Source organism: Alosa pseudoharengus, unplaced genomic scaffold (assembly GCF_046254945.1).
Source record: "Alosa pseudoharengus isolate Yale_2024_CS ecotype anadromous, Long Island Sound unplaced genomic scaffold, YU_APseudo_1.1 YU_APseudo_1.1_scf_17, whole genome shotgun sequence".
Lineage (NCBI taxonomy): Eukaryota > Metazoa > Chordata > Actinopteri > Clupeiformes > Clupeidae > Alosa > Alosa pseudoharengus.
The window spans coordinates 37549427-37610374 of NW_027468640.1; the positions used below are offsets into that span (position 1 = coordinate 37549427).

General features: G+C 41.5%; 2 protein-coding genes across 3 annotated transcripts in view; both read right to left on the bottom strand.

The window, feature by feature from the left end:
* The window catches only part of LOC143127791 (uncharacterized), an 84058-nt gene extending 53208 nt beyond the window's left edge, over positions 1-30850 (bottom strand). Inside the window, exons 1-11 of the mRNA XM_076289493.1 lie at positions 30735-30850; positions 12050-12383; positions 11639-11780; positions 10828-11024; positions 10590-10706; positions 8632-8732; positions 3324-3663; positions 2925-3069; positions 2423-2625; positions 2124-2240; positions 1275-1375 (exon numbers count right to left, since the gene is read on the bottom strand). Of these exons, the coding sequence (XP_076145608.1) occupies positions 1275-1375; positions 2124-2240; positions 2423-2625; positions 2925-3069; positions 3324-3663; positions 8632-8732; positions 10590-10706; positions 10828-11024; positions 11639-11780; positions 12050-12383; positions 30735-30812 (1875 nt within the window). The 5' untranslated portion in view covers positions 30813-30850. The remainder of the gene's footprint in view (positions 1-1274; positions 1376-2123; positions 2241-2422; positions 2626-2924; positions 3070-3323; positions 3664-8631; positions 8733-10589; positions 10707-10827; positions 11025-11638; positions 11781-12049; positions 12384-30734) is intronic.
* Positions 30851-34209: 3359 nt separating this feature from the next.
* On the bottom strand, positions 34210-60705 carry ttc39b (tetratricopeptide repeat domain 39B). Of its 2 annotated transcripts, XM_076289496.1 has the most exons (20): positions 60289-60705; positions 56292-56326; positions 53372-53476; positions 53056-53187; positions 51532-51608; positions 51356-51423; positions 51098-51162; positions 48804-48909; positions 48011-48076; positions 47599-47707; positions 44764-44831; positions 44249-44308; positions 42044-42205; positions 41566-41657; positions 39393-39513; positions 38214-38325; positions 36434-36545; positions 36212-36328; positions 34564-34677; positions 34210-34531 (listed from the first exon to the last, which is right to left on the bottom strand). In XM_076289496.1, exons 1-19 carry the CDS (start codon positions 60331-60333, stop codon positions 34581-34583), a joined length of 1749 nt encoding a protein of 582 aa, XP_076145611.1. In that variant the 5' UTR covers positions 60334-60705; the 3' UTR covers positions 34210-34531; positions 34564-34580. The 2 variants fall into 2 exon arrangements, with proteins under 2 accessions (XP_076145611.1, XP_076145609.1); XM_076289494.1 differs by having other exon boundaries at positions 34210-34677; positions 60289-60704.
* Between the last annotated feature and the right edge of the window lie 243 nt (positions 60706-60948).

Genomic DNA, 60948 nt, shown 5'->3' on the forward strand with positions numbered 1-60948 from the left:
GTCAGTTCTTCTGTTATCTCTGGGCAAATATTGCTGGCTTTTGTCATAAATTGACAACTGAGGTCTGAATAATGACTGCACTCAGTGAAGAAATGCAGCTCTGTTACAACTGCACTTTGGTTGCAGTGAGGGCTCAGCCTGGCCTCTCAAGGTGCCCAGGTCTGTTATCGCCTACCACATTCTATTGCCAGGTTGTGCTTGCTGAGTCTGGACATTGTCAACGCTTTTGAAAGCTTGGTGATTAAGGCACTAATTCGCCTTATTCACCCGGCGGCCAGAAGAAGGCTACAGGGTACACTTGCCATTACACCTCAGTCCAGCAGATGATGGTAATGCACTCCGTTTGCAAACTGCCAAACAAAACTTACTGAAGAAGAAGAAAAATAAGGAGAAGAAGAAGGTTACTATGACCGTTTCTCAAAGTCAAGGATGGGTCCTTTAAAGACACTTTTTCAAGGACGTTACGTCATCGAATCTCGCCAAGCACTGTTCCAATGTCAAGGGTGCTGTAAAATAAGAGTCCTTCGTTCTGAGATTTTCTGAGAATTTTCGAGGATGCATGAGTGTATCCTCTTTGTGCTTGGAACACCCACAATCCTGTGCGCACATGATTTTTAATAATGCACCTGCAGCTTCCTGCACACTCGCTAGTCTGTTCTATTGTGTGTTTTCCGAATGCTAAGAAAAGCCTTGCCTCGTCTTTGAAGGATTTGACTCAGCAGGACTCGTTCTACCAATCACGAATCCTTGACTTTGACTCTGGCAGGCCAGCGAACCCTTCTTTTTCTGTGAGCTTTTATGTTGGCAGTTTGCAAACAGAGTGCTTTACCATCATCTGCTGGACTGAAGTGTAAAGGCAAGTGTAGCATACCATGTAGCCTCATTCTGGCTTATAATGGCCGCCGGCTGAATAAGGCGAATAGCATTCAAGCTTCTATTGGGTTTTGGTGATTTGATTCCATGTTACATATTTTCTTTTTGGTAGAAATAATGTTATTAGGTGTGATTTTCTCTGCTAATCAAATTGTCAGATAAGTAGGTGTAAGATTACTATATTTTATTATACATTGTCTGACAGCAGTATCAATATGCATACAATGTTGCTATGGCATCCAATATTAAGAGAGCTGTAATAACATTTAATGAAAATGGTAAACTATTAATTAATGATTAATGTCATAGTTACAGTATATTGATCAGATGATGGGGGGGGGGGGGGGGGGTCAAGTTGAGTGTTAAACAGAAATGCTTAGTGGTGGTGTGGGAGTCATAACCTCATCATCTCCATCCAGACAGTCTGGGACTCCGTCATTACGAGCGCGTTGAGAGATACACACATTGGACTTGCAGTGGAAAGCCTTATCATTACGACATTCTGGGGGTAGTAAACACACACACACATACACACACACACACACACACACACACACATACACACACTCATGTTATATTACAGTACATAATTATAAGTCTATTGTATTGTTACAGTATTCAGTCAGGTACAGCTATGTTCGTGTATGTTAAATTTGAATTGTAAGAAATACATTTATTTACAACATAGTTCTAAAATACTACTCTTACTGACAGTGCATTTAAGGAAGTACTGTTGTTTTGCCTTACTCTTTAGAAGGGCTGCACACTGTGGGATCCTAATTCCCAGGCTGATTATAATCCTTTCAATCATATGTTGACTTCTGATCAGCTGCTCTGCTCCATGGAAGCACAGTGGGCCTAAATTGCGGGCCTACTGTCACATGCTTGTCACATGTCCAAAGGACAAACTAACTAGGGACAGGAAATGTAATCAAATACATTATCATGTCTCGATTGATTCACTCTAATGGTCTCACTACAACAATGGTCTCAGTCTGTTCAACAACTCAATGTGATCCTATCAATGTAACCAATCACAAACTGGGTAGCCTATTTAAGGGAAGTTGACACAATGTTCTAGGAGTCAGAACTCCCGCACCACTTTTGTGTGTAGTCATCATCTTCTGAGCTGGGATATATATATATATATATATATATATATATATGTATATGTATATATATATATACACACACACACACACACAAACATTCACACACATACACAGACATACACAGACACACATACACACCTTTGCAGCACATCTCATCGCTGCCGTCTCCGCAGTTGTTGATTCCATCACATGTTTTGTCATGCAGCACACACTTTCCATTTGCACACTGGAACTTACCGATGTCACATTTATTACCTGAAACATCAACAGTGAGATTTGAGTTTGTCTTTGAGTTGTTTTTGTCCCTAATGAAAGATATCTACGATAGGGCTCAGGTTGAAAAATGCCAGAATTCACCATTAAGAGAGGGAGACATAAGGAGAGAGAGAGAGAGAGAGTGTGTGTGTGTGTGTGTATGTGCACATTTGTATTCTGACCTGGATGTAGATTACTACTGTTACTGTAACAGTTGGCCACTGCAATGTGACTTTTATCATTAAGTTTGACTGGACTGCCAATGTGACACTCAGCCAGAGAGTACTCATGTCCTTTACAGAAGACAGGAACACACACATCTGGCAGAATGATGTTCTTTCTTGGAACATCAGAGTACTTCATATTGGCTGCAGTCTTTGCCAACCTGAGGGAGAGAAAGAGAGAGAGAGAGAGAGAGAGAGAGAGAGAGAGACATTCTGTTTCAAATGTTTTGAACGTAAAAAACTAGACCTTTTAAAAAAGTATTAAGAAATGAAAGCAGGTGGTAAAGACACTCCACAACTGACTGCCTGACATCAAACCTTTCAAGCTCTGTCAGCTGCAAATGGATTGTGGTAGTTTAAGATAGTAAGCAACACAGGAGGACAACAAGCAACACAGGAAGCAAATATGTCATGAGGTAGGCTATAGTGTCATTTGATTGGATGGCGGCGAGAAACATACGTGCGGAACATTCCACGACACGTAACATGGGCAGCAGCGATATTCCATCCCTCATGACACACCAGTGATTTTGTTGAACCTTTGGGCAGCTGCACCTCAATCACCTCCTTCTCAGTCTTTAAGGATTCTTTGAAGGCATTGTTAGCTACACACAAAAACACACAAACATAAACATCCAAAGTACTCTACTCAAAGTGTGTTGGCATTCATGTGTGTTTGCATCTGTGTGTCTGTGTAAACGTGTGTGTGTGTGTGCGTCTTTATGTCTGAGTCTGTGTGTCCATGTATCTGTGTACCAGTATATGGGTTTGTGTGTGGCAGCATTACAGTTAGTGGAAAACTTTGTAAAATTCTTGTTTGTGTACGTGTACTGTATGTGTGTGTCTGTGCAGGTCTCACAACGGCAATTGGTTCCTAGGTGAGAGAAGACAGGAATTGTATTGTTGTCCTTGCAGGTCTCTGCCACGGCGTGACATCGGTTCTCGTACACCTTCCCATCACGGGTGCACACTTTCTCCTTAGCATAGCACTCATCTGGCTTAGGATCACATGTGCACATTGCAGTACCCTCTGAGCAGCGATGCCCCAGTGGACAGGAGACCTTTGCACACGACAGTTGTGTGTATTGTTGTTTGAGACAATCCTCTGGGCCCAGGTATCTGTCGGTGTGGATCTGAGACTGTGAACCAAATGTGGGTTGTTCTGCTGGCTTGCTGCTCACCACTCCTGCTGAGGGGAGCTGTTTGGACAGATGATAAGACTTCAGATTCTTTCCGCTATGTCTCTCTCTCCACACACACACACACACACACACACACACATGTACACACACACACACACACACACACACACACACACACACACACACAGACACACACACAGACACATACCAACAATTAAAAAAACTATACATGGCTCATTTGAAGAGAAGGGTTTACATACTGTAATGTGAGAAAAGTATTAATATCAAGATGAAGGGAAGACAAACTGTGTGTCTGTGCGTCTTCAGTATGTGGCCCCGAGTCCATGTACCAAGTTTGGTATCGATACGAGAAAGTGTTGCAAATTATAGCACCCCTAGTGGTCAACGGTTGCTAAAATTATTGTCTGTCCTCAGGATGTGGTCCTGAGTCCATGAACCAAGTTTGGTTTTGATACGTGAAAGCATTGCTGAGATATGACCTAAACTTCTGTTACTCTAGCGCCGCCCTAGTGGTTGAAGATCACCAAATGTATTTTGTGTTCTCCAGAGGCGGACAGAGTACACAGCTTCATTACTTGAGTAAAAGTACAGATACCTTTGCTAAATTTTACTCAAGTACAAGTAAAAGTACAACAGTCAGATGTCTACTTAAGTAAAAGTACTGAAGTACTTGTTTTTAAAAGTACTTGAGTATCAAGAGTACAAGAGTAGCCTACATTTTCTAAATATTGCATTACTACTGGCACAGTGCTTACATTTATGTACATAAACGTCCTACATAGAGTTATGAAAAATGTTCATGTTAATACCTTGGAGAATGTAAAAGGAATTGAAAGTAAAATCAAGTCATTTTCATCTTTTTACCATGTTGCCAGGGATGGGCAGTATTTCTAATACATGTATTTAAAATACGTATTTCAACTACAAAATACTATTTTGTAATTGAAACACTTGAAGTGAAAACTATCATTAACTTGTTCAGAAAATTGAAATAGTCTGCCGATGTGGGGCCACAGTTTGGCACATTCCCGGGATGGACCTGCTGCGTCTTCATCCATTGTTTCGTCCATGGTTTCGTCTCTTATCTAAATCTGACCATGGAGTTGACTTTGGCGGAAAGCTGAAGGTGATTGCTGATAGGCTGTCCCAATCAGTGGCGCCTGCACAAACCAATCACGTTTGAGAGGGAGACAACAAATTGAGGGTTTCCGAGATTTTTCTTTTTTCCTTTTTTTTAGAAGAAGTAACGGGTACTCACGGTTATAGATAGAAATGTAGTGGAGTAAAGAGTACAATATTTGCCTCTCAAATGTACTTGAGTAAAGTCATGAGTACTCCCCAAAAATGATACTCGAGTAAAGTACAGATCCCTCAAAACTGTACTCAAGTACTGTACTCAAGTAAATGTACTGCGTTACTGTCCGGCTCTGGTGTTCTCAGGATAAGGTTCCAAGTCCATATACTATGTTTGGTTTCATTACGTGACCCCATGTACTGACTTTGGTTTTTATGGGCCCTATCATGACATTCTAAAGTGCATCGTCACTCGTCAAAAGTCTATTCAAATTTAGTAGGATGTCCAGTTCACATTGGGAGGGGTTTCGTTCTCAAAAGTGGAGCGCATGGCGTAACAAGGTGTTCCTAGGTCTTTTAATCAGTCATATGGGTGTGTTTGGGGCGTAACATCATTTTAAACCAATGAGAATGACATCTGTCATTCCCTTTAACGGCGCAACGCGCGATATGTCAAATAAATGCATCGGTATTTTGGCATTCAACGGCGCATTTGAAGGAGGCTGCTTGCAAGACCGTATGGAATAGTCATTCTTAAACCATGCTTTACTAAAACCTAGCATAGCCTTCACGCATTTGCACTCGTCTATTATTTGAACTCATTGGCAAAGTGAAACTAACTTCACCAAGGAGTCAGTCAACGACAAGACAGTTATATGCAGTTACTTTCACTATTGACTGACAATGGGTTACCATAGAAAACATAGGCTGGAAAAAGCAACACTTACCCTAATGTTGCTCAAATGACTAAATAAAACAACATTTATCCTGCAGAGGAGTTGCTTATATCTCGTGACAGTGCGTCTTCAGCTGTGCTCCATACTTGTCTCTCGCCTCTCCCCTAATCACTTTTAACCGTCATTACCAATTTGCAAATGATGGTGAATAACTACTCATCATGAGATGTACAGTATTTCGTAATATCTTTATTCTAATTATTTTTACCATTGTAATCGTGCAATTTGTAATGCTTTGCATGGACGTGCGCTGGTGTGCGTTCATGAATGATAGAAGGATGGTGCGTGCACCTGCCAATATGACTGTTGACATGCGCTCTTAAAATAGCATATGAACAACTCGCCATTGACTTCTGACCAGGTTTAGGTGGTGTATGATAGCGATTTTTAGACAATGCGCCAGGTCCCTCCCTAGGTTGTTAATTGCCACACCCCTGGGCGCAATGCTTAAAAAATAAAGGTGCAAAATAACGAATTCAACTTCGCGCCGGTGAATAACGAACTTTACGCCATGCGCTGGTGACCGAAAATACAGCCCTATATGTCAAAGCGTTGCTGAAATATGACTATACCTCCTGTGATTATAGCGCCACACAGTGGTCAAAATGCACCAAATTTCTTGAGCCTCCTCCTAATTGACCTGTCGCTTAGCGCCACCCTTAGAACGCTGATGAGCCAATGACAGTCCAGCCTCAACGGGACTCGGACATCAGCTCGCACAACTCCATAGGAAACAACAGGGAGTAGGCATAAAATGACAAATTAATGGTTATTTATGGAGTTTATTAACTCAAAAAACCCCGACGGATAACCATGGTCAAACGTTTTGCATGGGGGACGTGTAATACTGATAGCCGGTACCCCGAGAGGCTAGAAAACGGGGTATATTTTCATCAACAGTAGCCTACAGGACGTCTCTCGCGTTTGCAACAGCTTGACGTAATGTAGGCTACTAAGCCAACAACGTGGGCATAGGTTCCCTGTTAAATCCCAAGATGAAAATGCTCATTAACCAACTACTATATTCTTACTACATCAAATATTAACGTAACCTAACATATCTTAGTATCAATCTTCTACTAGCTAGCTAGCTAGCATTAACGTCAGTGGTTTTTGCACAGTGATTTGCACGGCTACTCGCCACAACTGCTTGTCACCTTGTATGTATTCTAAAGTTTTGAATACACCCCTCCATAGCAAAATTAAGTCCCTTTTGACAGCTTCTGGAGGAAAGTAAATCCTTTTATCGATCAAAACGTCCTCAAAGCCTGCTTTCATATACTGTCAGCTGCCATTGTCCACAAAGCATTTCTAATCAAGTCTGGTTTGTTTGTCCGAGTTTTCACACGGTAACAATGGGGGGCGGGGCTTAGCGACAGGTCAATTGGGTCCTGAGACCATGTACTGAGTTTGGTGTTGATACGCGAAAGCCTTGCTGAGATATCACTTTACTTCCTACTAACATCTGTCGGACTAGGACCTCCCACAGTATTAACAGACACCACTAGTAAGTTTTAATTCCAAACACATCACCTGTTACAGGCCAAAACGTAATTTTGCTTATTATAGCGCCACCTATAGGTCAAAAGTCATCAAATTTATTGTGCTTCCTCCTTATTGGGTCCTGACCCCATGTACTGAGTTTGGTTTTGATATGTGAAAGCTTTGCTGTGACGGCCGACAGGTTTTGAATATGGCTCCAAAAAGCAATGCGTTTATGAGTCATGGTCTGACGATGATCTGCGTCAAGTTTCGTGAAAATCGGAGACATTTTGTGACCTGTGAAAACTTTTATGTGTTTTTGATTAAATCCAATATGGCGTAAGGTCCAATATGGCGGAAATTGACATCATGGGGTGCGTTGAGTTCGGCTTCATCCAAGGATTCAAAAGTGAACGCCACTAACCACTCGGTGAATTGCACAGTTTTGAAAACGAACGTTAAGGGTTGTTTTAAGGACATGTTTGTGCATGCCCATAGGCAGCCACTCTGAAGTAGTCAAAGGCGATTCAAAACAAGTCAGAAAAGTCGAGACAGGACTCATCGTCAAAATGTCGGTATCCACCACTCTAGTTCATCCAAAACAAACCAGAAAAGGGACTCAAAGTGCTAAATACCGGAATTATCCTTTAAATATATCGGTAAAAGCAGCACACGTTGGATTTCTCCACTCTACCATAGCCACTCTGTCTCTCACACAGCACAGCGCAGGACCAGAGACAGAGAGGGTAAGTGGAGTTTTCAAGATGCAAGATGTTTGGATGATGATCATGTCTGACATCAACAATAAAGACTCCCTGTTTGCAGTTTGCTTGCATAAAATGATTCCGTGGATTTTGCAACAAAAACCAGAAAATGGTTTGTCTTCCCTATCAGGAAGTTATTCAATAAGCTTAACAATAAACATAGCCTTAGGTCAAAACAGCTGTTAAGCTTATGTCACATTCATTATTGGCTAATATATTATAATATAATATTCATATTATGTTTATCATTTTATGTTTAAAGCAGGCATACCTGTGGGCATGTCATTGGGATATGGGTTTCCTACAGGAATGGCATGTTTGAATGGGCACTGCACTATACATTTGAATAACACAGAGTACTTTGCATTCATAGATGAAATAGACATAACAAAATCCAAATACTATGTTGTTTTGAGCCATTCTGGATATAATGGCACATTATGGATATAAGTGACAAATGGATATATATGTTATGTATATATAATAATGCTGACAAAGCAAAACATTTCTTAATGGACTCTCTTTCACACACACACACACACACACACACACACACACACAAACATTGTTAGATCATTACTATTAAATTAATTAACCATTAACGTTTCAAGTAACATCTTAAAAGTTTATGTCATACTGTAGTTGCAGTATATTGATCAGATGATGGGGGGGGGGGGTCAAGTTGAGTGTTAAACAGAAATGCTTAATGGTGGTGTGGGAGTCATAACCTCATCATCTCCATCCAGACAGTCTGGGACTCCGTCATTACGAGCGTGTTGAGAGATACACACATTGGACTTGCAGTGGAAAGCCTTATCATTACGACATTCTGGGGGTAGTAAACACACAAACACACACACACACACACACACACACACACACACACACACACATTGACAAAGGTTAATTAATTTGGTTGATTATATAACATTGATGTATTTCATATTATTATATTACAGTAATTGTCGGTTCATGTTCATCAGAGGCGATTGCTAAGACTACAGGGAAAGCTCAGCCTCCTCTAAAATATCGCAGAAAATTGCATCAAATAATAATACTGTATTACATTAGCCTACTATTCCAACTAGAACATGCTAAAAACGTGTTCAGCTTCATGGCTAATTTGTTCAGCAATAAGGTTTTGCCGATCATCTATTGTGATTTCGCACCCCTAATACATTGCTGTGACGACACGATCCATCAAAAACCCAGACGCTCACCTAGCGCTCATGGGCTTCGGAAAAACCTTTTTCCCAGTGAAAACATCATCATTCCACGTCATTCACGTCACGTAATGTGTGAGTCAGAGGTCGGAAACTGGGGCTAGATTTAGCTAACAAAGTTGCCCAGTTAGGGGCTCGTCATCACTTTTGTCGTCACGTTGTAGTTCGTTTGTAGTCCATGTGGCCTTTCATGTCCAACAGTTTTAATGTAAACTTGGGAATTTGCCGTTTTTGTCACTTGAAAGCTGCATATCTTTCTTTCACAAGCGTCTTACACTATATTTTAGGCGAATACAGTTGTTTATTTAGGATTAGTGAGCGTATGTTTTAACCTTTGTTGTGGCATCCGTGTTTGTCACACATTCCAACGGCAAAGCACATGAACACTTGCTGTGGGAAAAACAACGTAGCCACGGGGGCGGTCCTTGTCATTCCGAAGTGCCATGAATCAGCTTCACTGGACTTTCAATGGCACTACAGAGTGGGCTGATCTCAGTGCAGAAAAGCTAGATGTTTATTGGACAAACGCCACAAAATCGTCATTTCCAGGGAAGCCTGGCATCTCTGGGAGTGAATGGGGCAGTGGGATGGCCCGGACGCTGACCCTCTGTATGATGATTGGAGGAACTGTCATAGTGGCTGGACTCTTTTTGATTGACAGCATATGTTGCGATCAGAGGAAGAGTTTCAAGTTCAATGATGCGTAAGCGTTAGTGTTGGTAGGTGAAGTCCAGAGGCAAGGCAAGTTGCAGCTCCAATTCCTATATATTTGTGAGCAATACAGTCGGTTTCTATTTGTCCTTGTACATGTAGCTGTACATACAACCATAATGTGGAGTTACAGAGTTTGTGACTTGCTTTGATTCAGTTGTGTATTTAGCTGTAGCAATTTTAAAAGCCATTTGATAGTCTTCCCCACTAGGGGAGATTCAAAATAAAACCGCAAGGCAGATGAACATACAGAATAGCCACAGAGAAATAACTCCAGTAGGCTACCAAATAGCCTAAGCTCCCCCCAAAGTGAACTGGTAAAATGTAGCCAAACCAGCTGCCAGACTCTATACTGTTCTGGTCTATTGTGGGTTTTGGGATAACTTTTGCCCTCAAAGAACAATATAGCACCTTAATAATATTAATTTAATAATTGACCATTTTATCAGAGCTTCTCCTATTCCAAAGACCAGCAACCTCCACTGATATTCATGTATGTTAATTTTAAATGGTAAGAAATCCTTTTATTTGCAACAGTTCTCAAATACTCTTATTAACAGTGGATTTAAAAAAGAACTGTTGTTTTGCCTCATTTTTTCAAATGCAAAAACAAAGAAGCGTGTATGTATTGGTGTGTATCCCTATGTATGTGTGTACAGTATACACACACATACACACAAACATTTACCTGCACACACACACACACACACACACACAAGCATTCACACACATACACACACACACATACACACCTTTGCAGCACATCTCATCGCTGCCGTCTCCGCAGTTGTTGATTCCATCACATGTTTTGTCATGCAGCACACACTTTCCATTTGCACACTGGAACTTACTGATGTCACATTTATTACCTGAAACATCAACAGTGAAAAGATTCAAGTTAATCCATTAAGAGAGGGACACATAAAGATACTGTATATTTAAGTGTTTGTGTGTGTGTGTGTGTGTGTGTCTGCACATATGTATTCTGACCTGGATGTGGATTATTATTGTAACAGTTGGCCACTGCAATGTGACTTTTATCATTAAGTTTGACTGGACTGCCAATGTGACACTCAGCCAGAGAGTACTCATGTCCTTTACAGAAGACAGGAACACACACATCTGGCAGAATGGTGTTATTTCTTGGAATATCAGAGTACTTCATATTGGCTGCAGTCTTTGACAATCTGAGGGAAAGAGAGACAGAAATAAGAGGATAGGCTACTTTATTCTGTTTAATGAATCTTATTGCTTTGGTAATATAGACAATAATTTGTCATATCAATAAAGTCATCCCAATGTCATTTAAATGTGAAGGTGCTACTTTATGTAGAATTCTATAGGATTTGAGTTGTCCTGAATGCACCATTATGTTCACAACAACACTTCCACTGACTTGCATTATATTTGATACAGCACCACATAATGTACACAGTGCTGTTACAAGAGACACAGTCTGGAGCATGCTGCCTTTAGTGGATATCTGAGCAACACACTGTATAATCATTCTTTACATTATATCAAAACACTTATTTCTTTACATTCTGTTTCAAATGTTTCAAACTTAAAAAACTACACTTAGACCCTTTTAAACATGAGAAATGAAAGCAGGTGGTAAAGACACTCCACAACTGACTGCCTGACATCAAACCTTTCAAGCTCTGTCACCAGCTGCAAATGGATTGTGGTAGTTTAAGATAGTAAGCAACACAGGAGGACAACAAGCAATACAGGAAGCAAATATGTCATGAGGTACAGTAGGCTATAGTGTCATTTGATTGGATGGCGGTGAAAAACATACCTGCGGAACAGTTCTTGACACGCAACATGGGCAGCAGCGATATTCCATCCCTCATGACACACCAGTGCTTTTGTTGAACCTTTGGGCAGCTGCACCTCAATCACGTCATTGATGATCAGGAATTCTTCGTAGGCATTGTCAGCTACACACATACAGTACACACACAAAAACACACAAACATGAACATCCAAAGTGCTCTACTCAAAATGTGTTGGTGTTTATGTGTGTTTACATCTGTGTGTGTGTGTGTCTGTGTGTGTGTGCGCACATCTGTATGTCTGAGTCTGAGTCTGTATGTCCATGTGTCTGTGTACCAGTATATGGGTTTGTGTGTGCCAGCATTACAGTCGGCGGAAAACTTTGTAAAATTCTTCTTGTTTGTGTGTGTGTGTGCATGTGTGCAGGTCTCACAACTGCAATTGGTTCCTTGGTGAGAGAAGACCGGAATTTTATTTTTGCAGGTCTCTGCCACGGCGTGACATCGGTTCTCGTACACCTTCCCATCTTGGGTGCACACTTTCTCCTTAGCATAGCACTCATCTGGCTTAGGATCACATGTGCACATTGCAGTACCCTCTGAGCAGCGATGCCCCAGTGGACAGGAGACCTTTGCACACGACAGTTGTGTGTATTGCTGTTTGAGACAATCCTCTGGGCCCAGGTATCTGTCGGTGTGGATCTGAGACTGTGAACCAGATGTGGGTTGTACTGCTGGCTTGCTGATCACCACTCCTGCTGAGGGGAGCTGTTTGGACAGATGATAAGACTTCAGATTCTTTCCGCTATGTCTCTCTCTCCACACAAACACACACACATACACACACACACACACCAGAGCTAGTGAGTGGAGCGAGAGCGAGCGAGGAGCGGAGCGGGTGGAATGTTGTTGGAGCGGGGAGCGCTTTTTTATTCAGAGGCAGGAGCGGCCGATCTGTCCCGCTCCATTTTCGCTCCGATACCGCTCAATCAAGTATATATACCATATATAGTACAACCAAGACCGCTACAATTCAAAACAAACATATTGACCATATTTGTAGCGGATTAGGCATAGCCAGAGTTTTGTTCAAGAGTAGTTTTTATAGGCTAGCATTCAGAATCGGGGGAGAGAATACAGATCACTGTCAAGTTTCGTGAAAATCGGACAAATTGTGTGACCTGTGAAAACTTTTAAGTGTTTTTGATGAAATCCAACATGGCAGAAATTGACATCATGGGGTGTGTTGAGTTCGGCTTCATCCAAGGATTCAAAATATACCTCAATGTGTACGGTTAAATCGTTAAGTGCTTACTGTAGATGTAATGCAAAATTTGACACATTGGTGGCCAGTGTTGGGGAGTAACGGAATACATGTACCGGCGTTACGTATTCAGAATACAAATTATGAGTAACTGTATTCCGATACAGTTACAAGTTAAATAGTTGGTATTTAGAATACAGTTACATTGTTGAAATCAATGGATTACATGACGATACTTCTCTGTTTCATAAGTTTGTTCACTCACTAAATAAATTAAGGCAAGTCCATTTCCCAGAAGCTCCTGAAAGCAATCTATGATGAAATTGTTTACATGTTTAAATCCAAGCCCCGCCGTCTTGCACTATAGCCTCAAAGCGCAGCCAGCGCGCATTATGGACGCGTCATATCGGAGACCCTGAAATGACTGTTTGCACAGCAAATTACGAGTAAAGTAAGTGGAGGTAACTCCTGTTCCTCACTGATCGTGGTTCCTGATGTCTGTTCAAAGGATATTTTCCCAAGTATTAATAGCTCAGGCTACTTCGGCCAATCGGTTACACAGTTTGCTAAGCAATAAGCAAAGCCTAGTTCACGTGTTGATTTAGACCTATAGGCAATAAAACCAATCTCTAAAATAGGCACTGCATTCTAAGTTGTTTATTCTAACTTAAAATAGCTTTATGGATTATTATTTTTTCTAATTAGATCTACATTTACGTTTTAAAATGAATTATATGGTGCAGCCTCTGAAGAATTATTCTTGCGAGTAGGCCTAGCATATTTTAACGTGCGGTTTTTGATTACGCGATCACGTTCATTTTGAGAGCACTGATATACAGTAGCCCATAGTGTTTACATGTACAGGTCATTTGCGTTCCACCAGTCATATGCGCCCCTCACTTGTACTGGGTTGATGCCACCGAAAAATCTCACAGGCACACCTTAATTATAATTTCTGGCTACGCCCTTAAAGTAGCCTATTTATTTTGTTTGTTTTAATTAGCCTAGTCGCCTGCTGTAGTTTTAGTGGTCACCTTGCTATTTTAAAGTTGTATCAGGTAGCTTAGGCCTAGTTGACTTTACATTCTCCTATGTGGGCCTAACACAGCCATTTGGAACAGATGAACACACCAGAATAGGCCTGTTTAGTAGGCCTAAGCAGGATTTGATGGCCACATTCCAATGCAATTCAATGCGGAAGTAATCTAAGTATTCAGAATACGTTACTCAGATTGAGTAACGTAACGGAATACGTTACAGATTACATTTTTGGGCATGTATTCTGTATTCTGTAACGGAATACGTTTTGAAAGTAACCCTCCCAACACTGTTGGTGGCGCTAGAACACTTCACATGAAACTTGAAATTAGTGAAATTAATCATATTACTGTACCGAATCAATGTGTCAAATTTCCTAACTTTTTACCAGTGTTGTAGTCAAGTCACTATGCCTCGAGTCCGAGTCCAGGTTCAAGTCCTCAGTGTTCAAGTCCGAGTCAAATCCAAGTCATTAAAAAAAAAAGTCCAAGTTGAGTCCATTACTCATCCGAGTCAAGTCCGAGTCGAGTCACTATTGATCCACGTCGAGTCCCTATCGATCAAGTCGAGTCCAAGTCCAGCACTAAAGTAAGCATAGCCTACATGTCGTTCCATTTTTTTCCATTGCATTGAAATCCTTAAAAGCAAAACGGACAATTTTCTGTCTCCAAGCAGGGGTGCCATCACTTGTGTGAAAGTTGTATTTATTATATCGGAGAGAATACCATACCATAGCTATACCATAGCCTATAGGCCTACTCATAATAAATGAGCAATCCACATCCCAATCACACAGGCCATTGTCACATTATGCTGTTACTGACTGCTGACAATTTTATAGGCAGTGTTGTAGAAGTTCATACTTCACAAGAGCTAGATGAACGTTGGAGTAGGCCTATTTTGTAAGAGGTAGTGTGGATCATAAAAGGGCATTTTTTTTTAATTCTGGCTGTTAAATAGCCTACACAATTTTAGGGCAGTTTGGGAGGGACAGAAACAGAGCAGGGCCCGTCTTGGTAGCTTCTTTCTGACTCCCGTGGCGTGAACACTGGCTACCGGCAACTGCATTATGTTATCACTTCACTGACACTATGGAGACATATTTCAACAATAGAGATGAAAACTAGCTTTAGGTTAACGAAGATGTAGATCATCTGCCTAATTAATTTATTTGTGCAACAGGCCACGTTCATTTCAGCGAGATGAGTGAAATAATTTTTTTAAGCTGCCATCGCCATACTATTTGCTACGATATTCACCTGTTAGAAATAGAACACGTTGCCATTTCCTTTTTTTTTCGTGCAGTGGATTAGGCCAGTGTTTCTCAAAGTGTGGTCCGGGGACCACTGGTGGTCCGCAAGCTATCCCAAGTGGTCCGCGAGAAGACGTGGTAAAATATAATATAGATGAGTTGTTTGCAATATTGAACCAACTTGTACTGTATGTGAATCCAAACAGTTCTGCAACACTGTCTATGTAAGATATGCCAGTTTAAATCATATGAATCCTCTGACACAATAAGCAAAGTGCAAAGACAATAGGCAAGGTGGTTCAGTGAGTAGGCCAATTGTGTAATATACTGTTGAAGTAGGTCTACTCTCTTTTTTTTAGCTAGGTGGTCCGTGAGTTTTTGTTTAATTAAGTTAAGTGGTCCTTGGTCTGAAAAAGTTTGAGAAACACTGGATTAGGCTATCAAATCGCTCGTTTGAACAGTAACAGTAATCCAGTTCATTCGTGGTTTTAAATACGAGGCTGAACTTGGCACCACTTTCGTTTCCGCGGGGGAAGACCACTTTCAGATCGCGGGGGAGTTAAGTTTCCGTTCCACCTTAAATAATGCAATTTTCTACCTCGTCCACAAGGGGCCAGTGTTGACCGCAAATCCGCGATAACACAGGCATGTGCCTGTTGCAGATGAACAGGCATTGTTCACAGACGTTCAAAAGCCTGTATATCTTTTTTCTGTTGACTCCACTGCCGAATGTTTTGAGAAATGTTGCCTTTTGTGTTCTATTAAATAATTTGGTAATTTAGGGGGGGGGGGGGGGGTATGTAGAGGGTGGCAGATTATGTAGTTTTTTTCTTTATTTCCTGTGCTGGATCTTTTGATACATGTTGTGTTATGTTTTTTTCTATTAAATAATTTTGTTCATTTTACACTGGGGGGGGTAGCAGATTTTGAAGTTTTTCTACAGTAAATGTATTCCCTACGGCCTACATGTCATTTTGCATCGGACTTTTCAACAAATTCTGAAACTACACTCTCTCCTCTTTCCAATGACACCCCACTTGTGAAATTCTATGGTAGAAAATGCCCTTTTTTGCCCTTTTTTGCCCCTCTGAAAATACAGTATATATTTTGTGAAATTGCAGAATTTCAACACGAACAGGGACAGATAGCCCATGAAGGATTTTGCAAGGGATCTTTCACCACATTCTGAAACTACACTTCCTCCCCTTTCCAATGACACCCCACTTGTGAAATTCTATGGTTGAAAATTGCATATTTAGCCCCTCTGAAAATATAATATGTATTTGTGAAATTGCAGAATTTCAGCACTTGAACAGGGACAGATAGCCCATGAAGGATTTTGCAAGGGATCTTCCACCACATTCTGAAACTACACCTCCTCCCCTTTCCAATGACACCCCACTTGTGAAATTCTATGGTAGAAAATGCCCTTTTTTGCCCCTCTGAAAATATAATATGTATTTGTGAAATTGCAGAATTTCAACACTTGAACAGGGACAGGTATCCCATGAAGGATTTTGCAAGGGATATTTCACCACATTCTGAAACTACACGCCCTCCCCTTTCCAATGACACCCCACTTGTGAAATTCTATGGTTGAAAATGCCCTTTTTTGCCCCTCTGAAAATACAGTATATATTTGTGGAAATTGCAGAATTTCAGCACTAGAACAGCGACTGATGTCCCATGAAGGATTTTGCAAGGGATATTTCACCACATTCTATATCCACACTTCCTCCCCTTTCCAATGACACCCCACTTGTGAAATTCTATGGTGGAAAATTGGATATTTAGCCCCTCTAAAAACAGTATATATTTTGTGAAATTGCAGAATTTCAACACTTGAACAGGGACAGATAGCCTATGAAGGATTTTGCAAGGGATCTTTCACCACATTCTATAACTACACTTCCTCCTCTTTCCAATGACACCCCACTTGTGAAATTCTATGGTGGAAAATGCCCTTTTTTGCCCCTCTGAAAATACAGTATATATTTTGTGAAATTGCAGAATTTCAGCACTAGAACAGCGACTGATGTCCCATGAAGGATTTTGCAAGGGATATTTCGCCACATTCTATAACTACACTTCCTCCCCTTTCCAATGACACCCCACTTGTGAAATTCTATGGTTGAAAATGCCCTTTTTTGCCCCTCTGAAAAAACAGTATATATTTGTGGAAATTGCAGAATTTCAACACTTGAACAGGGACAGATATCCCATGAAGGATTTTGCAAGGGATGTTTCACCACATTCTGAAGCTACACTTCCTCCCCTTTCCAATTACACCCCACTTGTGAAATTCTATGGTGGAAAATTGCATATTTAGCCCCTCTGAAAATATAATATGTATTTGTGAAATTGCAGAATTTCAGCACTTGAACAGGGACAGATAGCCCATGAAGGATTTTGCAAGGGATGTTTCACCACATTATGAAACTACACTATCTCCCCTTTCCAATGACACCCCACTTGTGAAATTCTATGGTGGAAAATTGCATATTTAGCCCCTCTGAAAATATAATATGTATTTGTGAAATTGCAGAATTTCAGCACTTGAACAGGGACAGATAGCCCATGAAGGATTTTGCAAGGGATCTTCCACCACATTCTGAAACTACACTTCCTCCTCTTTCCAATGACACCCCACTTGTGAAATTCTATGGTGGAAAATGGCCTCTTTTGCCCCTCTGAAAATATAGTATATATTTTGTGAAATTGCAGAATTTCAGCACTTGAACAGGGACCGATAGCACATGAAGGATTTTGCAAGGGGTCTTTCACCACTTTCTGAAACTACACTCTCTCCTCTTTCCAATGACACCCCACTTGTGAAATTCTATGGTGGAAAATGCCCTTTTTTGCCCTTTGATTATATAGTATGTATTTGTGAAATTGATGAATTTCAGCACTTGAACAGCCATACTCATCTCAGGAAGGATTTTGCAAGGGATGTTTCTCCACATTCTGAAACTACACCCTCTCCTCTTTCCAATGACACCCCCTATATGAAATTCTATCGTTAAAAATGGCCCTTGAAAATAAAATGTATTTGAGAAATTTATTATTTTCAGCACTAGATTTGGTCTAGAAATTTATTTTGGCCTATTTTTCTGATTATACATTTTCAGCACTACATTTGGTCCCTATCACTTAAAAGTCATTTGCCACATTTCTGTCATTTTTGGGGCCATTAGTGTTTCTACCTTGTCTTATTGGGGGGCAAGCATTGAAGCTGCGTAGGGACCCTATAGGGCTAGTAGGATTTGTTATTATGCTTCTTTCTAGTGCCATGGGAGTCCATGGCAGCACATACAAATGTACATAGTAAAATGCTCAAACTTTGCACACTTATTCTACTCAGGCCACTTATTCACTTCAGGCCACTTTTCACACCTATATGTATCTCCACAATTGGAGATACATATAGGAAGAAACCTTGAGTGGATACAAGACTCAAGGGCCTGACCCATCTGCCTAGGGTCAGTTACAGGGCAGTAAGGTCTGTACTGTATACATAATAAATGAATAGGTTAGTTAGGTGTACAGAATAGAACACAACAACCTGAGGTATGTTACAAAGAGTTAAAATGGTTACATAACCAGTATGATGTATGCATGAATCCTATTTAGTGTCAGGAAATTCAAATAGTCCAATGTAGGGCATGTATTGTCCATAGGGATTAGGAATTGTCATATGTCAAGTACTGGGTAGCTAGGCTGCACGGGGCAGGAATCCAGACAAGGGGACTGCAATAGGCAATGGTAAGTGTTACGGCCAGCTCGTTCCCAGACCGAAACATAAAGAGGGACACGGACAACAAGGTTCAAACCAAATATATTAATTTATTAAAGTAAAGCACAAGGTTACCAATAGCAAAATGTCTAGGGGGAAATGAATGGGAGTGGTGGCGTGCGTGTATGAGTGTATGGATGTATGGATGCAAAGAAGCTAGTGAAGTAGGCCTAAAGACAAAGAAAGAGAAAGAGATGTAGAGTTAAAAATGAGGGGAGAGAGCAAAGTGTGAGAGAATCAAAGTGAGTGCCTGCAAGAAGTAAGAAAAATGCCTAATCAAAAAGATAGGGAACCCCTAATATAGCCCCACCCTAACCATAGGTGTAATCAATGAGGGTATTAGCCCAACCAGGCCCAGCCCTGCCAGGAGAAGGCCTGAAGGGGCACAGGGTCATCACATAGGGCAGTCATCGGATGGGACTTCAGGTGCGATGAGGGCCAAACACAAGGATGGCTGATGACTGGTAATAGTTTATCTCACAAGTGAGGTAAGAGGGAAGAAAGAGAGATAAATAGTAGGTATTACTATAAGTCATGATGGTTAGTATTAATAAGTATATCAATGGTATTATATAGTGTTATATTATAGAGACAAAAGGCAAGAGAGGGAGAGAAGAGGGAGTTGAACTTGCCTAGGAGAGAAGAGGGAGTTGAATGGCAAGACAAAGACAAGAGGTAAGAGGGGGAGTTGAGAGAGAGAAGGAAGCAGAGTTGTACGGCGTGACACATGAAAAGTCCATGACAGCGCTATGCTACAGCAGCATACCTAAGGCATGGTGAAGGGTAGTCAGTTGCCACCATGACACGCATGACTAGGGCGCCAGTCACATGAGGACACAGCAGAGGTGGTCCATTCCAATAAAAACCCGGAAGTTCCACACTACACCATACCTAACTATGGGAGGCACTAAAGATGTATGTTTTAAGTCTAGACTTGGAAATAGGGAGGGTGTCTGCTAATAAAATTGATGGAGAGAGTTATTTCCAGAGGAGGGGTGCGCTGTAGCAGAAAGCTCTGCCTCTACTGTTGGGATTACAAGAAGTCTAGTATTCTGTGATCGTAGCAGTCTAGGTGGGTAATATGGTACTAAAAGATCTTTAATATAGGTGCCCAGCCATTTATGGCTTTGTATGTTAGAAGTAATATTTTTAAGTCAATGAGACTTTTAACAGGTAGCCAGTGTAAAGATGCTAGGATGGGGGAATTGTGTTCATATTTTTTGTGAGTGCTTCAGTGTTGACTGACCAGTCCAGTGTATTGTACAGATGTATCCCCAGATACTTGTAAGTGCTTACCACCTCCACATTGACCCCCTCAATGGTAACTGGGAGCAGAGCGGGCTTAGACCTCCGGACATTGCACAAAGTCCTTCACCAGGCTCCTATAGTCCTCCTCCTGCCCATCCCTGATACACCCCAGAATTGCAGTATTGTCTGAAAATGTCTGCATGTGGCATGCCTCTGTGTTGTAGCAGAAGTCAGACATGTACAGGTTGAAAAGGACTGAAGAGAGCACTGCTCCCTGTGGAGCTCCAGTGCTGTTGATCACAGTGTCGGAGAGGCAGTTCTTCAGTCTGACGAATTGTGGCCGCTCTATCAGGTAGTCTGCAATCCAGGATACCAGATGAGCATCCACAATCATCTGCAGGAGTTTTTCACCCAGTCTGAGGGGTTGGATGGTGTTAAAAGCACTGGAGAAGTCAAGGAACATGATACTCACAGCACTCTTCCCCTTGTCCAGAGGAGGGGGGATGAGGGGTATTTGGTGGCTGTAGACTGGTGGCTTGTGAACAGCGTTAGTGTAGTCGCATTGTTCATGATCACGTTGTGGGGGAGGGGTGCATCAGCCTTTGATGGTGGAGGTTAGTGCTGGGCGGTATACCGGTTCACACCGTATACCGGTGTATATTTTCGTTATGATATGAATTTTTAATATACCGCCATACCGGTGTATTTGATTACACAACGTTTGGAACGCTGCGCCGCGACACAGTGTTTCAGACGGGACTTTTCACACGCACGCATGGTGCCACTGCGAGGCATAGTGAGGGTAAACAAAACACCATAAGTTTTTCCCCTGAAGTATGACCCTTAAGGCTTAATTTCTCCTTAGGTAAGGGGTTTATTTAAGGGTGTTGCACAGAATACCTTAAATTGTTTCTTTAGTTAAGGAAAAACGTTAAGGGATACTGCATTGAAAGGGATTTACCAAAGATCCTTGATTACTAGCTCCGCTTTAACCCTCTCTGGATTTACCGTCACGAAAATTCTATTGAGATTGTTTAACAGCTGTAACTAGCTGGCTAGTAGGTGATGTCGTTAGTTAGCAACCCACCGAACACAGTGAAGTTTAATATTCATATCATTCATCTCACCTTAAGAATATTCGCTGAAATTATCCAGGTAGCAAGTAAAGCATGTTAGACATGCACTGAGCAATACTAGCTGGCTAGTTAGAAATGATCCTGACTGTCATCAGTGCACCAAAAAACGCAAAAGCCTAGCGAACCGAAAGCTCATGGCAGGCTAACAAGACATCCACATCCACATGAAGTTAACGTTAGCCTACCACCAACGTCATGTAAACTACACAATAACAATAAGGCATGTTTCTGATAGGCATATTTGTCAGAGTAAGCATATTAGCAGAGAGGTTTTATTTTAAATTGTATAATTTTCAAAAAAGTATAATTATTGCAAGTTGCACTACTTGTATTGGTTTTATACAAGATGTTTGTGAAATTTTCACAGTAAAAGTTCTATATTTTGACTGCAATTGTACTTTGCATTCTGATTAGATTCTTAATTAGAATCATGAGTGGCTCTTTGTAAACAGCATCATTTTCTGGGGCCATGCAAAACTGCATTACCACTAGTGTGTTTTTCCCTTGCAAAATCCTTCATGGGCTATCTGTCCCTGTTCAAGTGCTGAAATTCTGCAATTTCACAAATACATATTATATTTTCAGAGGGGCTAAATATCCAATTTTCCACCATAGAATTTCACAAGTGGGGTGTCATTGGAAAAGGGAGGAAGTGTAGATATAGAATGTGGTGAAATATCCCTTCCAAAATCCTTCATGGGACATCAGTCGCTGTTCTAGTGCTGAAAATCTGCAATTTCCACAAATATATACTGTATTTTCAGAGGGGCAAAAAAGGGCATTTTCTACCATAGAATTTCACAAGTGGGGTGTCATTGGAAAGGGGAGGAAGTGTAGTTATAGAATGTGGCGAAATATCCCTTGCAAAATCCTTCATGGGACATCAGTCGCTGTTCTAGTGCTGAAATTCTGCAATTTCACAAAATATATACTGTATTTTCAGAGGGGCAAAAAAGGGCATTTTCCACCATAGAATTTCACAAGTGGGGTGTCATTGGAAAGAGGAGGAAGTGTAGTTATAGAATGTGGTGAAAGATCCCTTGCAAAATCCTTCATAGGCTATCTGTCCCTGTTCAAGTGTTGAAATTCTGCAATTTCACAAAATATATACTGTTTTTAGAGGGGCTAAATATCCAATTTTCCACCATAGAATTTCACAAGTGGGGTGTCATTGGAAAGGGGAGGAAGTGTGGATATAGAATGTGGTGAAATATCCCTTGCAAAATCCTTCATGGGACATCAGTCGCTGTTCTAGTGCTGAAATTCTGCAATTTCACAAATATATACTGTATTTTCAGAGGGGCAAAAATGGCATTTTCTACCATAGAATTTCACAAGTGGGGTGTCATTGGAAAGGGGAGGAGGTGTAGTTTCAGAATGTGGTGAAAGATCCCTTGCAAAATCCTTCAATGGGATATCTGTCCCTGTTCGTGTTGAAATTCTGCAATTTCACAAAATATATACTGTATTTTCAGAGGGGCAAAAAAGGGCATTTTCAACCATAGAATTTCACAAGTGGGGTGTCATTGGAAAGAGGAGAGAGTGTAGTTTCAGAATGTGGCGAAATATCCCTTGCAAAATCCTTCATGGGACATCAGTCGCTGTTCTAGTGCTGAAATTCTGCAATTTCACAAAATATATACTGTATTTTCAGAGGGGCAAAAAAGGGCATTTTCCACCATAGAATTTCACAAGTGGGGTGTCATTGGAAAGAGGAGGAAGTGTAGTTATAGAATGTGGTGAAAGATCCCTTGCAAAATCCTTCATAGGCTATCTGTCCCTGTTCAAGTGTTGAAATTCTGCAATTTCACAAAATATATACTGTTTTTAGAGGGGCTAAATATCCAATTTTCCACCATAGAATTTCACAAGTGGGGTGTCATTGGAAAGGGGAGGAAGTGTGGATATAGAATGTGGTGAAATATCCCTTGCAAAATCCTTCATGGGACATCAGTCGCTGTTCTAGTGCTGAAATTCTGCAATTTCACAAAATATATACTGTATTTTCAGAGGGGCAAAAAAGGGCATTTTCAACCATAGAATTTCACAAGTGGGGTGTCATTGGAAAGGGGAGGAGGTGTAGTTTCCGAATGTGGTGAAAGATCCCTTGCAAAATCCTTCATGGGACATCAGTCGCTGTTCTAGTGCTGAAATTCTGCAATTTCACAAAATATATACTGTATTTTCAGAGGGGCAAAAAAGGGCATTTTCCACCATAGAATTTCACAAGTGGGGTGTCATTGGAAAGGGGAGGAGGTGTAGTTTCCGAATGTGGTGAAAGATCCCTTGCAAAATCCTTCATGGGACATCAGTCGCGGTTCTAGTGCTGAAAATCTGCAATTTCACAAATATATACTGTATTTTCAGAGGGGCAAAAAAGGGCATTTTCTACCATAGAATTTCACAAGTGGGGTGTCATTGGAAAGGGGAGGAGGTGTAGTTTCAGAATGTGGTGAAAGATCCCTTGCAAAATCCTTCATGGGACATCAGTCGCTGTTCTAGTGTTGAAATTCTGCAATTTCACAAAATGTATACTGTTTTTAGAGGGGCTGAATATCCAATTTTCCACCATAGAATTTCACAAGTGGGGTGTCATTGGAAAGGGGAGGAGGTGTAGTTTCAGAATGTGGTGAAACATCCCTTGCAAAATCCTTCATGGGCTATCTGTCGCGGTTCTAGTGCTGAAAATCTGCAATTTCACAAATATATACTGTATTTTCAGAGGGGCAAAAAAGGGCATTTTCTACCATAGAATTTCACAAGTGGGGTGTCATTGGAAAGGGGAGGAGGTGTAGTTTCAGAATGTGGTGAAAGATCCCTTGCAAAATCCTTCATGGGACATCAGTCGCTGTTCTAGTGTTGAAATTCTGCAATTTCACAAAATATATACTGTTTTTAGAGGGGCTAAATATCAAATTTTCCACCATAGAATTTCACAAGTGGGGTGTCATTGGAAAGGGGAGGAAATGTAGATATAGAATGTGGTGAAATATCCCTTGCAAAATCCTTCATGGGCTATCTGTCCCTGTTCAAGTGTTGAAATTCTGCAATTTCACAAAATATATACTGTTTTTAGAGGGGCTAAATATCCAATTTTCCACCATAGAATTTCACAAGTGGGGTGTCATTGGAAAGGGGAGGAAGTGTAGTTTCAGAATGTGGTGAAAGATCCCTTGCAAAATCCTACATGGGATATCTGTCCCTGTTCAAGTGTTGAAATTCTGCAATTTCACAAATACATATTATATTTTCAGAGGGGCAAAAAAGGGCATTTTCAACCATAGAATTTCACAAGTAGGGTGTCATTGGAAAGAGGAGAGAGTGTAGTTTCAGAATGTGTTGAAAAGTCTGATGCAAAATGACATGTAGGCCGTAGGGAATACATTTACTGTAGAAAAAACTTCAAAATCTGCTACCAACTACATACCACCACCCCCCCCTCCCCCCGCCCAGTGTAAAAGGAACAAAATTATTTAATAGAAAAAAACATAACACAACATGTATCAAAAGATCCAGCACAGAAAATAAAGAAAAAACTACATAATCTGCCACCCTCTAATTATTTAATAGAACACAAAAGGCAACATTTCTCAAAACATTCGGCAGTGGAGTCAACAGAAAAAAGATATACAGGCTTTTGAACGTCTGTGAACAATGGGCGTGTCTCATTTCAGGGGCCGGATGCTTCGGAGCATTCGTGCTACCTAGCACTGGTCTTCTGTGACCGCATAGACCGGACCTGGCTGGACCAACGTTTTTTTAAATGGGACGGTCTAGCCTAAAAGAACGGATCTGTTACGTCATTAGCCTGAGTAGGCCTACTGATCTTTCTAACTCATGTTCGTGAAAAGCATCCTTTCAGATCAACGTGTTACGTTTTATGTATAGGTTACAATAATATGAACTAGGCTAACTGAGTGAGAGCAATCATCAATCTATTTGAATTATTAAAAAGATATACAATTATGCAAGTCCTTCCAAACTAAAAGGATTGAGTTTTTTTTAGCTGCTGCTCCTTTCCCTATCATTTAGCATGTTTACATTGATTAATTTAGCAGACACTTATCCTAAGAACAACATTCAGGCTACAATGCAAAGGAAACGTTATCAAGGAATTAATTGCGGCATCTGTCAATTTATTATAAGACTAGTCAAAAATGTGATAGGAGGGTACATGCCCATATAGCCTTTGCCTGCCTCGTCCATCTCCAATTTTAAATAATTTGTTCACCCACCGGCTAAAAAGCAATCACACAAGTGTCGCTTTACTTTTCAAGAGATGGCGATTTCAAAGGGAGTTGGAGCATATATTCATGTGAGTAGCCTTGGCCCTTTTCTTTCTAGCCTGGTTAAAACCAAACATTAAAGAGGTAGGTGGGCATGGGCAGCGTAATTTCTTTCTCTGACATGATTGCTGACATGTAGGCTAATTTCAAAAACTTAGGAGGGAATATCAACAGTTAAGGTAGCCTGGCTAGGACGGCAGGATAACGTAGCCTATAGCCAGACAGCCGTGATCGGTTGAGTAACTTATGGTGGTGACTGTAGAATGGTCGTTTGCAGACATATCTGATTGCATGCATCATATTGCACTTCATCTTACTTGATGAAATTGTATTTGCTGCTTTGCTAATGGACAAATTAATAATTTATCAAAATTAATTTGTTATTATCCGTCCGTAAGCTAGATGTCACAAACAGACGCTTTAATAAACCTTTGGTGGATGTAATCCTCCCTTGAACTAATTATAGCCTTTATGCAAAATGCCATCAACTAGTCTTTAAATGTGTTGTTTAACGGTCTTCTAGTAGCCTAAGTCGTGGAAAATATAGTAGACCTAATAGACTGACCAGTGATCATATCTGAGCATTAATATGACTTGTTGATAAATCATTTCAATTTGAAAAGTTTGAACAGATTTATTTAGAAAGTGGTTCTAAGGTTTGATACGGAAATCGGCTACATAGCTTAACCATAGTTCACATTGAAACCCGATCATTTAATTTAAATGTTATTGAACGTTTATTAAATGTTTACTTGTGTAGGCTCTGCCGACTGTCTCGCCATGTCTTGAATGAAACGTCATAAACGTATCGAATCTTGGGGGACCAGGTAGGCCGCGAAGCATACACCCGATGCGCACTCCGTTTCGGGGAAAAGAAGGGTGGATTTGTCGGCCGAATTCGAAGGAGCCCACGAAATGGGACAGCACTAGACGCGCTACTATGACGCAACCGGTCTACGAATCTGGCCTTAGAACCATGTAGCCCCTGAAATGAGACACGACCAATGCCTGTTCATCTGCAACAGGCACATGCCTGTGTTATCGCGGATTTGCGGTCAACACTGGCCCCTTGTGGACGAGGTAGAAAATTGCATTATTTAAGGTGGAACGGAAACTTAACTCCCCCGCGATCTGAAAGTGGTCTTCCCCCGCGGAAACGAAAGTGGTGCCAAGTTCAGCCTCGTTAGCAGCGGTCACATTTGGAAGCGCGATAAACTCAAAAAAGCGTTCTTGAATGTTGTTGTGGCCATCTATATGTACCGTAGCACAAGCACGAGCTGACAATGAGTGCAGATGTCGGTTGTCTCATCTGCCTGAATGGCAATATAGTCCGACTGTTTTACCTCTTCCAGAATGTGGTTTCTGAGAACTGACAACATGCAGTCTAACAGTTAATTTTGCACGGTCTTGGAAGTTCCTTTAAAAACAGTTGCGTTCTCCAGGTGCTCCTCCAAATCACGGTCGATTGAGGCCATTAGGTCAATGAGACCCAGGAAAATGCCAGGGTTTTCTGATGTGTCACTCTCATCATGACCACGCATAGCAAGTTCAAAGGCCCCACAAAATTTCACGGCATCAACGATCTTTGACAAAATATGCCGATTCCTGTCCACCTCCTCGTTGTGTTTTCTTATGGCAATGCGGTGTCCCTCGTTTAGCTGTGTGGCTATGCTAATTCGGCCTAGCATGGCTAACTTCACAGAGTTGTCCATATGCACTCTTGCCAGCTCATGTTTCTTAATGCGCTGACATATGTTTCAGGTCTGTCACCCCTGTCTGTGTCCACGAACTATCACACGCACTTGTTTTAAACAATAAACAAGGGAAACAAAAGATTGCATTGGCATACCCACAGCTAGTTAGCCAAGCCTTTCGATCAAACCAACCTCTGGAAAATGTTCTCTTGTAGGTCTTCTCCTTTTCTCGCACCTGTTGTGTTATATTCACTTCTGGCTTGTCTGGTCCAAGTTCTTTTACAATTAGTTTTTCCGCTAATGTTCTTCTTTCGAATGGATACAGGTGTAGAGATTTAACTGAATTTGGGGATAGCTGAACTCCCACGACTACATTAGTGCCACTTGACATCGCCATGCTGCCCTCACACTCCCCTCTGAGGTAAATGTCTTAACGTTCAGTGGTGCACTTGATACTATGGGCGATATTTTCAGTGCCCCCAAACCATAAAATTCGAGATGATGATTGGCGAAATATATACTTTTTTGCGTAGCAACCGGGAAGCCATTGGCTTAAATTCCAGCGCTAGTAGTGCTGAGCGAACTGGAGCCCAGGGAAGACAGTCAATTCGCCTTATTCACCTGGCGGCCATTTTGAAAATTCGAACGCCGTTGAGGGGTACACAAACCCGGAAGTTTGACTCGGACGCATACGATTCAGCAGCACCAGCAATGGAAACTCCAGAATGGACCATCAATCTTTCCTGTCTGCCCGAATTAACGATACAAAATGTGGAGCAGTGGGCCAGTACCGACTGCAACACCCCCGGGTTGTGTTAATTAAGGGATACAGTAACTGTATCGAAGGTTTTATTCACGACATTGAAGGTAAGAATGGACGCTAATTTGCCTCAATTTCTGCTAGCTTGGAGCAGCTAGGGGTAGTAAGCTTAGCTGTGATATGTTGACTGTCTGTACTATGTTAGATTTTATTTAACACTTAACATGTCTTTAATCGAAAGCCTACACCACTTTGAATAGACCTCTGAAGTTCGCCTACAAAAAAGATCCAAAACGGCCATCTTTGCCCATATAAGGAGATCCGGTTGTTAATTTTGGAGTAGCAAAAATCTAAGTGTGCCGCCTTCACTTACCGGAGATCACAGTATCCACTCGAAGGCAGAGGACAAAAGTGTGTTCAGGAAAACGTCTGCATTTCAGACTTTTTCATCCCCACGAGACTTTAACAGGTGCGATTATTCAAAATCCCCATGTTATTTTCCCATAGGAAAAATCGCAGATACCGGATGTCAAAGATGGCAGCTTTTTTGTAGGCGAACTTCAGAGGTCTATGTGAAAGTTGAACGTGAAAGTGAATGAAAATATAATTCTGGAAAGTTCTAAACACATTATAAAGTAAAATCCTTATTAGCATTTAAGTAATACAGATTATATTTTTCAAAATGAGAGATTTAAAAAAGAATATTAAAAAAAAAAACAGGCAGGCAGGTTGGCAAGACGTCGGCGCCCCAGCGCCCTCTATGGGCGAGGCGCCGCTGTGTTTCTACAACATGTTGGCACAAAACGTAATTTCTGTCAACTATGACGATGTCCATGTTCAGTAGCCTATATTTTTTAGTCAAGCAGTGACGTGGTTTAATGCATGGGGTAACATGACGTGAGACAGACAGAATTTGAGACTGTCTTGCCTATCCCTGAATCCTGTCCTCCTCAAATCACTTTAAAATGGTGTGATTAGCAACCAGAAATAAAAAAAAATCCCGGAGAGACACCCCCGGACCCCCGTGTTATTGTGATTATAGGCTATAGATCTAAACTCTAAATGTTTAATGTTTGGGTTCAGTTTATGAAGCGTTGCTACAGCATAATAGGCCTACTGGGTGTTTGTTATTTATGGGGGGAATCAGGTTGTTGTTGTTTTTTATGGGGGGGGGGGGGGGGGGGTTGTTGGTCCAGTGGTAGGCCAGTCCAGGAGAAAATTGCCAAGGCCTTAATTTTGTTCCCAGTCCGACCCTGGCTACACACCATACAAAATGCAACTGCTAGGGTGTTAACCAAAACAAAAAGGAACGAGCACATTACCCCAATTCTACATTGGCTTCCTGTTAGTTACAGATTTGATTATAAAGCATTAGCCTACTTCTTGTTTTTAAAGCACTAAATGGCATTGGACCAAACTACACAACCTGTTCAAACAGTACGCCCCAACTGCTCTGATCTGCACTCAGGTCTCAAAATCAAAATCTTCTGGTTCAACCTGTAAAACAAAATGTGGTGAGTCAGCCTTTAGTGTTTATGCAGCTAGACTCTGGAACCAACTACCAGACAAGATTAACAAAGCACCCACTATCTCCTTTTTTAAGCCTAAACTAAAATGGTTTATTTATTTATTTTATTCATCTTGTTTTAAATTAATTTTCTCATTAACCTTTTACTCTAATGCCTTATTTTAAATATGTGATTTTTATGTTACATGTGTGATTTTTATTTTTTTAATGTATGATTTTATTGAAGGTCTTTTATTATTTGTTGGCATGCACTTTGTATGATTGGATTGAAGGTCATTTATTATTTGTTGGCATGCATTTTGCCTCCTTATCGTCTATGTTTTCTTCAATTATACTGTTTTTCATTTTTTTGTAAAGCATTTTGGAATGCCTTGATGTAAGAAATACGCTACAAATAAAACTGCCTTGCCTTACCCCAATAATATTCGAATGACTGAATAGAAATCCAAAGGATACAGTATTTGTCCTGCAGAGGATTTGCTGCTTACATCTAGTGACAGTGCATCTTCAACTGTGCCTTATATGCATCTTTCACTATAGACCAGGTTTTTCTTGGTCAGTGGCGTAATTTGGATCATGTGCCAGACCACACCTTATGTTGCTAATTACCGCACCCCTGGGCGCAAGGATTAAAAGAAGATGAGCGCATGGCAAAAAATCAACACTTTATTGAGTGTAAGATAAGAATAAGCTTTGCGTTGCACTTTGCTCCACCTTGCGCCAAGTGCACAATAGGGGCCATACACTTTAATAACGCTGAATACATTTATTTGGATTCTTCCTCCCTTGGCCATTGAAAACGACGTGATTCACGAGCCGCTGGGGTCGGAGCCGTTTATAATGGACTTCAATGAGGGGCTTGGAGGAAGCTCCTCCATACAGTAATTTTCAATTGCGATAGGTGGTGCTGTTGGCATTTTGACCTAGGGGAACGATTTTGTTCATTCAAAGTGTTAAAAATAGTAATATTAACAGTAATTTATTAGTAATTCACTTTATATATTTTTATTTTTTCTCTGAAATTTTAGGGAGGGTGTTCCTCCCTTTCCTCAATGAAGGAGCCTCCTCTGGTGTGTATATATAGATATAGTTATATAGATATGAGCATATAACTTACCAAGTGTGCATTTTGGATGAGTAGGAGCAGCAGTGATATAGCTCCCATCTGAGGCTTCATTCTTGTCTTTATGTCCATAATCCACTAACACACAGGCATGTGAACTAGATGAAAAACACTAAATCTCTTAAACACACACACACACACACACACACACAGGTAGGAGTAGGAGAAACAAATAAGTAAACACTCAGACATACACACTTTTTGTGTATTAAACACAGACGCTGAGAGAAACTGCCCAATAGAGGTGCAGCATCCTGTACTTTGTTGGTGATAGAGAGAGCCAGAAAGACAACGAACTCTGTCTGATTAATGATTGTCACTGCCTGTGAGGAAACACTATTGCACAAGAGTGAGTGAAAGAGAATGGAGGAAGAGGAGGGGGTGTGCAAAAAGGAGGAAGAGGAGGGTGTTTTTGCGATGTCTTTATGCGCATGTGTCTGCAATAGTGTACAAACAAAAAAACACATGATAAACTCTGAAACTCCGCTCTTACAGAGTACCAAAGTTTATACATACATTTATCTGGTTGTGTCCAGACGTGTGTCTGCTAAGGCCCAGCTGATATGGAGTAGTACAGGTCACAAGTCAACAGAGGGAGAGTGGCCTTACTGGAAGTGCGTGTGTGTGTTGTCAGCAATGAACATTCAACTATTAAAAGCAGAACAAACACAAGCCACCACTGTGTCTGTTCTCAGTGCTTTGCATGTCTACAGTTTATTATTTGGGAGCACACACATACAGACCTGGAATGTCTTTCTTTATGTACTGTAACTCTTATCTCAGCTGTGTACACAAACACACACACATACTGTACACACACACAGCTGCTCACACAAATTCAAAACAGATCAGGGTTTCATCACTTAAGCATAAGCATTAATTTCTGCATTTCTGTTAAACAAATCTATGTTAAACAAACATATTTTACAACCTGTAACTAAAGGACTATGTATGTGCATCTTGTTTTGGAAATACACATTCTAGAGTCACAGAGAGATTTGTTTTAGCTTGACCACCCCACAGTCTTCAAAGAGAATGATCTCTGATGCAGATGAAATATGCTAGAGCAGGGGTGGGCAACTAATTTCCCCAAGGGGCCACATGACAAACTGGGACTGTTGAGGAGGGCCGGACCCAAAATACCGAACTCAAGTCTGAACTCAATTCTGTCCAATTCTATTCTGTTCTTGTATAACATTAAGTAAATCATATGGTTTTGTTTACTACTCGTAAGAACAGATGAAAATGTGAGGGAGACAAAGGAAAAACAGCAATAGGCTATTTCATTTATGTCCAGTATTTAATCCTCATTCTCGAAAATGATTTTTTGACATTGACATTTTTTTTTTTCAGTTTTCAAAGACGGAAATAAAAAAGTACTACAATATCTATATAATTAGGCTAGGCCATGAAAATGTGAAGGAGTCAGTACAACCATAGGCCTATGCCACCATTTCATCAACACTCAGCAATATTTCATCATTAAATCATTACCATCATTAAATTAACTCTATACAGAATTAGACTATAAAAATGTGGAGCAGACAATAGTAGGCTGTCATTAGTTAATCAACATGCACAAAGAAAACTATTTTTAAAATGTAGGCTATGTTTTTGCTTTAACTTTATGCACAAAACTGTGATTGGTCAACTCGCCCTGTGTGTTGAGCCGGCTGCTTCAAGCAACCTGTGGGTAGTAGCATCATACTAGTTCGCTAACATAAGCTTTGCAAATAAACTCAGACATATTTTGGTTACAATGACGGGGTTATCCGAATGTAAAATATCTATCTGCCAGTAACGTTTTGAAATGAACACTTCGTATCGCCAACAAACAGCAGGAGTTCGTTCTGACAACCTTTGCGGTGGTGAGCGACGCAGACATAAGACACACAAAACTTTGAAAGGTTTACGCCGACTTAAAGGCAACTGCATTGTGTCGACGCAGAAGCATAAATTCTATTCACCAGCACAATTCAGTGAGGGTGTTAACATCGTATGCATCCACGCACAAATGTATGGGCGTACAAATAGCATTCGCTTTCAAAATAAAAGCAACGATATTGATTTGCGTGCATTATCTCTATGCTAGGCTCTTGACTATTTGTTCTTTCACGGACCTTACGCGGGCCGGTCAGGGAAAGCCCACTGGCCGGATGTGGCCCGCGGGCCGTTTGTTGCCCATGTATGTGCTAGAGCAACAGACTCTTTAAGAGGGGCCATCTGCATTAGCATTCTTGAACAACACTGTGTGTGTGTGAGTGTGTGTTAGCACAAGCTGGAATGGGTATTTTCTGTTTTTTGCTTAAAGAAATACAAGGGAAGAGGGTGAAATGAGGGAAACATATCTGATACACACATCCACAGGGACAAAACAACATAGAAAACAACTTATACCAAGTAGCGAGGACTCATTTTAATGCCTATGGAGTGTACTTGTTTTATTGGTCATTGTACAGCAGCAGTGACACATGGATTCACACATTCACACACACACTGCTAATCAAACATAACAGTAATTCAGGCACTAAAAGACTTCAAAGACAGAAATTCCTCTCACAAAACATACACTGTGTGCGCTCTCTCTCTCACACACACACACACACAAACAACAGAACAACATACAGACCAGACTAGATGCGTGCGTACATACACATACACAGAGCAGACATACATTCCATATTTGTGCTATCTTATAATGCTGACTACCCCCCCCCCCCCCCCCCCCCCCACACACACACACACACACAAGAGACACTTCTGATCTATAGCAGGTTATGGCTTTAAGAACATCTCTACATAAACACACACACACACAAATATATGTATCAGTTGTGTCCCAGCTAGTTTAATAAACACACACACATTCAACACATTCAAAACACACACACACACACACACACACACACACACACACACACACACACACGTAATCAAGTTTGTCAGTGTGTTTTCATGTGTGGATTCAGTATATGATGGTCCGAGAGAGAATATGTTAATTTCCGAGAGCCAGCATCATTTACTTCTTTATATTGTTTACCAAAAAAAAAAAGAAAAACACACAATCACTGCAAATGACATAGCAGGAAGGTTTAAATGATTACTGTTATTAATATTGTTACAATATTATTGCTTCATAAAAAATATTTTTACCCTCTTTCCTTCAGATTGCTGAGAGGCATCAAAGGCAGCCCAAAGCAGACCTTCGACAGTTAAGACATACATAATAAGACACTATAATATAACAACAGCAAAAGACTAATATCGATAATGGCCATCAAAATGTTAATTATTGCACCCATAGGAGTGAAACACACAAACACTTGTATTTGGTCGCGGTTTGAAATCTTTACATCCCTTCAGTAGAATCTCCTCATTAATCCAAGTGTTTACATCTGAGTGTGTCATTACCAGCTAACACACATCTTTGTGCCTCCCCTCCCTGTTGTTTGTACAGTATGTATGTGTGTGTGTGTGTGTGTGTGTGTGTGTGTGTGTGTGTGTGTGCCCATGCATGTTTGCTTGTGTGTAAGTGTTTGCTTGTGTGTGATACAGAGTGTGCTTACAAGGTTCATGTCTATGTTTGTGTTTATGTGTGTGTGTGTGTGTGTGTGTGTGGGGGGGGGGGGGGGTGATTTCAAGCATTTGTCTTTCTTTGGTGAGAATTACTTATCATTGCACTCATCCAGAAGCCATGTAGGTGCAGCAGAGTAATGAATTGCTGGCTAGATGGCTAGAATGGCTTATGTGTGTGTGTTGGTGTGTCTGGGTGTGGCATGGTGTGTGTGTTCTGGTGTGTCTGGGTGTGTTATGGTGTGTGTGTTGGTGTGTCTGGGTGTGTTATGGTGTGCTCACTGGGGAGCTCTTCAGACTGTTCAGCGCTGCGTGGATTCTAAAGTGGAGTCGTGATTCCATGGAGTAATCTTTGTAGTTCAACCTAGATACAAACACACACAGAAATATAGACAATCCTTTAAATACAAAGAAATGATGCACAAGAGGGGTCAGCTACCCTTTTCCTAGTGCCTATTCAAAATGCCGTCCGTCCACAGGCTACCTAGAGATGCTCAGTTGTCCAAGACTATCCGAGTAAAAAGTTACCCTTTTTCAGCTGAAAGTGAAACAAATGCCCTAAATGAACCCTTTTCTGACAGAGCTCTCTACAGCTGGCTAATTACAAGTGGAGTAAGGAAACCTGTTTCCTGTGACAACCGGCAAAGATGGGGCAGGTACAGAAGCAATGGAGAAATCTCTGTTCAATTCACAGTGCAGTGGACAAAATGAGGTGACATCAAAACTGTATCATGTTTAGACTTCTGTAATGTGACCAGATTCATCGGTCACAGTTTGTGGTTGTATTTCAGGACTATGTGACTTCACACACAGAGCCTAGGGCAGGGGTGGCCAAACTGCGGCCAGCGGGCCGGATTCGGCCCGCCAAGCACTTGCATCCGGCCCGCCGAGCATTTCATTTAGTTATCAGGCTGCCTGCAGTTTTTTTCCTGCGATAGAGACGACGTTGGTTAGCTTTACTGCAAACTGCTTTTCACTCTCCTTAGAGAACGTTTACAATGTCAATGTCAAAACATCATGTTAAATAGAGATGATAGGCCTTCTCTTAGTTATCTCCTTTGCAGCAGATCAAACGTGAACGTTATGCTACTCCATTTAATTGGGAACGCGTCTGCGCTCACGAGAGGGAGAGAGAGCGACAGGTTCCAGCTGGCTTGTCATTGTTGATAATTGATATCTCCTTCTTATAAAAAACGTTTAAAAGGAAATCATAAAGGCAACAGTAGTTCCCACTACTGACCATTTATAAACTGTGAGAGGGCACAGCCATACAGTAGGTACAGCACTAGCCATAGCGGAGCGGGCAGAAGATCATTGAGAAATAAACGTGAATTATTCTTATAAAGCGACAGTGCACAATTTATACATGTGTTAAACAGCATCAAATAAGCAGTATTTAAGCAATTCATATTTTAAAACAAATACTTTTGATACTAAATGATAGGCAATAAAAAATGTGTTGTTGGGGTGGGGGGTGGCCCTTGAGCCAAAAAGTTTGCCCACCCCTGGCCTATGGGGATGGGGGCAAAGGCTAGGCTCATTGGCTAGGCTACTTTTAAATCCACAAAGCACCATTTCTGTGGTAACTAGTAAACTGAGTTAAGTGGAAATGTGGATGTCATCCAAAACATGTTTTTTTTTGTTTTGTTTTTAATGAGAAAAACATGCCATTTTGAGTCAGATTATTTCTCACAATAAAACCATAATCCTGCTCTCTGCTGAGACAAATATGCAGAAGATACATACTGTACATATCTTAATGGTCATTTTTGGCTGGAAGTTTAGCAAATATAGCCTTTGCTGCTAAAATCAACACATTTGCTCATACTGTGTGGTTGATACACTAAAGCCATTGTGTTGTGCAATAGGCCAGCTTTCAATGACAAACACACACTTACTTTGCATCTTCAACGTATTTGGTTGCTTTGGCGAAATCCCCCTGTAGTTTGTAAAGTAACCCAAGCTCATAGAGTGTGAAGGGAACAAGATAGTGATCGTATCGGATCCTCTTCTCACTGGAAAAACATACACACAAGAAGACTACGATCAGATCATATTTTCCACTCTTCTCAGAGGCAAAAAAAACCACACACACACACACACACACACACACCACTTACCTGGCCAGCACCTGTGTGAAACAGAGCTCTGCCTGCAGTAGCCGATTCAGGTGCTTCAGGCACAAACCCTTCAACAGCTGCACCAAACACTCGTCATCCACAGTGTACTCATCTAAAAGAGAAACCGAGTGAGGATGGAGATACAGAATGGTGTGTGTGTGTGTGTTAGTTTTTAGGAAAAAAGTTCACACACTCCTTGGTATTCTTTTGTTGAGTTTATTTTCTCATTTGGCACATATGTACATGTAGTATCTTTATGAGCGTGTGTGTGTCTGTTAGTATCTTTATGAGCGTGTGTGTGTGTGTGTGTGTGTGTGTGTTAGTATCTTTATGAGCGTGTGTGTGTGTGTGTGTGTGTGTGTGTGTCTGTTAGTATCTTTATGAGCGTGTATGTGTGTGTGTGTGTGTGTGTTAGTATCTTTATGAGCGTGTGTGTGTGTGTGTGTGTGTGTGTGTGTGTGTTAGTATCTTTATGAGCGTGTGTGTGTGTGTGTGTGTGTGTGTTAGTATCTTTATGAGCATGTGTGTGTGTTAGGGCTGTAACGATACACCAACCTCACGATTCGGTTTGTATCACGATTTTTGACCCACGGTTCGATACGAATCTCGATTTTTCTTTTTTTTTTGGGGGGGGGGCTAGACATTTTATTAAATAACATTTTAATAGCCTCCCTTAGAACACCAGAGGATTACAATATAATATATCTATTATTTTATATCCTGATATAAAAATATTTTTCTGAATGACTGATATTTATGACAGCACACTTTATGCAGATTAGCCTATAGGCCTGCTATTTTTTATTACAACTCTACCTCTTTAATTCAGCTGTCTGGTTGTCTGGAAATATTGTAAACAAAGTAGCATAGTTGGCTAGCTTAGCCTATCATAGTCTACTGATTGGACTTGTTCTCCTTGGGACAGGCCCTTTTGGGAAACGTTGGTATTGAGATGATCAGTCAACTTCAATGCAAGAGTTTTAAACAAATATGTGCAGCATGCTAATGATGCTAAGCGGATTTAATAGTAATTTAGCTAGTCGTCTTCTATGCGTCCTTGCTTTCACGATTGTGAATGTTTTATTTAAGTCGCGCGTGTTCATTGAGCAGGAGAGGGAGGGGGAGGGAGAGGGAGAGGGAGGGAGCGCGAGAGAGAGCGGGGCAAGTAGAGGGGGTTTACTTCTATACTGTTTGGTAAAGTTGCACACATAGTCTACAATGAAAGCAAGGAGAGGTATGAAATTATTATTTATTTATTTGTTTGTTTTTGGACAACGTAGGCTACCGATAATTAAAGCGGGAGATGTAGGTTGCTTTTGCGGCCGCGTAAGATGCAAAGCACTGCGTAAAAACACTAGCGACACAGTATCGTTGATATGAATGTCGCGATTTCGGTTTCGAATCGTATATCGTTACAGCCCTAGTGTGTGTGTGTGATAGTATCTTTATGAGCATGTGTGTGTGTGTGTGTTAGTATCTTTATGAGCATGTGTGTGTGTGTGTGTTAGTATCTTTATGAGCATGTGTGTGTGTGTGTTAGTATCTTTATGAGCATGTGTGTGTGTGTGTGTTAGTATCTTTATGAGCATGTGTGTGTGTGTGTGTTAGTATCTTTATGAGCATGTGTGTGTGTGTGTGTGTTAGTATCTTTATGAGCATGTGTGTGTGTGTGTGTTAGTATCTTTATGAGCATGTGTGTGTGTGTGTGTGTTAGTATCTTTATGAGCATGTGTGTGTGTGTGTTAGTATCTTTATGAGCATGTGTGTGTGTGTCTCCTACTGGGGGTGGTGCGTAGGTTCTGCTCTGCTTTCTCGATGGTGATCAGGAGGGCCTCCGCAGCATCAGACCTCTTTCCAGCAATGGTGAAGCCATTCCATATATACATCATCTCCTACACACACACACATTTACAGAAAAAGCTACATGTATACAACCATTGTAACAAAATTATTACCTGTATTTACACACACACACACACACACACACACACACACTGCACTGCTTTTTTAATGTAATGCCCCTGCTGGTCATGTTTGGTACTATCTGCCATGTTTACCGGTATTATGTGCTTCTGACTCCACCCCTCACCTGCCATGTGCCACTTCTTTCCTCACTTCACACCTTTATTGACTTCCCCGCCATTCTCTGTACTCATCTGTTTCCAATTGTCCTGCAATTATCTTGTATACTTAAAGCCTACATTTAAGCTTAATTTGTCAGTTTGTCCCAGATTGTTTCTGAGTGTCCAGCTAGTCAGTTTTCTGTAACTTTGCATTTTTTACTTTTCCTGGTTTAGTTGAATTTGTTTTTATTGATTGGATTTCATAACCTTTGCTTGTTCCTGTTCTAGATTTTTAATCAGTCTCTGGATTGTGTCTCTGCCTGTAGGCTTTTGGATTATCTGCCTGCCTCTGAGTGGTTGGTGGCATTTGTTTGTTCATTTGTAGTCTGCCGTTTTGACTTTGCTTGTTGTACTGGGTAGGAATAAAGGTCTTACAATTGAACATCCACTGGTTTACTGAGTCAAATTTATCATCCTGAAAGATACACACTCACCCTCACTCACTCACCTCACTCACTCACTCACCTCACTATTCTACCTCACTCACTCACCTCACTCACTCAATCACATCACTCACTCACTCACTCACCTCACTCGCTCAATCACATCACTCACTCACATCATCACTCACATCATCACTCACCTCACTCACTCGCTTGCTCACTCACTCGACTCTCTCACTCACTCACTCGACTCTCTCACTCATTTGCTCACCTCACTCACTCACTCACTCCACTCACTCCACTCACTCACTCCACTCACTCCACTCACTCACTCACTATCTCTCTCACTCACTCACTCATTTACTCAGTCACTCACCTCACTCACTCCACTCACTCACTCCACTCACTCACCTCACTCACCTCACTCACTCACTCACCGGCTCACTCACTCACCAGGGCAGGAATGACCAGTTTGACAGGTGTGGGTGATGCATATCTCCGAGCCTTCCTCACAGCAAACTTTTCAATGGGGATGGATTTCCCTGCTAAACGCTGTTTCAGCCCTTCAACCTGCCTAGCACACATAGACACACACACAAACACACACACACACAAAATACAAACACACACTGCTGATAAGGTCACTATCCCATTACAGGTATAATACTCTGCTTCCTATAAGTGGGTCATTCCGTGTCAAATCAGATAAGGTTGTTGCTTCACCACCTCTGGTTTTGTTCAAATCATGTCTATATCATGAATGAGTCCCAAAACCAAGGCCTGTAAAATATCTGTACTATGGCTGTTAGTCCCTGATTCAAGCCTGACAAACACAATATATGGAAAGCAATGTTTGGCCATTAATATCTTGAAAAGTATTATTCATACCTTCGTAGGATTGGAAGAAAAAAATTCTCAGTATGACTAAACCATTAAAAGCTTGTATGACATACTCATTGATTTTCAACAAGGTTCCAGATTTGGTGTCAATCATTATTTTTTTTAAATACAATATAATGTTCCCCACATATAATGGGAACACATATTTGAAGGATGAAACAAGGGAAGGATCTGTTTTTTGGTCATTTTCAAAAGACTAAAGTGGTATGTGAGGTAGTTAGTATGGAACTTAAAAATCTATATGAAAGCATGTATGGACATTTAGTGTAGAACAGTGTTTTTCAGCCACTGTGCCGGGGCACACTAGTGTGCCGTGAGAGATCATCAGGTGTGCCGCAGAAAATTACCCAAATGTCACTCACTGGTCCAGAAAAGCAACTGTTGCATCAAAGAATTTATAACCACATGCTCTCATTGATTGTATGATTGCACTATTTGTGGTATGCAGGCATTGTACAACGGGGGCCCCATATCCAGTATTCACAAAATCATCACATATCCAGTTCATAACAACAATTAAATCAGATATAGTCACCTACAAATGAAACAGAGGGTGCTTGTTTTATTGAGCAGGTCTTGCATAGAAGCCATAATAAGGCCATATCTGTGTATTATTTGAAATTGTAGGCTATGGTATGTTTATTTTTTCTTCACACAGGATGTTAGTGTGCCGTGGGACATTTTAAGTGTCAAAAGTGTGCTGTGGCACAATAAAGCTTGAAAAACACTGGTGTAAAAAGTATCAATGTTGTACCATGGTTAATTAGATAAACCTCCTCAGGTTCTTCAGGAGCAAGTAGGAAGAAGCAGAGATATATTAATGTAACTAACTAAGCATATTTATCTATGAAGGAAACATGATACAACATTGATGCTGCAGATACCTCAAATATTGGCACAACCTGTAGTTAATGAGTTAACAATACCCTCAATATCTTATTTAAAATCAATGAGTATGCAGTACAAACTTTTAATGGTCTAGCATTACTGGAAATATATTTGTCTTCCATTCTACAAAGATTGGTCAGACTAGGAATAATACTTTATACTTTAAATATTTTAATGTCAAAGATAATTAATTTTTAGAGTGTAAAAAGAAAACATGAAAACTGAATTAAATTGAACAAAAATATTTACAGGTCTTTGTTTTGCAACCTACGCTTTATGTAGACAAACCCTGTGCAAAATCTGAGACGATGCAGCAACCATTTTCCTGGATTCTGTCTGATTTGCCCCTGAATGACCCATCTCATTATAAGCTCTTTGACCATGGACGATTCAGACCAAAAGGCAAAGTATTAGAAGCTGAATATGAAAGGTGAATCAGAAGCACATAACCCATTGCAACTTAAAGTGGTCATTCATATTTTTTGCACTGGTCACATATAAGAAATATCACTGGGAAAGTCCATTCAAGCCCGTGGAACTTTCTGAACATTCTGAAGAGCCTTATAATAAGTAAGGGATAATGTATAGAACGCTTATATGTTTGCAGCGGTAATTACATGAATATATTTTACCGTAGAACTTTGGGAAATCCCATTCAAGCCAATGGAGCGTTCTACTTGTCTTGTGAAGAGCCGTGTAATAACAGACAATATAATATGCATGCTCTACTACTATGGAAAAGTATACGCCTTATATTATTCCACACACACACAAACATTTTAGTCAATAATAAAAAAACATATTTGCTATAGAGAGTTTATAACAGCTCTGTCCTCACCTGAAGAGCTCCACCACATTCTCACCAGTCTGACGCACTTCCTCCTCCGACATCATGCTCAAGATGGCCGCCTTCTGGTACATATAGATTGCCTAGCAACACAAACCATGTGTCCAAATTGAGAATGTTTGACAGAATCATGTGAGGGTGCTTACGTTTATGTGTGTAAAACATTAAGAATGATAATGACCTGGAGAACGAGAACATAAGAATGAAACTGTGTGTGTGTGTGTGTGTGAGGGAAAGAGAGCTTGAGGAAGATAATGTGTGTAAGAGAGAAAATAAAAGAGTGTGTGTGTGTGTGTGTGTGTGTGTGTGTGTGTGTGTGTATGAGGGAAAGAGAGCTTGAGGAAGATAATGTGTGTAAGACAGAAAATGAAAGTGTGTGTGTGTGTGTGCGTGTGTGTGTGCGTGTGTGTGTGTGTGTGTGCGTGTGTGTGTGCGTGTGTGTGTGTGTGTGTAATGTGTTTAATATTACCTTGGACCAGCGGCTCTCCTTGAAGAGCAGGTCTGCGTACTTGAGTGCTTGTCCCCACTGTTGCTGGAATGAGTGACACCACATCAGTTCCCAGTAGCACAGGTGGTGGATCTGTCGCCACTGCTGCTGTGCACCAATACACTCCTGGAACTTCAACTGAGCCTACATACACACACACACACACACACACACACACACACACACACACACACACACACACACACACACACACACACACACACAAACATTATCCCCTCCATATAAACACAATGCATATAGTGCATGGCAAATACATATACACATTCCCCTTCCTCCCCAAGCATGAGTCATTATGACACACATATTGCAACACAGACACACATGAATTTGCACATCCCCCCTAAACATGCACAAACACACACAGCTACAGCAACCCTCCTTCCTACTAACACACAAAGCCCATCAACACCCCCACCCCCACCCCCCACCACACACACATTCGGGCTCGGCTGGCCGCTGAAGCTGCCTCACAGCCTGGGGAGTTCCCAGATCATGTCATGTGATTTGCATGATCTGAGTCTGCTGACCACCACACCAGCACCACTGCATGTCCACCTCAGGGCCCATCAGAGAACAGCACCCAAAGGAGTGGAAGCTCTTCTCCATTCATTTGCACAGGCAAACACGTTTCAGCCACACTGTCCCTCACTCCTCCACCAAGCAAGTCTCTGTCAGGATTTTGACCATATTTATATTCATGGTCTGCCTTGTCTGGTGATGACACAGAATGCTGAATGTGGTTTTTTTTCTGCAGCTTTGGTGGTTTTGAAAGGCAAAGCGAGTCATGCTTTTTCCATGTTTCCTGAGAGGAAGACATTAGAGATTTGCCTGTGAGACTTACCAGTCACCTATATGCAAATGAGAATAATTCAGAATACCTGCTGGAATCTGCTTTTTTCACTGCACATGGGGAGTTTTAGTGTTAAACTGCATAAAACCAGCACACTCTCCCTTTTATCACAGAGGAGTCAACGTGATAATGCACAATCTGCGGATATGGATTCACACACAGCAAACAAAGGCTGGTTGGTTGACATGGATGTTTCAAACTTTTTTCTGCTGTACACAAGCTCCCTTGTGTATTTGAAATAATATCTCTTTGTGAATCTAAAGAAATACTTATTTTTTACAGGTAAAACACCACCCACTAAGCTACCACCGATTACACTACTACACATAAATACATGGATGAACATAGCACCCAATAAACTACCACACACAAACACACCATCCAGAGAACCAAGAACCAAACATACTAACATACTACATTAGCACACATATCATACCAATATCAATGTGTCCATACTGCATTGTCTGTACGAACTGGGTGGATGACGGAATTTGCATCGTCTATACCATGTGGAGACCATATCCACAGATGCCCAGCAGACTGTCTCCCAAAAGCATCCCTGAATGGGCACCTCTTTGTCTCTCTGGACTCGGTCAAAAGGGCAGCCGTGGCCTACTGGTTAGCGCTTTGGACTTGTAACCGGAGGGTTGCCGGTTCGAACCCCGACCAGTAGGCACGGCTGAAGCAAGGCACCTAACCCCTCACTGCTCCCCGAGCACCGCTGTTGTTGCAGGCAGCTCACTGCGCCAGGATTAGTGTGTGCTTCTGTTCACTGTGTGCTGAGTGTGTTTCACTAATTCACAGATTGGGATAAATGCAGAGACCAAATTTTCCTCAAAAGAGCATATATACTTATACTTATAAAACCGTCCCTGAATGGGCACCTCTTCGTCTCCCTGGACTCGGCCTCGGCTGACTTAACTGGCCAGAGGCCTTAATGAGAATCAGGAGAGCTCTTACAGCCAACACGCCTGACTCTGATTAAGGACACTGACCTCAATCAGACTGTGAATGAACCTGCAGGGGGAGTATTGGTTTACAATGCTTCTGCCCCCAGCAACATGTCTGCTAGGCCTGTAGCAAAGGGCCAGCTAGGTCAATACATCACCGGTTCTTACTCCAAGCAATAAGCTCTCTTGGTATGGAGAGTCAAACAGTCTGACCAATCATAAGCACATCTAGATCTGGATAGACAGCAGAGCCGGGGGGAATTGAAGCCAAACCTCCAGACCTGGGGGACCATGTTTCCACCCATCTGAAGAGGCCAAGTGGTCATCATGCACCAGCGGTCAGTAGTAGTAAAGGAGGACACCCACCTTCTCAAAGTTGCCCCTGAGTGTAGCAATCCTGGCTGTGTAGAACAGGATGATGGAACCCTACAACACAAACACAGTTTCAGTGCCACATTAGACAAGATATTGCAGTATTGCAGGGGTTGCAGTACGCAACCTTCACAATGTTGTGTGTGATTACTGGCTGTGGAACCCATGGGGAGACTCACAAACCAAAGAAGAGATAGAGTAATGCCATTTGTCACACTTAATTGACATGCTGAAGCAGCAATGCATGAGTATCACCTTTGCATCGTAGTCCAATTAGACTACAACAAATGAAGATATTCAAATATATTCTCCAAAGGAATTCTCAAAGAAATTCTCCAAAGTGCAATGTTATTCACTGCACAGAATGCAGAAGAAATAACGTTTACGTTCAAGTGAGGACACAACCTCCCAAAGACTGATCTTATCATGCACTGCTCACGGCAGGCCCTGCTTTATAAATGTTTTGTGTACGCTTGTGTGTGTGTGTGTGTGTGTGTATGTATTCACACCTTTGGGAATTTTTCCTGGTAAGGCTCCAATAGGGCCTCTGCCTCGACCAAGTTACCCTCACCAGTACCTGCAAAGACACAGATGTAACACCCAAACACAAACATGCACACACCACACACACACACACACACACACACACACACACACACACACACACACACACACACACACACACACAGGCGTCACTTCTGAGCTATAGCAGGTTATGGCAGGTTAAGTTATATAAGACGAGCATAATTCATTTTTAATTGTATTAATCATATCAATATTGTATTCTACAAGTAGTTCAATAAAAGTTTTGCTTGATTGTAGAGTTATCATTTACCCTAAATGACTGTTGTAATACTGCCATCAACATGTACAGGGACACTTCTACAAGTAGGCCACTGTAGTCAACCACTGTGTATTGTGTATGTGGGAACACAGTGTGACAGAGCTGACTCAAGTCCTATTTCTGTGTCCTTATTAATAGATGAAGACTGCTGGCTGCATATTCCAGTCCAGTTGGCAGGGACCAAAGACTTCCCATGACACCAAGTGAAAGATGGCAAACATTAGCAACATCCCAAGAGTGCTGAACTCTTGCTGATGGGGATGATGGTTACTAATTTTGATGACACTGTGGTTGGTCCCTAATTTAAAGGGAAGGCAAGATACAGTCTGTCACCAAGCAAAGTTCTGCTGCATGAATGACAGCTATTGTGTGGCATGCGGGAGCACTGAGCAGACTCCTCAATGTCTTGCCCATGGTGTTCAATTAGGACAATGATTTGGCCTCGTTATTAAATTAGCTTTAGCTAGACTTCAGAGAAGAGATAGAGAGAATCATGAGAAATGGAGAATGAGAAAATGCAACCAACTTAATAAAAGCCTCATATTATAAATAACGTTTGGCAATTTGGGCAAGAGTGGGTAGTATGTTAATATGTGTGGTTATTTAGAGGATAGTTTGTTGGTAGAGTATGTGGGGTAAAATGTTAGTATGCAAGGTATTGTAGTGGGTCATATGTTGGTATGTCTGGTATTATAGTATGTTTGTATGTGTGGTATTGTAGTATGAGGATGGTGTGTTATTATGTGTGTTAGTTTAGTATGTTACTAAAGGCTGATTTATGCTTCTGCATTAAATCGACCCGCAGACCCCTCTGCGTTGCCGCATTCCTCCTCCGAGCCCGTTGCTCGACGCACACCTCCAAAAAAATCTAACATTGCGTTGAGGCGACGCAGACTGCAAGGATCTAGAATGGGGCTGGGGGGGGCAATACCCCCCCAAATGTATCTTCTGCCCCACTGCTCAACATTATTTTGCAGCTTTTGAATCTGCCAATCATATGAACCAATAATGTCTTTAAATAAATAAATGCAGAAATATAAGAATAGAGAATTATATACATACATAAAATGTCAGTTTTCCCCTACATGTATTCAGCAGCAACGCACAGGCTAAGCAACGCACAGGCTATGCAATGCTTGTCATTCGTGTAGCATTAGTGCTCACCGAAATCATAGAAATAATCATTGCAGAATACATATCTTCTATCATCCAAGATAGATTTTCTTGTTGTGGTTGTTGTTGTGGTTTTCTTGTTGTGGTTTTTGAATATTTATTTTAATTAATGACATGGAAAACATAATAAAGCCTACTGTTGAGTCATTCGAACATTATTGGGGTGAATGTTTTCAGGCTATGTTTTCGAACCCATTGTCAGTCAATAGTGAAAGTAATTAACTGTGTATAACTGTTTTGTTGTTGACTATGGCACCACGGTGAAGTTAGTTTGACTTTGCCTATGAGTTCAAATAATAGATGAGTGCAGATGCTTGTAACCTATACTCTGCTAGTCACAAACAGGTTTTAGTCAAACATGATTTAGTGGAATACCTGTTCCATACAGTCTCGCGTGCAAGCAGATTTCTTTCAAATGTGCCACTGTCTATCAAAATACCGATGCGCTGTTTGAAGTTAAAGGGAATGACAGATGTCATTTTCATTAGTTTAAAGGATGTTACGCCCAAAACACTCCTATGACTGATTAAGAAACATGAGAACTGCCTTTTTGCGCCAAGCGCCCGACGTTTGATAACAAAGCCACCCCGAATGTGAACTGGACACACCCCTAAATGTATTTAAGCTATTCGCCAGTGACCATACGTTTTAGATCGCCAAGATAGGGCCCTATGACTTATTTCAAGGAGTCTTATCAAGACAAATTTACTCAATGCACTGGCAGCCAAATTGCTTGTTTTCAGGATGAGATATCTTAAAACAAGTCAAACTTTTCTTAAATTATGTCAAATGATTTTAAGAGAAAGAATTATGTAAGTCTCTTTATACTGAAAACAATACCAACTAGATTTTTTGATCTTGATATAAGATCAATAACACTTGGTTAGATTGTATTAGATAAACAGTTTTTGCAGTGTGCACAATTTTAGTGTACACCTTTAAATGGCCTTAATTTTTGTTGATTAACTACTTGTTGATTGTCTAAGTTGATTTACTACCTTTTAATACTTTTTAAAACCCTGTGGATACCCTGAATAACTAGGCCATTGGAATGTACTGTGTTTATTTCTCGATAAGTTTTACAAAATTTAAGCAAGAAAAGGCCAAACAAATAAGATAAATATTTCAGCACGGCAATCTATGCAGTATGCCATTCTGACTACCGTTCCGGTGGTGAGTGACACAGACACAGGAGACGCAGAACTTCGATAGGGTCACATCGGCGTCGAGGCAACGGCGTAGTGATTGTGTGGAGTCGACGCAGAAGCATAAATCAGCCTGTGGTGTGGTGGTGTGACGGGGGATGGTTTGACTGGTGGAGTTTTACCCAGTATGAGGCAAACGTAGGTGTGGTAGAAGAGCAGTGTGAGCACGCTCAGTATGGACCTCAGGCCGTTGCTACCCGCCCCCTCCTTCAACTGAGAAAGACCAAACTCCTGCAGACACACACGCCCGCACACACACACACACACACACACACACACACTCACACACACACACACAAACAGTTCACATTCAAACTGTGGATAAACACAGAACCACAAGCAATATATGACATACACCAGTACATGATACAGTGTGCATGATACAGTGTGCAGACACATTAAGTGCAAACATGTAAATTGGCACATAATTAAAGACATCAGATAGGTGATTTTGTGCACCAAAACATGTACAGGCACAATATGAAGAGCTGTGTTTCACAGGACATACATAGGACACACACAGACAAGGCTCACCCTGTTTCCTGAAAACCCGATGACCTCCAACAGCCTCAGTATTTTTGCTGGTAAAAGAGACAGCATCTGAGAGAGAGAGAGAGAGAGAGAGAGAGAGAGAGAGAGAGAGAGAGAGAGAGGGGAGGGGGAGGGAGAGAGAGAGAGAGAGAGAGAGAGAGAGAGACTCATGGTGTTGTTGCTTTGATTACATGTTTAATTATACACTGGAATTCCAACCTGTAATTCAACTTTGTTCCACTTGGAAGGTTATCATGTTACCAGATTGCTGGGCAGGGTACTGCTCAATTCTAATCAGCTAGGCTTATAGTTATATTCTCAGTGACTCCTTTCTACTTCCTGGGAACAGAGTTTCTTCATAAAACCATGCAAATCTTACTAGTCTGAAATAGCATTTACATAACACTGGGTGGCACTAGTGGGCATTATGGGTCGGTCTGGGGTGTCATCCTACAATATTGCAATAGGTCACATTCATGAATTAGGAAGCGCCACATTAGCTAGTAAGGTAATAATAAAATGTATGTAAATGTAAATAAATGTATATAAATATTTTACTCATGTTTATGTTGACATTAGATACATTCTATTCAACTTGTTCACAGTGTGGACAGTAGGGCAGTATTCAAGGTTATTATAGCAAATCAGTTTGGCTGAGTATGTGTAGTAAAATGATCGGTCATGAAACCTGCTCTCTCTATACTGTATGTCTCTATTTGTGTGTGTGTGTGTGTGTGTGTGTGTGTGTGTGTGTGTGTGTGTGTTTGTTTGTATGTGTGTGAATGTGTGTGCTCACCAGGTTAAAGGAGCCAATCCCCAGCTTGACTCCACCCTCAAACTGTCTTAAGGCCTCTGTTTCCGCGCCGCCCTCCTGAGCCGCGCTCAAGAGGTGTTGGCAGTCCCTGCGCACACACAATGACATCACCAGAGCAAATTAGATCACAACTCTGGATGGGGCGTTTCCCGGCACAGCTGAATGACCTGAGGGGCATTTCACAAAACCTAGATAAGGGATTAAGCTAGAATTTTTGGTTATCCTGGCTGAATTTAGCCTTGACTTGGTTTTACAAAAGAGATGGCACATAAGTTACCATGGGGATTTATACTGTGCAGCTGGCCTGGTTGTCTTATTGGTTCAGCCAGCTGTCATTGAAATCAGACCTCCATGTGATATATCGTTGTTTGCTTCTTTTGTTGATAGACGTTTGATGAATAGCCTACTGTAGTAGTTGATTGGAAATGGTGGGCAATTTTCCAAAGGTGTTTACTAGGGGTGTAACGGTACACAGAAGTCACGGTTCGGTTCATACCTCGGTTCGGACATCACGGTTCGGTACGAGTTCGGCACAATGGAGGGAAAAGCAAAACAAAAATGCAGAAAGCATTTTTTTTTGTACATGTCTCAGGCTGTACCACCTAGTGTCATACAGTCTCTTCCCTGAGCTATCTGCAACAGCCTGAAGTGTGTAAGATGTAGGCTAAACAGTACAATAAGTACCCAGACTCCATCTGTAACTTGTAAACAAAATAAGACAATCAGCTATAAAACTGGGCCTACAGCATCTCTTATTTCTGAAAGTGCAAATTACATAGAAAAAATATTTTTAAAAATCCACTTAAGCAAGACCTTCAACATCTGTGTTTAGTTGTATATGGAAGGGTCTACAATTTGCCTCAATATTTTTTTTATTGTGTGTAAAGTAATAATCTAGCCTACTAACTGTGAAAATATCACACTATTTTCAGTCAACAGTTTAAAAAAAAAAAAAAACGAAATTGCTCCTTTCATTTCATACACAGACTACAACTAGAAGTCACGTGACTTTGCCCTTTGACGTTAACTCACCGTAGCATGGTTTGTTTATTAGCCTGGTTAGCGTTGTCACTTTATTTTACTCTATGCACTTAACACTACCAGAACCTCATGTGAGAAGTTACAAGTTACCCCAACATAAAGGTAATTACCACGCGATTTACATAGCTTTCTGTCATTACGAAATAATTTAATTTAAGCCATAGGTTTTGGCCCTTTTTGTATGTGTATCCAAACGCTGCTGAAGCGCAGGGGAAGTTTTTTCCCCTCGTTTCAGTGATTGGTAGCCTACATCATCTGGGTGATGGCTTCGAATATGTGTAGCATTTCCACTCACATACCCAACAACTGCTGAACAACGCCGACACACAGTTTCATCTTATCCACCACTCTTTCGCCTGTACTAACGTTACTGTAACTGAAGTTCTCAAACTTGCGATCTTAAAGAGACTAGCGGATCGATCCTCTAACTCTTGTGGGTCTAACCTTAGTGCTGCTAATGACTGACTGACTCGACCGACGACCTGACAAAAAAACATAGGCGCCAATCAGAGCTTCAGAGCTAAGGCGAGGCTACAGATTAGCGTTAGGTGTCGCTAAAGAACTCGCGTAACTCTCGCTACTTAACAGTAATTGCGCATGACATTAATTAATCCGCACACGAGTTTTATGTATTTTTATACCGTGTATTCTCCGTGTAAATTCATGCACCGAACCGTGACGCCCGTACCGTTTCGGTTCAATACGAATACATGAACCGTTACACCCCTAGTGTTTACAACATATTTGGTTCTAAAGACAATATAAAGGCATATAATCATACTATGTATATCTTTACAGTGGCAAGCACTTTTCTTAAAGACGTCGCATGCCAACACAAGGAAGCACTCACACGTGGGTGCACACGTATATTTGCATTCAGTTGGTCCAGCACGCCTACTCTTGTAGTTTTACAGAAATAGCCATGTTTCTCCATTCAAAAAAGAAACACTTCACTTCATTGTTAGTCTATATCAAAAGCAGTTGTCACTTTTTAATTCCAACTGAGGGTTCTTTGGAGGAAACACAAGAACACATATGTATCCTGAATTATTTACACCTGGCTTGTCCTAGTCGCTCTTACTGATCCAGGATTGGTTGGCGTTAATGAAATGTGGTGAGCTAGGATGACCAGGTAACGCTATTCTGCCTTTGTGAAATACCCATCTGATGAGGTTGCTTCTATAAACGAGGCAACAAACAATCTGATCTGTTTGTATGTGATGTCATGTGCTTACTTGTAAATCTGGTAACTTGTGCGGATCTTGATTCCTCCTTTGATGAAACTAATCATATTTTCATCCTGTGAAGATAGGGACCACATAAACAAGTGTAGAAAACAAAGTGTGTGTTTGTGTATGTGCTCATTTGCTCATTTATTTCATTGAGCCACATTAAATGAAACTGACCTTGTTAACAAATCACTATGTTGTCTCGTTTGATGTAGATTATGTAAATAAATATATGATGACTCATGTATGTGAGTGCACACCCACCTGTACAAAGGTTAGTGTGGCTTTTTGTAGCAGGCATTCAGCATAACAGATCTCTGCATGCATTTCCTCTGCAGAGAGAAACACGTGTTATACGCACAATACCCAACACATATACCCACAAACCCAAATGAGACACACACATACGCACACACTCACTCACTCACTCACTCACTCACCCTCCTTCAAGTTGTCTGAGGCTTGTTTGGTTACCAGGCTGGATATGGATCCCACCACTGAGGTTCTCTTTCTGAACCTGAAAAACAGCCGCCAGAATTCTATGACATTCAAACACATTATCATTCAAACACAATGTTTTGTGTTATGCTCAGGTGCTAGTGTGTTAGGTGATGTCCTGTGTGTTAGATTATGTTGTGTTAAGATCATGTGTTAGATTGTGTTATGTTAAGATCATGTGTGTTAGATTGTGTTGTGTTAAAGCAGCACTAAAGAAGATTTGCTCTCGCGGTCCCCCTACAGTTGAGAAGCACAATTATAAAGGAACTAAATGTGCCTCTTTGCAACAAACTATAAACAGCTCCCATACAATATATATACAATATCTCGAGCTAGCTTTTTGTTTTTTGTTTTCGTACCGACAGTACTCGTTGACCTCAAGAAACAGAGATCTATGTGAAAACTCGCCAGACTTCTCCTTTAAGATCCTGTGTGTTACAGCTTGTCTCGATTGCTTGGACTATTACCAGGCTCATGAAATTAAAATTCAAACAGCAACTTTCAAAAAACAAACACATTTCCCCAAACTATAAACACTACTCTCCTGTTCACACATGATTCAAATTTGTTGAACTTTTAGAGCAAAATTTTCTTTTAGAGCAAAACTTTTATATGACTGTTTGCACTATGCTCTCATTTAGTAAGCACTAGAATTCAATATCATTAACTCAAGTCACTACAACTCAAACTCAATTAGCAAACAATTTTCTAGCTAGAAGCACTATGGCCCCTAATTTCAGAGATACCTCCTTTGCCAGGCAGGTTATGATGATAAATAAAAATTTCTGCTAGGGCGTGGATTTTGTATATGGGCGTCACTGGCAACATAGTCTTCTTTAACAGGGAACATTTGAATACACCTGTCCAACTATCAACTATCACTGTCCAAGATTCATCTGGCAAAGAGATATTCCATTCCCTTTCTCAGTAAGCTTTAATACATGTGTTGCATATATGGGCTACTGTTAGTATATCTAGTAACATGCACCTTACGAAAGTTCCAAATGTAGCTGGAGTATTGTTGCAAAATGGGATAACTTCAAAGTGTCTGGCAGCCAAACTTATATTAAATAGTCGCAATATATCTTCAAACTTCTCTTTGAACTCTCCAATCTCAGTATGTCCATTCTCTTCTGTTGATACAGTACTCATTGCAGTAACTAGTTGTTGCAATAGAACTGATCTCACCAGTGTATAAGCCTATGTTGTATGTTTTTCTTTTCTTTTTTTTTTTTTGCTTTGACCTGTAACTTTGACATTTTGGGAGTTGAGTGCATATTTGATTTATGTTTACAGTTTTGGTAAATGGATTTATAATTTCAGAAATGCATTTTAGAAATTGAGAAAACCTGCAAGATCCTGTGTGTTAGACTGTGTTACGTTAAGATCCTGTAGGTAAGGTTGTGTTGCATTGGGATCCTATGTGTTCAACTAGTCTCTGGTCATGTGTGTTGTATTATGTGTACCTCTGGCAAGTGTGCAGGGCTTCCTTGATAGTCGTCATGGCAGCCTGGATGTCTCTGTGCTCAAAGGTCATGGCTGCTTGCATCACAAGGATGCTGCTGTAGCCCAGTGCATGATACATGCTGTCTTTAGACCTAAACCCCCCCCATACACACACACACACAGACATCCCACACACACACAAGCATACAGGCACATACATGTACACACACATTCAGACAAAGACAAAATTACAACTTAGTCAAGTTCCTCTCAAGGCAACTCACCAAATCTTTGAAACACGCACAAGCACACACACACAAACACATATAACCATACCAGGGCCGGAGGAGATCCAAGGCCTCTGAAAACTTGTTATTGAGGACAAGGTTAAGGGCCATGCTGCACTCCTCAATGGATGTCTGCAGGTCCATCTTACAGGCCCTGTATTAACAAACACACACACACACACTGCTGTTAAATTAGCTATTATCATGTTGGTAAAAAACTGCAATAATTACTGCATTACATTAATAATAATAATAATAATAATTAATTTTATTTGTATAGCGCTTTTCAAAGACCCAAAGTCACTTACAGAATGGGGAAACAAAGAAGGACAACAGTACCACATACATACACACACACACACACACGCACACGCACACACACACACACACACACACACACACACACACACAAGAGCAGCAATGAATTGATGAATAAAAAAATAAATCATATTGGTACAAGCATCAAAGACAAGAGCAATAGTGGAATGAGGAATGAATAATAATAGTACAGACATCCAGGACAAGACATGAGCAATAACAGTCACAATGGGGGTCGAGTTGCGGGGTGGAGGCAGGGGGGTGATGGGGTATGAAGAGGAGAGAGGGCAAGGGTGGGGATGGTTATGGTTATGGGTAGGGGAGGTCGTAGGCTTGTGACAAGAGGTATGTTTTTAAACGGGATTTGAATGTGGAAAGTGAGGGGGAGTCACGGACAGATTGGGGGAGTGAGTTCCAGAGTCGGGGTGCTGCTGTCACCTGTCGCCGAAGGTTTTGAGTCTTGATGGTTTGGTGATCAGAGTGAGTGTGGAGGAGGATCGGAGGGCTCGGAAGGGTCGATTGGGGGTGAGGAGATTGGACAGGTAGGACGGGGCCAGGTGATGGAGGGCTTTAAAAGTCAGATGGAGTATTTTGAAGGTGATGCGTTGTTTGATGGGGAGCCAGTGGAGAGCGAAGAGGACAGGAGTGATGTGTTCACGGGACCGGGTGTGGGTGAGGAGGCGAGCAGCAGAGTTTTGAACCATTTGGAGTCTATAGAGGGAGTGAGAAGTGATGCCAGAGAGGATGGAGTTGCAATAGTCCAGACGTGAGGAGATGAAGACATGGATGAGGGAGAGAGGAGGATGGAGTTGCAATAGTCCAGACGTGACGAGATGAAGGCATGGATGAGGGATTCGGCAGCAGAGGGGGAGAGGCAGTGTCGGATGTTGGCGATGCGGCGGAGGTGGAAGTATGAGGTCTTGATGATGGAGCTGACATGGGGATCAAAGGAGAGGGTGGGGTCCAGGGTGACGCCAAGGTTGCGTGCCAGGGGGGAGGGGGTGATGGTCGAGGTGCCGATGGTGAGTAAGATGGGACCAGTTTTATTGAGGGTGGATTTGGTACCTATGAGGAGGAGTTCTGTTTTGTCACTGTTGCGTTGGAGGAAGTTGTGGGTCAGCCATGATTTTATTGTGGAGATGCAGGTTTCAATGTGGCTGGAGGGAGGGTTTTGGGTGGATTTGGTGCTGATGTCAATCTGGGTGTCGTCTGCATAACAGTGGAAGTCAAGGTTGAGTTTGCGGATGATGTGATCAAGGGGGAAAAGGTAGCAGATGAAGAGCAGGGGACCAAGGACTGAACCCTGGGGGACCCCCTGCGTAACAGGAGAGAGGGTGGAAGAGTGGCCAGAGAGGGAGACAAACTGTTGCCTGTTTGTGAGGTAGGAAGTGAGCCAATCGAGTGCGGTGCCCTCAACACCCAGCTGGCGCAGCCTTGTCAGGAGGATGGTGTGGTTGACCATGTCGAAGGCTGCGCTGAGTCTGCAGAGATGAGGAGGTCGTTGATGACTTTGACGAGGGTAGTTTCGGTGCTGTGGAGTGGGCGGAAACCAGACTGGAGGGGTTCATAGAGGTTGTTTGACTGGAGGTGGGTATGGAGTTGGGCGGCGACAATGCGTTCAAGTGTTTTGGAGAAAAATGGCAGATTAGAAATGGGGCGGTAGTTGGAGAGGTTGGCTGGATCCAGGGTGGGCTTTTTAAGGATTGAGGTGATGGAGGGTGGTGAGGTGGGGGATGAGGACAGGGAGGCAGGCTTTGGTTAGAGTAGTTGGGAGGGGGTTGAGAGAGCAAGTGGTTGACTTGGATGCCATGATGATATCCAAAATGTGTGAGGAGTCAACGGGGGAGAAGGCAGTGAGAGAAGGAGGGGGCGGGTGGATAGGGAGGGTGAGGGAGATTAGGGGGGGTTGGAGGATGCAGTACTGATGGTGCCAGTCAGGGAGCAGTTGATTTGGGTGATTTTATTGTTGAAGGCACATTAAAGAATGAAGGCTTATTTTGAATGGTTGAGGCAAGGGCTTTCTCTACTCCTAATGCAAAACAAAAGGGATAGCATTTTACCAAGGGCATCCAAAACATTCGCATACAACTTAGTCCAGTAATTTTAGGAGAAAGGGTTGAACAAATTGCAACACAAGCAAACTTAACTGATTTTGTATCCTCAATTAACAAACAATTAACAAACAATTTCAAAAAACGTATAATACATTTTTTGTTTGTCTTGATGTAAGTAATCAACTCAGTAATTTTCATGGTGATATGTGAAGGTTAATTTTTTTCCCCTATTCACATGAGAAAAATACTGTATAGGCGCATGAATAGGGTATATTTGGGTCTTTTTCTTTTTGCCTTATTGTTGTTCTTCACACTTCACTGCATTTATTCAGCTCATCAGTTTTTCCCTATTCATCTCTAGTCAGCTTTTTGCTATTTTCATTTCTCTGTTCAGAATGGCCTTGGGCTATGAATGAGCGTATGAATGCGTAACCACTAAATGGAGAATTTCACTTCTGTGTCAACGTACAGAAATAAACCATATGCAATCACAGCTCTCACATTTGAATATGTGCGCACACATGCACGCTCTATCACACACACACACACACACACACACACACACACCACACACACACTCAGACGAGTAGTACTCACACAGGGATCCGATCGAAGGCATCTTCAAAACAGTCCTGCCAAAAACAGAAATTCAGAGAGGTTAACAAGAATGAATCAGTATAGTAAGTGTGTGGGTGTGTGTCTTTGTTAGGCTATGTGAGCATTCAAGGTCTTCCTGGAGTATCGCTGGCAACCTACCAGGTCTGGTTTCTCAAAAAGTGTACATTAGTCAATAAGAGTGAAAAAAGCAATCACTATAAAGTAAAAAACATAGTATAGGCCTATAAACTGTTTAGCATATGTAACTAAAGTGTTACTGATTTCCCTTAAAGGGCTGTGAAGTGATTGCAGTACCTAGATGCCTGAGGTGCAGCCTACTTAACATACCAGCCTCAATGTTTTCATATTTGCATGTGTGTGTGTGCATGCGTGCGTGTGTGTGTGTGTTACCATGCACAGTAGCAGTAGCGAGTTTATCTGTCTACATGGTTTATCAGGGATGTCACCCATATGTTGATAGTGCGAACAGATTACAAGATAGGTGGCATGGTGACAGAAACGGAGATAAGAGGAAAAGACAGAGAAAGCCAGAGAGCATGTGAGAGATGGAGAAAAAGAGGGAGAGATAATTATAGCACTCTTAATCATTGCATAAATCAAGTAAAGCAAGTCGTTCTTGCACTAAGACAGCATCCTCTATGTGTATGTGCGTGTTTGTTTGTGTGTGTGTGTGTGTGTGTGTGTGTGTGAGTGTGTGTTTGTTTGTGTGTAAATCAATCACTCAGTGCATGCGTGCCAGCATGTCTAAATGCCGTGCAGGCTCTTTAAATACCTATTGACTCTCTTTAATGACATTATCACTAGATAGCAATGAAAAAAGCACATTAAACTAAGGCTTGGTAAGTGTGTGTGTGTGAGGGATTGGCATTATGGGAATGATACCATTTGTGTTTGCGAAGCCAATTGTGCATTGTAGCTGTACCCTGTGCTATGCTGTGCAATGCTAAATAGGCTTGGTTGTCAGAAATCCCCTACCTATAAATAAGGACTTTAACACCATTCCTGTGTAGAACTGAAATAGAGATCATTGAGGAATGTATGTGTGAGTGCATGTCCATGAAAGAGAACAAGAGAGAGATAAAGAGATTGCAGAGTAGAGGTGTATGTATGAGCATGTACAGTATATATGCATGTACAGTATATATGCATGTCCTATATGCATGTCCAGTATATATGCATGTACAGTATAGATGTATGTCTAGTATATATGCATGTACAGTATGCATGTCCTATATGCATGTCCAGTATATATCATAGGTTCTCAAAGTGCGGCCCGCGATAACATCTGATAACATCTGTAAAACTGTTAAAACTGTACAACTGTACTGTGTGCTTTGAAAAGAATGAATCTCCGTTTAGTGGTGTTTCGTGGCGGTCAGGTTTTCCTGTGGTGCTTTGGTAGCTGTAATTGGCCCTGAAAAAGGCCTATGCTGATAAGAAGCAAGGCACACTGAGACTGTTTGTTCTAAATAAGTTTGTACTTGAAATGGACTGCAACCAGAACTGCTATATCCCAAATTTGTCTGTTGATGGTAAAGAACCCCAGGGATTGTGTGTGCATTCATTGCAATTTTTCTTAATATTTTCACAAGTTTTGTCAGGTTTAGCCTCAGTTATGAATTAAAATGTGTTTAATGCTATAAATATAAACTGTAGAGATGCAACCTGGTCATTAAAATGATTACAAATGGGATTTTTTTCAATTTTTTTTTTCTTTTTCTCCCCCCGCCCCTTTGACGGCCCTCAATTCAATGTTGGGTTCCTGAATTGGCTCTCACCAATCAAAACTTTGACAACCCCTTGGTATATATGCATGTCCAGTATATATACATGTACAGTATGTCCAGTATATATACATGTACATTATGTAAGGGATAATGTATTGTCCGCCGGTAATTATCAGAAAATAAGTCCCGACAGGGAGAACAGAACCCCGACGCGCAGCGGAGGGGTTTTGCTTTGACCTGAATAATAATAGGCATGCTTTAATATGTGTTGTTGTGGATGCTCCATGTGGGAGTTCAATGTAAATGTGCATTGTGGTTTGTTGATGTGTGTGTGTGTGTGTGTGTGTGTGTGTGTGGAGCTGTTAGTACACATGTTAGTGTGCAGAGGAAGCCACTGTTCTAGTTTCACACAGAGGGCTAGAAAGGGGTCATACGCTCTCTCTACGCATCAATACCCTGAATCATTTCTCTCTCTCGCTCTCTCCTCTCTCACTTTCTCTCTCTCTGTCTCACACACACGTACAAGTGCATGTAGTCCTGTTTCTGTTGTACATTCTCTCTCTCTCTCTCTCACACACACACTCACTTTCTCTCTCTCTCACATACACACACACTCACTTTTTATCTCTCTCTCTCTCACCTCTCACACACTCACACACACACTTCAATGTTACAGTTAAAGTTGACTGATATTTAGCAGATGTTTTTATTCAAAGTGACACAGACTCACAATGGCAGGTTTGGGAATGTATGTAACTATGCATTTCTAGGATATCCACCCATCTCTCTCTCTCTCTCTCTCTCTCATACACACACATTCTCCTTTTTTCCCTTCTTGAAGGTTTGGAATGATCTGACTAGAGAGAGAGAGAGAGAGAGAGAGAGAGAGAGAGAGAGAGAGAGAGAGAGAGAGAGTACACTGACAAACCTGTACTGCAGCTTCAGTAGTGGATTAACTTCCATTCTTGCATACACCCTTTCTATCTCTCCCTCCCTCCTTTCTCATAAACACACACACATGATGACTGGATTGGTCTGCCCGTGCTGTGTAGTATTAGTTTAAGTGGATTACCCTCATTGAGATCACAAGCTTATACACAGACATGTAGTATAGACTGCACACATTCGTGCACACATACATACAGCCATGCAACAATCTCACTCCCTTCCACTCACTGACACACAAACAGAAACACTAAAACAAACAAACGCGTGTTTGTGTGTACACACACACACACACACACACACACCTGCAATGGAAAAACACCAGGTGGGTAATAAGATCTCTTCCAATGATGGGAGAGTACCCAGCTCAAAGTGCATCACAGTGAACACACATTTGTATTTTATTTGGAGCAGTATTATGAGCATTTGTGTTATGATTCCACAAACAGCGATCACAAAGTAGGCTACAGGCCTAGGCCTACTTCCTGAATGAAATTGGGTGTGTAGGCTACTTTGTGTGGTTGATAGACAGAAAGAGAAAGAGAGAGAGGTTGGCCCAGTAGGAGTATTTTGAATTTGGAGGTCATTCAACAGTTAACTCGGAGTGTACGTTTGTTCTTCACAACGCAATAACGGTGGGAAATCATGTTTTTTCTAATCATCTTGTCATTTCGCTTGCAGTTAGGCTGCTGTTTTGTTGTGTGGGTATCATTGGTCGATTGGTGGCAGAACGCGCAATGCCACCAGGTGGCCACAGGTATCGATTTCATAACCGAGGACAAGAGTGCGGCATCAACTCATCTCTTGTGGAGGTTTGCGTCACGCTGATTACATAATTCACTGATATAGAAAGTTACCTCAATGCTCCACTGCTCCAAACAATTCTAAGACTCCCATCTTACAGTGGGGCTAAACAGTGAGGCTAAATGTACGGGTATCATGTAGATGGGGCGGCCCCATTTCTTATACGTTAAGTCGGGCGACTGTTGTCCGCTGTAATCTGAGCTCTCCCGGCTCTCTGCGACCTGGCTCTGCCTTCCCGATTTCCGGAGTGCTACGTAGACATCCAGAGCTCCGGAGAAAAAAACCATAATAGCGAGACCTGAGCGTGGAGTCGAATTATAAACCAGTTTATAAACATCCATATAAACCTATACCTGCAGTGGTTTATAAACCAAGTGCCTCTGCCACCACAGTGGCATGCTGACAAAATTATAGGCTAACCTAACCTTCACCTCAGACAGATCGAGGCATCAACACCGTAACGTTGTAGACACAGGTGATCAGACGCGCAATTCACTCACCTCATCGATGTCATTGTTTCCAGCTCCGTTTCCCACCCGAGCCATTCTGAAATCCCTGAGATGATAAAACGCTGACAAGAGCCTCTCCTCAGGGGCAGTCTGACTACCGCAACATCCGTGGTAAACGTGGCATACCGTTCAGCCCAAATATGATTTTCCCTGTCTGCTATGCGTTTGGTGCGCACTCTCGGTTTCTCTTGAGTGGAGCTGTTCTCTGTCTTCCGCTAGACCGATCCCTGCCCCCTTCTCTCTTCACACTCTGTCACTCACTCGCGCACGCTTTCTCTTTCTCTCTCTCGCTCGCTCGCTCGCTCGCTCGCACACAACCAAACACACCTTACCGCGGGAACCTCCGTCGTTGTGCTGACGTATGTAAGGAACACCCCGTTGCCTCGGCGATAAAATACACTGTAAACGCTCGTCAACCCTGCACATCTCGGGTCAGGCAGCTGAAGGACATGCGCGTGCGAAATTAGGCCTATCAGTAGGCCTATCTGAAAATGTAGTGAGTTTGCTGTAGCTGTGCGGAAACAGTTGCAGTTAGCTTCCCAATGAACTGCGACCATTGCCCTCCCACGCGTGTTGCTATTTTAAGATCTGAGTTCTTGTCAGGGTCATATCACTACTCAAGTCGTTTTTAGTGTGCTGTTTTTGTATGGG

Bases quoted from the DNA above. Each gene is read 5' to 3' on its own strand.
- ttc39b (XM_076289496.1), bottom strand. From the start codon at position 60,333: ATGGCTCGGGTGGGAAACGGAGCTGGAAACAATGACATCGATGAG. The intron at 51,609-53,055 runs GTACACATAATA...GCTGTTTTTCAG, and splicing joins GCCCTGCACACTTGCCAGAG to GTTCAGAAAGAGAACCTCAG. The intron at 48,910-51,097 runs GTAAGCACATGA...GTGTGTGCGCAG, and splicing joins ACAAGTTACCAGATTTACAA to GGACTGCCAACACCTCTTGA.